Source organism: Erythranthe guttata, chromosome 9, assembly GCF_056151865.1.
Source record: "Erythranthe guttata isolate IM_541 chromosome 9, IM_541, whole genome shotgun sequence".
Lineage (NCBI taxonomy): Eukaryota > Viridiplantae > Streptophyta > Magnoliopsida > Lamiales > Phrymaceae > Erythranthe > Erythranthe guttata.
This window is the reverse complement of record NC_142541.1, coordinates 2,972,008-3,044,096: the sequence shown is the minus strand read 5'-3', so window position 1 is coordinate 3,044,096 and position 72,089 is coordinate 2,972,008. Positions and strand designations below refer to the sequence as shown.

General features: G+C 31.6%; 5 protein-coding genes and 1 non-coding gene across 8 annotated transcripts; 2 read left to right on the top strand and 4 right to left on the bottom strand.

Moving 5' to 3' along the window:
- Positions 1-7,479: 7,479 nt before the first annotated feature.
- TRNAQ-UUG (transfer RNA glutamine (anticodon UUG)) lies at positions 7,480-7,551 on the top strand. The gene has a single exon. It is a non-coding gene; the product is annotated as a tRNA-Gln (tRNA).
- An 825-nt stretch (positions 7,552-8,376) lies between these two features.
- Positions 8,377-11,979, bottom strand: MAG2 (RINT-1 / TIP-1 family). 2 transcript variants are annotated; one of them, XM_012983928.2, is made up of 4 exons: positions 11,545-11,979; positions 11,358-11,438; positions 10,674-10,777; positions 8,377-10,508 (listed from the first exon to the last, which is right to left on the bottom strand). In XM_012983928.2, the coding sequence occupies exons 1-4, from the start codon at positions 11,825-11,827 to the stop codon at positions 8,613-8,615; spliced, it is 2,364 nt and encodes a 787-aa protein (XP_012839382.2). In that variant the 5' UTR covers positions 11,828-11,979; the 3' UTR covers positions 8,377-8,612. The 2 variants fall into 2 exon arrangements, with proteins under 2 accessions (XP_012839382.2, XP_012839381.2); XM_012983927.2 differs by having other exon boundaries at positions 11,358-11,444; positions 11,545-11,949.
- A 15,972-nt stretch (positions 11,980-27,951) lies between these two features.
- On the top strand, positions 27,952-35,390 carry LOC105959682 (putative serine/threonine-protein kinase PBL3). 2 transcript variants are annotated; one of them, XM_088823262.1, is made up of 7 exons: positions 27,952-28,118; positions 31,622-31,806; positions 32,520-32,956; positions 33,106-33,241; positions 33,362-33,501; positions 33,890-34,013; positions 34,886-35,390. In XM_088823262.1, exons 2-7 carry the CDS (start codon positions 31,758-31,760, stop codon positions 35,206-35,208), a joined length of 1,209 nt encoding a protein of 402 aa, XP_088679388.1. In that variant the 5' UTR covers positions 27,952-28,118; positions 31,622-31,757; the 3' UTR covers positions 35,209-35,390. The 2 variants fall into 2 exon arrangements, with proteins under 2 accessions (XP_088679388.1, XP_088679387.1); XM_088823261.1 differs by lacking the exon at positions 27,952-28,118 and having other exon boundaries at positions 31,436-31,806.
- A 9,429-nt stretch (positions 35,391-44,819) lies between these two features.
- On the bottom strand, positions 44,820-48,398 carry LOC105959720 (uncharacterized). Its single transcript, XM_012983855.2, has 5 exons — positions 48,004-48,398; positions 47,873-47,922; positions 47,012-47,135; positions 46,818-46,916; positions 44,820-45,538 (listed from the first exon to the last, which is right to left on the bottom strand). Exons 1-5 carry the CDS (start codon positions 48,179-48,181, stop codon positions 44,913-44,915), a joined length of 1,077 nt encoding a protein of 358 aa, XP_012839309.2. The 5' UTR covers positions 48,182-48,398; the 3' UTR covers positions 44,820-44,912.
- A 17,458-nt stretch (positions 48,399-65,856) lies between these two features.
- LOC148767874 (zinc finger BED domain-containing protein RICESLEEPER 3-like) lies at positions 65,857-66,483 on the bottom strand. The gene is made up of 2 exons (XM_088823400.1): positions 66,309-66,483; positions 65,857-66,212 (listed from the first exon to the last, which is right to left on the bottom strand). The coding sequence occupies exons 1-2, from the start codon at positions 66,481-66,483 to the stop codon at positions 65,857-65,859; spliced, it is 531 nt and encodes a 176-aa protein (XP_088679526.1).
- Positions 66,484-66,948: 465 nt separating this feature from the next.
- LOC148767873 (zinc finger BED domain-containing protein RICESLEEPER 3-like) lies at positions 66,949-67,806 on the bottom strand. The gene has a single exon (XM_088823399.1). It carries the CDS (start codon positions 67,804-67,806, stop codon positions 66,949-66,951), a length of 858 nt encoding a protein of 285 aa, XP_088679525.1.
- Positions 67,807-72,089: the final 4,283 nt, after the last annotated feature.

The following is a 72,089-nucleotide window of genomic DNA, read 5'->3' as shown; positions in this document are numbered from 1 at the left end:
GCTTCAACATGTGGAGTTCGAATGGGATAAAACGGGGTACAAAAGTGATAATACTCTATATAAGCTCAAAGACTCCACTAAATTTGAAACCGCAAGAGCGGACATGTAAGAAGATTTATAGTTGAGGAGGTGATTGTAATTATTCAAATAGGAGAGAGGTTTTTGTAATTTAACCATACCTCAGGGGTGATTGTAATTTTCCCATTTATTTCATTATTTATTTTTAATATACTCCATTTCAAACACCCTTGACAAAAAAAAAAAAAAAAAAAAAAAAACATGAAATCTCCCCGGGTGGGGTGGGCAGGGTGGGGGTGAAACACGTGTTAGCCTGTGATTAGTTAGGATTACTAAGAGAGTTTGTTTACTTGCTACAAGAAAGATACCATGTTTTCTCATTTCTTTATTTGTTTGTTTGTCTGTTAAATTGCAATTTCTGATTTGGGAACTGAACTAATTTAGGGGTTCACATTATATATATTGCATCTTTATATGATTAATTATTATGTAGAGAAATATATTATTAATAAGGTTTCAATTTTGTCAAACAATATGTTATACAAATTTGGTGACATTGTTTTCAATCAAAGGTTTTAATTGAGGATGGAATAATTTGCTTTCATCAGCAATATTTTTTTGGATTATTCATGACTAGCTCTATATATACATAGACACTACCAGAACATTGAAATTTTTTAATTTTTTTTTTTCAATATTTATTTAAATTTGCAGTTTATAAGAGACATTGTCCCCATAAAAAAATAACATATGAAATTATTTAATGGCTTTCCTTAGGTAGTTTTTTAATTTTGGGTTGTTAATTATTTAATCAATCGATTTTTTTTATCCGGTTCGACTACTTTTATATGCAGTTACATCTGTCTTTGGCTAAATTCAATTATTTTTTTTACATCCGACGTTTTGTTTTAGTTTTTGATTTTTTTTTATTATTGATTAGTAGAAAAGTTATTTTTTACTACAACACAAATTCGTAGTGAAAATTTTTTTGCTAATATTTTACTATAAATTTTCTCCGTAGCGAATACACAACGTGACAAAAGCTTTGTTACGGTAAACGGACGTAGCAATTTTTTTTTTGTTACGGTAAACTCCTAGCATTTGCTACGACCCCCAGATTGTAATTATTGTAATGACTTTTTTGTGTAATAAAAATATTTAGGTTGCGGCTATATGCAATACTAATTTCACTTGTCCAAGACCAAATTAAAAAAAAAAATTCAAGAGATTCTATTTTATTAAGATAAAATGACAAATATACCCACAAATTAAATTGACTTTTGTTTGCTCATGCAAGAACAAATAACAAATAATGCAAAAAAAGAAAAAAGAAAAAAGAAAACGTAAAATTAAAAAAATAGAAAACCCACCCCCCTATGAAACCCTTCCCGTCAACACAGCAGCGCCGCCCAAGCTCCGCCGCCGCAAGCTCCTCGCCGACCGCTGCCGCCGCCAGAGTAGTCAATTGCTAATTCCTCATTTTGTTCAACCTTCAAAGATAAAGGAAAAAAAAATTAAATTTAAAACTGGTAAAAATCGACAACAAGGTGTCGAAAAACTATGCTACAAATCGATACTTAGGTGTCGAAAAAAAAAGACCGAAATTCGACCTCAAAAGTATGTCGAATTTGATAGGTAAAAATCAACATTGAGATGTCGAATTCATAGCACAAATTCGACATTGTGAAATGTCGAATTTTATACTCCAAAATCGACATCTCACTATCGATTTTTACCTATAAAATTCGACATGTACATGTCGACCGCGTCTGCGCGGGATTTTTTCGGAGAAAACAATATTCTAGCTAAAAAAACACATAAATGCATATCTTCTTGGGTTCTTCCACCGTATAATCTTCTATTTTGATGTCTTCTGACTCCATATTTGTCATCTTTGTAAGATTTGTTTATTTTTGATGATTTTGAATGTTTAGGTTTTGTGGGTATATGGAGGAGGAAGGAGAAATGTTTTATGGGTTTTGGAAGATGGAGAAGATGAGAGTTGGTATTGTGGTTTTGTGAAATGTTTTTTTGTGTTTTTGAGTTTTTGGTATTGCACATTTGGATTTTTCTATTTTTTTTAACAAAAAAGGGTATTATAGTATTTATACATTGAATTTTTTTATGGTCTTACACAAGTAAATTTGGTATTGCATATAATCGCAGCCAAATATTTATAGTAAAAAGTCATTTTTTTACTACTGGTCCGTTAGACCGCAGTTAATGTTTTTCATTATTTTATGATAGGTGGACCGAAGTTAATCTTTTGATGTGAAGGCACATATGCACATATGTTTTATATTACAGTTACGTATCTAAGGGTAAATTACAACCACTCCTGAGGTATGGTTAAATTACGAAAATCCCCCTCTTATTTAGATAATTATATCTACCCCTTTCAACTATGAATCTTCTTACACCTCCACCCTTATGGTGTCAAATTCAACATAATCATCTAGATTCCGTGGAATGTGCTCTAGTTTGTACTCGTTTTGTGTAAAAATACACCACAATCTGATATATATACAAGCCAAAAAACATATCTTTTGATCACCTTGCTTCAAAATGTAGAGCTCGAATGGGATAAAACGGGTACAAAGGTGATAATATTTCGTATAATCAAGAAGATTCCACTAAATTTGAAACCGCAAGGGTGGACGTGTAAAAATATTTATAGTTGAGAGGATTGTTGTAATTACCCAAACATAAGGGTGGTTTTTGTAATTTGACCATACATCAAGAGTGGTTGTAATTTACCCTGTATCTAATATTTGTTTGATGTAATTTATAATTTAGTAGACTCTATAGTAAAAAGAAAATATCGTTGGAAAAGAACGATATATTACCATGTACTTTAAGGTAATTGGTCCAAAAAGAGACAACATATTTATGCAGCGATAGTATTATGTAGGGGTGCAAGTTGGAACGGAAATTCCAATTTCCGCCGGTTCCGATCCGAAAAGTTCCGATTTTGGAACAACTTTTTTCATTCCGACTTCCGAAATTCCGATTTCCGAATTTTTCCGATTTTTTTGGATTGGAATCGGAATTATATAAAATAAATTTGGAATTTCCGATTTCCGATCCGATTTGATTCCGAAATTAATTCCGAAAAATTCCGATGTTTTTCCGAAAAATATACCTATAAATAATAAATATTATATAATACTTATCTTTCCGAAAAATACACCTTTAAGTTTTGTTTTAGGATTTTGACATAATGAATTGTTGTTAGAAGTTTTATTAAATATTATGTTGTGTTTATGTTTATTTATTTTTTGAACTGAAATTTAATAGTTATTAGTTTTACTTTTATCGACGTGGATGTTCTTATTTTTGGAAAATTATGAACATTTTAAAAAAAAATTGCTAAGTTTTGAAACTTTTAAGCTCATGTGATTTCCGATTTTTTTCCGAAATTTCGAAAATTCCGGGACTTTTGGAATTGGAATGCTTTTTTAGATTCCGAAAATTTTGGAATTGGAGTTGGAATTGATTTTGTACTTCCGAAATTTTTTGGAAATTTTCCGAAAAGGCTAATTCCAATCCGATCCATCCGACTTTCACCCCTAGTATTATGTCACGCCACAATCCGGATACAATCTAAGCCCGTCTTTATATTTTAGGGTAAATTACGGGTATTATATTTTAGGGTAAATTACGAATAGTGAGACTATATAACCTACAAACTTCAGTGGTGTCGGTAATTACATGTTACCCCTTAAAACTAAAGGTTCATTATAAATTCTAACGTATGAATGAATTGTCTAAATTTATTTTTATTAAACAAACAAAGTATTGTTAAATTAAGGATACCTTTCAGTTAATTGAAAAATATATATTTTATAATTAACAAAAATTCTACCAATTATTTTCACCACTTCAATAAAAGATCAATTAATAGACTAATTTATTGAGAATAACTTATGTATTTTTTTTCTAGTGAAATATTTTCTTGCCGTGGTACTGTGAATTTAGGAAATTTGGTTGAATGGTAGAAGAAAATAACAATTTAATTTGATATTTTGCATTATGGAGAAAAAAAAATACCATAGAAAAATGAGGTTTCATTGTGCTCGTTAGGTTTTAAATAATCAACTTATGGTGCATTGTGAATAATTTATTGTGTTTTTATGTGAACAATGTGCTATTATTATTTTTCGAAAGTGCAATATGTCAAAAGACTATGTTTCAAGAGTGAAAAGTGAGATTAAGCCAAAATATTGTCACACCTCGATCCAACAATTAGGTTAAAATGTGTAGTTTTAAATAATCAACTTATGGTGCATTGTGAATAATTTATTGTGTTTTTATGTGAACAATGTGCTATTATTATTTTTCGAAAGTACAATATGTCAAAAGACTATGTTTCAAGAGTGAAAAGTGAGATTAAGCCAAAATATTGTCACACCTCGATCCAACAATTAGGTTAAAATGTGTAGTTTTAAATCGACGAACACTATTTGAAAACTACTCTTCTTCTAAGAAACGTAAAGTTCCAAATGTTTTTGGAATACCCAATAAACTACTAGGGGAAAGAGAGCCGGATTTTTGCTTCCATTGGACCATTTGTATTTATATGCATTAGGATCCCGATTCATGGATCTCCCGGTTCAAGAAATCAAGATAAGAAGAACGAACTAATAGTTCCGACTCCTTTTCAATTTTTTTCAAGTCAAAACAATAATTTCTTTAGGGGAATAGAAAAAAAAACCAATGTAATTTGTTTTAATTGCAAAAATGTTTGTCTGTGTATTTGTGTTAATTGAATAAACAAAATAGACAGCATGCATAGGCGGAACATTATAGGGGGGGGGGGGGGGAGGGGGCCATGGCCCCCCAACTCTTTTTTCCTTTTTTATATAAAATTGTTGGAAATCTGCTGCAAAAATATTTAAGAATTTGTCGAAGAGTTGCAGTAAGGTCGCAATCGTGTCACCTATGAAACCCGTATCTCCTCCTTCACCCTCACCCATGCGTGAGGTGTCTCTTATTTCCTTTCTTGCTCAAACTTTACTTATAATTTCCACATCTCCATCTATTATGATTTGAAATTAATTTGAAAAACGATGTGGGATAAAGCATAATTTTATAAAATATTACAAGAAAATTCACATTAAAAAATAAATCATTATTTAAACTTTTTAGATTTAATTTTTTTTTTTATCATAAATAATCCTGTAAAATATTTTTTTCACAATCTCAGTTCCCAAACTCTACTAAAACCCATGAAAAAAAAAACATTTTAACATAAAACAAGAAAGTATTTGTTATTCGTCAAATTACATTCTTCTGAATGTTGTGAGTTTTCGATCTATCAAATTTCTATCTATTACTATTTTTTTTTTCTTTTAGACAAATTTACTGATTCAACTAATCTGTGTACATTACAAATCTCTTATTCTAACGAATTCTAATGATCATATTTTGTACATTACAAATCTCTTATTTTAATTTATTTATTTTCTTAATATCTCTCCTAATTAAAATATCCCTAAAATAATTTGGGGGCGCTGTCCTCCAACCCCTATAAATTTTAGTTTAGCTTCTATGACTCTCGATTCGTGACGCATGGAACCAAAAAATCCTGGTTCCGCCCCTGGATCCGTGGACAGGGAACTAAAGTAACAAAATGTATAACGTTACTTTGAGCAATTCGACACAACACGTGTACGACAAATATGATCAATAAGTGAACTAATTTGATTACAAATTAAAGTAAAATGAACGAACCACAATCAATAATAATTTGTGTAGGTGTTTTTTTGGAATGTGTTGATTGTTGAATCAGCCATCTGTCTAATCAAAGGAGAAGTACATCTTTGTGTGATCAATCGATGGATGAGTGTAAGAATTCAGGTGTTAAATTGGTCCACACAAAACATGCATATGTTGTTTTCAGTTTGCAGAACCATCAACAAAGATACTGTTTTAGTCTTCTTCACGGGGTACAATTGTTAATTAGGTAAACAAATGTAGGCCAATCGCAATAAAAAAAATGGTGACAAATCATATTCAGGGGTGAAAAGTCGGATGAAATATGTCTGAATTAGCCTTTTCGGAAAAAAATCAAAAAAAATCGGAAGAACCAAATCCAATTCCAAAAGAAAAATCGGAATCTAAAAATTCATTCCAATTCCAAAAGGTTCAGAAGTTTCGGAATTTCGGAATTTTTTTTAGAAATCACGTAAGTTTTAAAATTTCACAACTTAGCGGTTATTTTATGAAACTACCGGTTGTTACTTGCGAGTATTTACTTGTAGCTGAAACTATGACTTATTGCACAATAAATAACAAATGTAAAAGAATGTAAGCTTTTTTAGGTGACATAGAGAATTGGAAAGTCTTTGACATGACTCATAAAGTATAAATATTACTAAATTCTTAGTTTATTTTGAATTATGTAAAATAAGAAATAATATATATTATTTATAGGTGTATTTCTCGGGAAAAAAATCAAAAACTTTCGGAATTAATTTTGAAAATTAAATTTGATGGGAAATCGAAAATTCCAATTTTTTATATATAAGTCCAATTTCAATCCATAAAAATTGGAAAAAACGGAAATCGGAATGAATAAAGTTGTTCCAAAATCGGAACTTTTCGAACCGGAATCGATGGAAATTGGATTTTCTGTTCCAACTTGCACCCCTAATAATATTCAACAATTGCTCATTATTCGTCGGGATAATTTCGATATGTTAAATGACAATCACATTTTCGATCAACTCCAGTTTAAGTATTTATGTTGGATAAACAAATTATTGCATAGCATTCTTGATTTCAATTTTTTTTCTTTTTTAGTTTTAATTATATCTTCTCTAGTTCCAAATATATAATTTATAGAGACCTATGATATCTCGGTTTACTAAAAAAATACGGGACGCATAATAAAAGATGTGTGTTTAATTTTGAAGGGGTAAAGTGCAAATCATTACATATATAGTTCACTCCATTTTAGGAATTTCTATCCTACACTCGGTTATTTACACCGTGTAATTGTTAATCGTAGATCTGCGCATAATCACACACACACATTTGTACTGTGTATGTATGCTTAATGAAAAGTTATTTAACCCATCCTCAGTTAATAATTACCCAGTGTAGCATAAAATTTCCCCTCTATTTTGAGCTTGTACTACTATTATTCTTAGATGTTAATATTCAATTTTGTCCATAATTAAAGAGTGACAAAACTCATAATATTTCACACAAAAAATGGACTTTATTATATGAGAATAAAATTTCATATTTTCAGATTATAACTTAAAAATATAAATTCAACTGTATGTCTATTCGCTGGAGAATTTTAATTAATAAATGTTATAAATTTAAGGTAACGTTTCTTTAAGTTTACTTCAAACATATTCCATAGAAAATAAAATATTCTTAATTATATATAATTTTAAATAATTATATGAGTGTATGAATAAGAAAAAAAATAAAAAGTAAAACAAAAAGGGTTCTATGGTGTAGTGGTTAGCACTCTGGACTTTGAATCCAGCGACCTGGGTTCGACTCCCGGTAGGACCTTATTCCTCAATATATATATACATAATTCCATTTTTGTTCGACAACTTTTATTAAAATATAAAAATAAAATAATAGTAATTATACATTTATATTATATTTTTAGTTATTATCTTCGTCTATAAGTTTTCCATGTGATATATAATAATATGAGTTCGAGTATTGTGCCATATTGTGGGAACTAACACTCTTAATTATGACACAAAACTTTGAATATTATTTTTAATATTATCCGCGAGCTCAAGCTCAAAAAACTCAAGTTCGAGTCTTTTTTGAGTCGGCTCAGCTCGTTTACCACCCCTAGTCGAAGGCAGTGAATTGAAAATGGGTTGGTATTTAGGTCTCCTAAAATGTTTTAATTATGATTACAGCTTTACAAGTACTTTTTCTCCAAATTTGATATTTAAAAATAAACCCCTCATATTTTAAAATATGGCATACACCTCTCTTGAGAAAAATACACTTTTGGTACCTAATATATAAGAACAAATAACATTTGAACATTCGAGGAACCAAAAGTGTGTTTTCGGAACACAGACAATAAATATTTTAGTCGTAAACATGAACGATCGAGAGTGTATTTTTTTCTGACCTTTATGAGACAGATTCCGCTAATCCTAATTTAATTCCAATTTCGCACATTCATCAATTTTAACCCCAATTTCACCAATTGACCATTTTTTGTCGTTGACCGTCAGTCAACTGCGATAATGTTTTTATTTTTGGGCATCATTTTTCAAGAATGTAGAATAGTTCATAAACACACTCAATTCTATGGAATCTTTCACTGTAAATTGGTGCTTAAATTAATTTATGCAGACCCAAATGTAAACTAAATTGAATATCTCATATTCCAATTTAATTTCTATCCTCTGCAATACAATAGACAAAACATTAACATGTGCACAACTGCAAAACGTTCTACAATGTAGAAAAAAAAAACATTTAACTACAGTGAAAAGTTAGTTGAAAAGAGAGCCCTCCGGCTTCTTCGTCACGCATATATATATATATATAGAGAGAGAGAGAGGAGCGATCGAGAGAGAAGAGAGATTGAAAAACATTCAAGTGGTGAATACTCTGTTCTTCATAATCTTTTCTACCTCAGAAGCGCTTAAATGTCTAATCCCATTGTCTCTCAACCATCTTTCGTCGGCAATCAACGTATTCTTCAACTGTTTCTTCGCATTTCTCAACAGCTTCAAACCGTCGTTGACTTTCGGAAAGAAACCTTCGGGTCTCAAACACCAAGCTCCAAATACCGCAAAAAGAACCGTCAGGTCATTACAAAGCCTCTCGACTCCACCATCGTGAAACTTCAGATTCGCCATAAATATATTAGAGAAAATAAATTTATCCACCCCGAAGGCCAAACTTCTCCACACCCTCGTAAAATCGACTTTGTTCAACCCCTTTTCCAGTACCGACAATTTCCCCTGCAAATAATCCATTGCTTCTATGAAAGATGGCGACAGTGTTAACGCTTCTTCACTCTTTTCCTGCCATTGTTTCTTGTTCTTGATATAACCTCTGCAAAGAGAATCGAAACCTCTTAACACGACAGTCGACAGCTTCTCAACCCATTCAGTTCTGAACTCCTCGAAATTTTTTAATTCCTCGTGAAAAACACCGTTGCTCACAGCACTAAAATCACCGTCTGTCACCAAATTACCAGACTGGTCCAATCCCATCTGGAGAAAGAAGACGTCCTCGCAAAACTCCACCAAAGCAGTTTCGAAGCAGTGAGCACCGTTAATGGAGTTGGCAACTTTAGTTAGGGCACTATCGTCTGTAAGTGCAGTGAGCCCCTCAGCTTCTTGACACCTTTGCCTCAAAGACCCTAAAAACTTGTGTATGATTGGTCCACCTGTCGACTTGACGAACTTCGACCTCAAAGATATGCTGGGGACCGATCGACATCGATCAATAACAGAAGAGAGACGCTTAAGAACAGCACTTGATATCGTAGGAGATTTGTTCTCTTCCTGACCAGAAAAAACCGAATCTTTCTGGCCCGCAATTATCCAATTCCGATCGTCTTCAATCTGAGCATTTAATTTATAAAGTGCGTCGTTGAGCTCAATTTCAGACCACAAGTCGAGCCAATCGGGCCGATCGCAAAACACAGCGAATGAAGACATCTTCTGCATGTTCCCATCTTCTTGGAGGGAAAGAGTCACACCTGAATGTGCTGCAAGAGACTGAACTCGCTTATCAAACGCAATCATCAAATCTATCAGATTTAGCCAGGATATCCTAGCCTGTGCCTGGATTGCATTATCACTCCCTTCTTCTTCGAGCTGATTTATATATATCGGGAATATTTCTTTCGCTAGGTAAGTCGACAGTGAAGACACCATTGCCGATATCCATTCCTCTCTGCAGCTGTAACCAGACAGCATTGCTTCATCCACGAGTGGCTGTAATAAATCGTCCATCGAGTCAACGTAGTCTCGGGTGATCTTATACACTAGGGCGAAAATGTACTCTGGCTTTTCAATCCACTTCGAGAAATGACGCTGAGATGCAATTGATATAGGGTTCACAAGCTCTTCGAGAACCCAAAGCGGTTGATGAAGAAAAACATCCTTATACTGACCCTCGAGTTGGCGGGTTTTTCTTTTTCTCTGTAATTCTTGGAGACCGCATAATGCAAGAAAACTTTCGCAGTACTGGAGTTTGAAGTCTCCTTGCATTGTGAAGAGAGGGTTTTGTACGGGGGCTGACCCTTTCATGTCTGGATTTGATGAACTTAAAGTCGAGAGAGGTGGGGGCCACCCAAGAGACGTAAGAAGGGTGCGGTGATCGGCAATAGCTTGCGGTCTTAGAATTGCTAATGCTCGGTCAATTCTGTGGTCAACAGCTGAAATGAGTCGAGCCCATTGAGGATACTTCTTTCTAACCGAACTAAGTACGTCTTCTGTTGATTTAAGTGTTTTTAGAGCAACTGCACGCATATCCTATGAAATAGAAGAAACAAAAGCAAAAATAATTATTGTAATAGATACAGTTAGTTTTGAATTTTACACACATATAGACTGATATACAGTAAATTACGAATAAATTATTCGTAATTTACTCGAAAAATATTTGGAACATCGTACACTTCAAATTAGAGTACTCACTTCTAAATCTTTTGAGGTTGGATGCTTCCTCAATGTTCTGGTCATAGTGGAAGATACAGCATCTTCAACATCACCAACCAATGTATCGAGCTTCAATGCCGTCTCTGAGGTAATAATCAACAGATTGGTTACGAAAGCCAAAACTTTACGTCGCAATTAATAATTAAATAAAAAATCAATCAATTTTTTCATGTTATATTTTAGTTGATTTACGCCTTTGCATACTAAGACGACAGTTACATCTATCTCAAATCGTATCGTAAGTTTGAACTTGCAGAATGCTAAAAGTGCCCTTCAAATAACTACGCAACTAGTATCGATTTTCATCTACAACAACATTCACCATATCACTTAAAACACCACAATTTGAGCTCCGTAATTTTTTTCAATACATATTTTCATAAAATACAACGTAAATATGACCATTAAGAATAAAACGGGACTCCGCAAGTTGATTATTTCTATGTTCTGTTTGTTCAACAAACCATAATCGACAAAGCTTATTTTAACTCGAGAAAATAGATACATTGCTAATCCTTCTCACAGTTAAAAAACTTGCATTCTCTTTAATTCCTCAATTAACCTTTTTCAGAAGTTCCATTTCCAGAAAACCAAAAGGAATAATAAATCATAAATAAAAAAAAATCAATTTTTTTTTAAAGAGAATACGAAAAACGAACTGACCTGCATAATTTCTCACAGTTTCTACTCTGGCAACTTCCTTCGCCAACGCCTGCAACTCAACCCCCATCCCTCTCTCCAATCCTCCATCTATACATACAACAAACGATTCAAAAAATTATATATATAGCATTAAAAAAATCATATATATACAAAATCCCCAAAATAAAAACCCTAAAATTAGGCAAACCTGATTGAGGGCGAGCGGAGGAGTGATGGAGATCTTCCAACTGAGCATGGATATTGGAGAATAGCGACCCGATTCGATTCGAGAATGAAGAGTGGCGGGTCAATTGAGACCGGAGCTCTTCGTTGAGTCCGGCAAGTGTCCGATCGAGGGCTTCGGATTGGATTCGGAGCTCCGATAGTAAATTCGGGGCGGAATCGAGGTCTTCTTTGGAGCTCAGGTGAGAGTTGAGAAAATAGAGAGCGTGCGAAGAGAGAGAAGTGTGGGGTGGTATGGGTCGGGTCATCGGATCTTCTGTGGATCCGGCCGTTAATTTTGATGGTCGGAAAAGATGGGAGAGAGAATTTGGAAGGAAGAGAAAGGGCACGCAGGTGGGCACTTTGCGTTATTGCAAATTGCTCCTCGTATTAACTATTAATTGCAGAGAGTAGACAAAAAAAGTTATGGCTTAATTCCACTTTGCACCCTTGAAATAAACTAATAGCATTTTGCCCGCTCAAAACACAAGAAATCAGACATAATGCATCCCAATTGAATTTTTAAAGCTAATAAACGTAATTTAATATTTTTAGTGGTATTTTTTTCGATGACAAAGGTCAAATTAATTTTTTTTTATTTATTCATAATTTTGAAACTATAAAGTGCAAAAATAAAAATATTTTTCATCAACATATTTAAAAAATATTGTTTTTATCACAAAAAACTATTTTATAAAAAATAAAAAAAAATTCTTTAACTATTTTGTTATCAAGTTATCTGAAAATAATACTATCTTCCAAATACTTTTACCTAATATTTTCAACAGTTACAACAAAAGATCCATCAATTGAATAATTAAGTGATAAAGTTTATTTTATTTTATTTTGTATGAAAATGTAGTTTTTTTCAATGATCCGGTGTAATTTTTTATTTTTCGTGCTCTGTGCACTCAAAATTAGGTTGGAAGTTGAAGAAAATAAAATTTGAACTTTTTATTTTGCATCCCGATAATAAAAACCAATAAAAAATGAAATTGCATTTATTAATCAATTCAGGATACATTGTGAATGATTTATTGTGTTTTTTTGTTTTTAGGGCACACAGTGTCAAAATGCTCAATTTCTAGGATGTAGTGATTAAGCCAAAAATTTATTGACTTTGGGCTTTTACGGGTGAGGCTAAAATGCCGGACCCAAAATTTACTATCGAAAATACTAAATGGAAAAATTACGGTTTTAACCCTTCAAGTTTGCATAAGTTTCATATTTGGTCTTTTTTGTTCACAAACAACACATTTGGTCCGTAATGTTTTAGTAATTCAATTTCTTTGGTCATTTTCGTCAATTTACCAGTAGTCCGTTAGTTAAGGCATTGACGGACACACGTTTGGTTCGGCTAGTTTTAACGAAAAATTGACGAAAATGACTAATATTGTTGATTTTTTTAAATATAAGAGGCCAAATATGTCTTTTTTAAATATGGGAGTCCAAATATAAAATTGGTGCAAACTTGAATAATGAAAATCGTATTTTTACCACGTTAAAGAATCGAGTACATTGACGAGACAACTATACCATTTGGGTCATGTGATTTATCTTAATATTCATGTTACAATTTTTATATTTTATATTTATTTTTATCAATTAGTTTCTATTTTTCTGTCGTTATGGTGGAGAACTTAACCACTATTCGGTACTCAAATCAAATTGATTGAGTTTTTTTTTACTATATCATATTAGGTTATTTATCAAATATTGAAAATTTTGTTCCATAAGTTTATCTAAAACTAGCATATCCCTCCGTGCAATGCACGGGAATATATTAAATAGTAAAAAAAATTAATCAATTTAATACATAATAAGAAAATATAGTAAATTAATATAGTAAAATTTAATAATGTAGTATTATTCATATTTTATATAACATTTGTTTTTTTTAAATCTTACATATTAAGATTTATAATCTAAATAAATAGACTAAGATTTAACAGATCGAATTTCTAGCTTTATCTCTTAAGATTTGATATATATTGATGGAAAATAGGAGATTAATAATTGTTGAAAATTATAGGTAAAAAAATTAGTACAGAAAAAATATTAAAAGTAAATAATTACATAAGTAGCAATAAGGTAGGATTCTTAAGGTGGGATTTGTTGAAGATTTCCTTTATATTATTTCCTTGTAGTTTCTTGTACATATATACTATAGAATATTTGTTATTATTTAGGTTGTTTATTATTTCCTAGATTAAGAACATACAATCCCGTAACTTTGGGATCTTGTCACGTACTGTGGCTATATTATGCCAATGAAGAGAGAACAATAAAATAAGTTTTCCCATAGAATTATTCTTTACTTGGCATCAGAGCCAGTTATCATAAAGACAACACTGAACCAACACCAACCATTCATGTCCAAACCGAACACTCAGGTTTTACAACCAGCGTAATTCTTACAGAAGTTAACTACGATGTATGGTCCCAAATAATGGAGATGCAAATCGCCGGGCGTGAGAAACTTGAATATATTATAGGCACAACATCACCCCCAAAAAGTACCGATGCTTCATATGCGAAGTGGTATGCTGAAAATCAAAAAGTAAAGGGATGGTTGCTAACTTCTATGTCACCAGATATTATGAAACGGTATATCCGACTACGAACCGCACGTGAAATCTGGAGTGCGTTGGCTAAAGCTTTCTACGACGGATCAGATGAAACACAACTTTTTTCATTAAATCAAAGAGCTTTCTCTACAAGGCAGGCTGGTCGTGCTTTATCAATATATTACGGTGATCTTGTGGAAATTTTTCAAGAACTAGACCACCGTGACAGAATTGTAATGAAAGACCCCGATGATATCATTGCTTATCGAAAATCTGTTGAAAGATTGCGTGTACACATTTTTTTAAATGGGTTAGAAGAAGAATTCGAACAAGTCCGAGGCGAGATCCTCAGAAAGGATCCAATATTAGACCTCGAAGAAGCCTATGCTTATGTACGTAGAGATTTTGTTCGTCGAGCTACTTTAAATGGTGAAGTTGATCGTGGCGAAGTCATCTGCAATGCTGACACATAAAGCTAAGCCTAAAATATATCGATCAAATGGCCCTGCCATAGATCAAAGTCGAGCACCAGCATCTCAAAACCGTAGCTACGAAATTGGATCGGCAAAATCGGAACGTATTTGTACACACTGTGGTGAAACCGGACATACAAAGACACGATGCTATGAGTTGATTGGTTATCCAGAATGGTGGGATCCTACCAAAGCACCTCGCAAACGAAACTCTAGAACAAACAATCAAGCCTCGGTTGCAGTAGCAGAACCTTGCACCCTTAACACTCCGAACGATGGTTCAGCCTTAATCGCTACATCAGGTAAGGCTCTCCATACTTTCGTTCCTAGTAATAGTAGTAAATGGATAATTGATTCAGGGGCTATAGATCACATGACATTTGACAATCGTTATATCAAATTTATGAAACCATCAAAACAATATATTGTATCCACCGCAAATGGTACTCCATCTCACGTTATTGGAGAAGGATCAGTCACCCTTACCGAAAATTTGAGTCTTGATTCTGTATTAGTTGTTCCAACCCTCAATCATAATTTATTGTCAGTTGCCCAAATAACTCTTACTCTGAACTGTATTGTGATTTTTTGGCCTAACCTTTGTGTTTTTAAGGACATTCGAACTCGGAAGACAATTGGCTATGGTACTAGAAAGGGCAAACTCTATTATCTTGATTTAACTCCGACAAGTTCTCATCAGTTGGCTCAAGCGTTCTCCGTGAATAAGTCTGCAGATTCTGAAATTTGGACCTGTCACAAACGTTTTGGTCACTCGTCTTTTGGATATTTAAAGAAATTATTTCCAAAACTATTTACTCAGTTTTCTGTTTCAAATTTTAAGTGTGACGTATGTGAATTAGCTAAAAGCCACCGTGTTCCCTTTCGAATTAGTATGAATAAAAGTCCATCACCTTTTATGATTATTCATTCCGATGTATGGGGTCCAACAAGTATTCCATCTCTTGGTAATAAACGGTGGTTTGTGTCTTTTATTGACGACCACACCCGGATGACTTGGATTTGCTTAATGAAATCCAAAAGTGAAGTTAGCTCATTGTTCAAACAATTTCATAAAATGGTAGCCACTCATTATAATTCTAAAATCCAGGCTCTACGTAGTGATAATGGTGGAGAATTTGTTAATCAAGATTTAAAACAATATCTAGATGAACATGGCATTACCCATCAAACTACTTGTCCTTACACACCTCAACAAAATGGGGTTGCGGAGCGCAAGAATCGTCATCTCCTCGAAGTTGTTCGAGCGTTCTTATTTGAAGCTCATATGCCGACGAATTATTGGGGTGAAGCCATCACGGCTGCAACTTATGTTATTAATAGGATACCCTCAAGTTCACTAGAATTTCAGACACCTTTGAGCGTTCTTCACAAATCTGTGAGTTCACCCGCTGCGCCTAATCTGCCACCTAGATTTTTTGGATGTGTAGTATTTGTTCATCTTCATAAAACATTGAGGAATAAATTGGAACCCCGAGCTCTCAAGTGTGTCTTTGTTGGTTATGCTCAACATCAAAAGGGGTATCGTTGCTATCATCCTCCCTCTCGTAAATTGTATGTCACTCTTGATGTTGTATTTCATGAAGATTATATGTATTATTCTTGTGAGCCTTCAATTCAGGGGGAGAACAAAATTGAATTGCAGACTCTTAGTCATCACTTGGACACTTTGGATATTGTCGGTGGTGAAAACCTGGATGAAAGAGACGAGTCTGATAAGGATTACAACAATGAACGCCAAAATGATTTAGAGAATGAAAGTGTTCAAATCGAAGTGGAAGCAACGGAATCCGAATCTCAGCCAACTAGTTCACCCCCTCATATAGTACCAGCAGGTCAATTGTTGCCCGATTCCGAATCCATGTCCGAGGTCGAGGTAAGTTCCGAATCTCAAATGAAAGTACTGCCCCAACGGACAACTAGAGGAAACCAAGAATTAATTATGAACCTCTTCTCACATCTAAATCCTAGTATCCCATGAATAATTTTGTGTCTTATCATAGATTGTCAAAGGAAAGTGAAGCATTTGTGAATCAATTATCTGTTATATCTATTCCTAGTAGTGTGCAGGAGGCGTTGAAAGATCCAAAGTGGAGAGAAGCTATGAATGAAGAAATGAGGTCTCTCCAAAAGAATTCGACCTGGCAAGTAGTCGAATTACCGGTCGGAAAGAAACCAGTTAGTTGTCGATGGATATTTACCATTAAATATAAAGCTGATGGCACCATTGAGAGATTCAAAGCCAGACTTGTTGCCAAGGGATATACTCAAACATACGGAATTGATTATATGGATACATTTGCACCCGTGGCAAAGATCAATACTGTTCGTATTCTTCTATCTTTGGCCGTAAATCTCGATTGGCCCTTATATCAGTTTGACGTTAAAAATACATTTTTACACGGAGAGCTCCAAGAAGAGGTTTACATGGAATTACCTCCTGGCTGTATTATGAAAATGGAAGGAAGCAAGCATGTCTGTAAACTAAAGAAGTCCTTGTACGGTTTGAAGCAATCTCCGAGGGCGTGGTTCGGAAAGTTCACCAATTTTATGAAGTCTATTGGTTACAAGCAAAGCAACGCTGATCATACACTTTTCTTGAAATCAAACGGAAAGAAAATCACAGCTCTTATTGTATACGTGGATGACATGATAGTGACTGGAAATGACCCCGAAGAGAAAAAAATATTGCAAAGTCAGCTTGCCCAAGAGTTTGAAATGAAAGACCTCGGCCACTTAAAATATTTTCTTGGTATTGAGGTATCTAGATCGAAAGAAGGGATTTTCTTATCCCAAAGAAAATATACCTTGGATTTATTAAATGAAACGGGTATGACAACATGTAGTCCTGTCAATACTCCTATGGAAGAAAATCTGAAATTTGGTGTATGTTCAAACCAAGTCCCTGCTAACAAGGAACGTTATCAACGACTAGTTGGCAGGTTAATGTATCTTGCACACACCAGACCTGATTTAGCCTATGTATTGAGTGTGGTTAGTCAATTTATGCACTCTCCTTGTGAAGAACATATGAATGTTGTTACTCGTATCTTACGCTACTTGAAATTATCTCCAGGAAAAGGAATTTTATTTAGAAAAGGAGACAACTTGAAAGTTGAAGCTTACACCGACGCCGATTGGGCTGGTTCAATACAAGATCGACGATCTACGTCTGGATATTTTACATTTGTTGGTGGAAATTTGGTCACTTGGAGAAGTAAGAAACAAGAAGTAGTAGCTAGATCATCCGCCGAAGCCGAATATAGAGGCATGGCTAAAGGAATATGCGAGTTATTATGGATTAAGAATCTGATGAAAGAACTACATTTTGAGCAAACAAGTCCCATGAAATTGTATTGTGATAGCAAGGCGACATGTGATATTGCTCACAACCCAGTCCAACATGATAGGACTAAACATGTTGAGGTTGATAGAAACTTTATCAAAGAAAAGCTGGAAAAGAGAATTATTGAAGTCCCTCATGTTCGATCTCAAGATCAACTTGCAGATATACTGACGAAGGCAGTGTCTAACCAGGCCTTTAACAAATGTCTCGACAAGTTGGGCATGAGTGATATCTACGCACCAACTTGAGGGGGAGTGTTGAAGATTTCCATCCTTTATATTAGTTCCTTGTAGTTTCTTGTACATATATACTATAGAATATTTGTTATTATTTAGGTTGTTTATTATTTCCTAGATTAAGAACATACAATCCCGTAACTTTGGGATCTTGTCACGTACCGTGGCTATATTATGCCAATGAAGAGAGAACAATAAAATAAGTTTTCCCATAGAATTATTCTTTACTGGATTGTTCACGAGTTAATTTTAAATTTGATAATTGCATAAATTATAGTTATAAATCAATAGAGAAAAAAATATTAAAAATAAATAATTACAGAAATACCATTAGGGTTTTTTTAAAGTTGCCCAACGTTCCTTTCTTTTATATATAAGATATATTTTCATTTTTGTAATTTTACTGATTGAGTTTTTTTTTACGTATATTGTCTTTTTAAAATATTTAAAAAGATATATATATATATATATATATATATATATATATATATATATATATATATATATATATATATATATATATATATATATATATATATATATATATATATATATATATAAAACAAGAAATTGAATCAATGGAGGATTGGTGTAAAAAGAAGACGCACACTTTCAAGAAATCTTCATTAATTATTTATAATATTCACTAAAGAAATTAGATAAGTAAAAAAAAAAGAATATATAGTATTTTGAATTTAATGATAATTAATTATTTATAATTTTGCTTTAAGTTGCAGCTGGGCCAGTTGACAACACTTCAACATTCCCAACTTCTTGCCGCACTTTCTTCACCACATCATCCGTATTCATTTTTCCAATCACTGTCATCTTTTGATCTTTCAAATCTACTGCAATCGAATCCACACCTATATATATATATATATATATATATATATATATATATATATAATATAAATTAATTCAAAATTGTTGGATTATATATATATAATTGATAATGCATATGAAAATCTAGGGCCTAAGTTTTTAAGGTATACCTAAAACTTCAGCAGCTGCTTCCATTGCTTTCTTCCTTGTCTTCTCATCTGTCATCGTCAACACCTTCATCACCACCTTCTGGTAATACCAGTAGAACATCGATAAATTAATAATCTCGCTTAAACAATGGTTTATTCTGGTCACGACTTCGTAAAAATCTACTATATTATTAGTGATCGATAATTTAATATTTCGCGCTAAATTAATAGAATTTTGCTAATCCTAACTGTATTAATTTATAAAGGTTTAACATGTATAATTCTTGTTATTGCTTGTGTGTGTGCGCGTGAGAGAGAGAGAGATGGGTGACATATAACATAGGGAAATCGGGGACGGCTAAAAGAAATAAATAGAAAATAAATAAAAAATAGAAAATAAATAGTTAATGACATTAATACCCTTAATAAAATCAATAACACACAAATTTTGTGTGCGGTATTGATTTTCATTGAGGGTAATAATGTCATTACATATTTATTTTTCTATTTTTTATGTTGATGGTACTGAAGTGAAAAAAAAACATTTTTTGTTTTAGCCGCTTCTTAGGGAAATCACCTGAGCCATTATTAGAGAGAAGCTATGGAAGTAATATATTAGCTTAGCTTTACAATTGAAGGAGTATTTATAATATATTTCTAATTGGTTTGTCACTTTTATACATGGGAAAAGTCAACATATTTTGAATTTTAAGTTAATTTAATTTGAAAAGTGGAATATGTTAGACATAATTTCCAAGATATTCCCCAAATATTTGATTTAATTTAGATAATATTTAGTTTAATTGTAAATTTGATTTTATTTGTCTTTATGTACATTTTTTTTTTTTTTGAGGAAGTCTTTATGTACATTTATCGTATATAATATTCTATATTATGAGTAGTAAATGTACCGCGTGTGTATATATATATATTGGGGACACACACACACAAATAATGATGAATTAATTAAATAAGAATAAAAAAAATTTCTATTGTTTCATTTCTATAGAATACACCCTTAAATTTAGATACCTTCTTTCTTTCCTCAATCGAAGATTTTATTTGAGCAAAACAAATATAGTTTTAAATTTTGTTTTATTTTTGTAGCCATAAATTTCGAGGCTCTGCTATAATTAGTTTTAGTAAAATGATTGGCCTCGAACGCAACTAAAATATTATGTGTGATGAACTGTCAGGAACAAAAGTTGATTGGGTGGGTGAAATAATGCGGCTAATCGGTTTTTAAGGTGATTATCAATTACCCTGGAGCCAATTTTATAAACAACATTACATGAGCTAATAGGCCGATAATTAGTAATTTTGTCGAGTTCGGAATAAGAACAATAAATGTATAATTGAGAGCAGGAGGGAGAATTTTATTATTCAACAGTATTCACCCGTTTCCTCGCAATAGCTTTGACAAGAAAGAATTTTGTGGTCCTATCGTCGTCTCTAATCCACCGCATCTTACTCCTCTGGCGCCAGTGGCTAATCCAGGATCTTTGTCAAGGGTGTTCGAAATTAAATATAGTAAAAAATATAATGGTCGGCTAATAGTTTACGGGGGTTCGGGGGCAGCGCCCCCAAATTTTTTTTTTGAATACTGTACACATTAAATAATAAAAAATCTTTAAAATTTTTTAATTTAAGGGATTATTTTACCATTTTTGGACAAATTTAGGAAATATTTAGACATAAAATTGGTGAAAATATTAAAGGAGTGGTAAACATATTAAAGTTGCAAGTGACAAAATGTACATTTCATTAGCAGATTTTGAATTTTCAAAAAGAAAAAAAAAACCCACATAGTTGTAAATTTAGATAAAAAAATTGAAATAATACATATATATACAATATTTAGAATTTTGGAATATTTATATTATATTTAATATTAAAGAAATGGTAAATAAATTAAAGTTACAAATAGCAAAATTCAAAAAGAAAAAAAAAACCCCACATAGTTGTAAATTTAGAATACATATATATACAATATTTAGAATTTTGGAATATTTATATTATATTTAATATTAAAGAAATGGTAAATAAATTAAAGTTACAAATAGCAAAATTCAAAAAGAAAAAAAAAACCCCACATAGTTGTAAATTTAGAATACATATATATACAATATTTAGAATTTTGGAATATTTATATTATATTTAATATTAAAGAAATGGTAAATAAATTAAAGTTACAAATAGCAAAAATAATATTGAGCACAGTTAGGTCTCGAACCCTGTACCTCTGCAGAAATATATAGAGCACTTAACCAGTACAGCTACAGCATTGTATTGGCTGTATTTTACATTTGCAGTTATATATTACTAAATATATAGGAAATAATTTTTTTTTAAAACCAAGGGTGTGCAGTAGCACACCCTTGGACCACACTAGATACGCCACTGTCTGGCGCCAATACGCATCTACATCGCCATACAAAACTTATCTCTAAGTAAGCTCAATTCCTCCCTAACCTCACGTGTGGTAAACATTTCAAAATAATAAGAGATATTATTCATGTCTAATGCCAATATTAGTATCTCAAATAATTTTTTGACTGCTTATTGTCTTATATCTAAAAGTCTCGTTTGGTTTTCAAGATAAGATTAAATAATTTAATGAAAACCCCAATTATTTTATCAGACTCCCGGACGTCAAACTAACGAAAAAAATTCTTAAAATAAAGATAAACCATGATAACATAACATTTATGGGTCGACCCGACAAATTATTGGGGATGCCAAACATCAAACAAAGTCCAATTATTTAGTTAATAATGACTAATCTTCCCAACCAAACGAGGCCAAGGACTATTATACCTCTAATTATAAAAAAAAAAAAAAGAATATATATATATATATATATATATATATATATATATATATATATATATATATATATATATATATATATTGATACAAAATAGTCAATGCAATATATTTACAAGCACCATCATCAACCATAAACCCGCAAAAAAAAAATCATAAAACCAAAATTTTCAAAGTCGTCATAATAAAATCACAAGGGGAAAACTATGGATTCAAGTGACATAAATATATATACTCAAAACAAATCAAAACATGGTGTATTAATATCTTCTCTTTTCTTATTTTTATTTTTATTTTTATGTTTCTTAACTTGAATTGACATTTCCTAAATATTTTAAAAAACAAAATCTCATAAAATACCTTTGGGGAAAACCCTTAAACTTTATTTGGATTGAAGGACATCATTTACAAAGGAATTTGGGAGAATGATTTTAAATTACTCCGATTTGGAGTTATTTTAAATCCACATCAACGCCTCAATGTACGACTAGAAATTAGGATTCAAATCCATCTATCGGAACAAGTACTAGAAATTTGTTATTATGAATTTTAAATCCCTCATAAAAAAACATTCCATTTAAACGGAGCCTTAATTTTGAGCGGTTGATCTTTGGCGCTCCGAAACCATCTCTCCCTCTCAAAAGCATGTTTTTTTTTACCGACGCACACTAGTAGAAAAATGTCTTTTTACTACAACCATTAACTGTACCAAAAGGTATCAAATTCGTAGTAAAAAGGCTTTTGCTACGCATTTGCTACGAATTTGTCCCGTAGTATATACGGGCGTGACAAAAACTTTGCTACGGTAAATGGCCGTACCAAATACTTTTTTGCTACGGTAAATCCTAATATTTACTACGACTTCAAAATTGTCCCATAGTAAAAAGTCCCTTTTGTTACGGCTTTTGACCGTAGCAAAAAAATTCGTAGTAAAAAGCAAATTTTCTACTAGTGCACACAAAGAAAATATTTTGTTGTGAATGAACAAGGTATTGAGGAATTGCACATACGTAAAATCATAATTATTGATACAGGTCTTTTCCACATAAAAGAGGAATCTTGTGTTATAATAGAAGCATAAGTGATGTGGATTATTCAAGAATCGAAGTTGATTTGATTTATAAAAAGAAGATATCAATGAACTTCTATGAAATGGTTTCACGGGATTCAATCAATTGTCTTGATTGTGGAATATCATAGAGAAATAGGAATCCGCACTATCAAAGGATTTCCTGCGATTATTTCTAGACTTTTTTGCCGCAATTGGATGAATAAATAGACTTTTTTTTTGGGCAAGATGAGTTTTTTTCTTGTTAAGAATCATGTGATTGATCGATCAACATTGCAAAATGGCAAAATATTAGTATCTCAAATATAATTTGTGACTTGTTAAAAATAGCAAAATCATAAACACTACCGTTTAATCTTATTATCGTCGAAACAAACTACTCGGTAAAATGAGGATAGTGATAAAATGAGGATAGTTACTAGTTCCTCAATTAATTCCCCTCCGGGTGTCTCGATACTCGATTAAATAAGTTGACTTACAGGATCAATGAACCGATGTCCGACGAATTTGAATCAACAATTTGAAAAATGATTTATATCCCCATAACAAACAAACAAACCTACATGAAAATATAATACAAAGAACAATAAAAGGGAAACCAAGACCAAAGATCAAATTATCACACACATGCATGTTTCCTATAGTAGTTAATGACAATAATTAAATTATATTATTTCTTCGCGATAACAAAAACAAGCAACGGTGCTGACGGAGACGAGCATCGGAAGAACCCTAACGCCATCATTGAATGCTGAGTTGGCAATCTCATCTGCACAGTCAGATATTGCATCCACCATGAAATCTTGCTTGTGAATAGGAACCCCAGCCTGTGTAAGCATGTCCGAAATAGTATCCCTCGACAAGTTTTCGTGCTCGGTTCTCGGACATCGGACCCAGAATGAATCTTTGCTTTCAACTCTTACAAATTCATCTTCTTCTTCTTCTTCTTGATTATTATTATTATAATAAAAACTACGAGGGTAAGTTGTATCGACTTCGAATACTATGAAGAAGTGATCGGTCGAATAAATATTTTCTGGGATTTCGATATTATTATCTTGCCTTGCGTTGCAGTAATCATCAACTGGTACGTCACAATCCATTGGTAGAGAGAGAAACAAAGGGTTTGATTCGAAAGGTGATGAAGAAATTAGGGTTTCTAGAGAGAGAAAACGGTTACTTGTTTTTATTCGCAAACGTGATAAAATCTTGATTCTGGAGAAGAAGAGTACTTCTTTTCTATTTATAAAAGAATTTTGTTGTGATATTTGCGCCAACAGTTATATTTTTCCTTATTTGATTATGATTCTGCCCTTAATTGTGATTTGTCATTTATTTCCTTCTCTCTCTTCGAGAATTGGGCAATTGGGCTGAAGATGTGAGAATAACTAATGCTTAATTCCACTTTACATCCTTGAAATATTGTATTTTGACACTTTACACCCTCGAAAATAATTAGTGGCAGTATACACCCTCGAACATACAATAAGTCATTCACAATACACCATAAATTGAATTTTTAAATATTGCAGAAGACAAATTTATTTTGTATTGATTTTGTTCTTTTCAAGATGCAGAATAACAAATTATATTGTTATTTTCTTCCACCCTTACTAAATGCAAACAAAATAAAAAATCACACCGAGTTATTTGATGAGTGGATAATTGGTGGAAATATTTGTAAGAAAATATAATTAGACTAAGAAACTTTCTTTATTTATCCTAAAAAAAAGAAAAAAAAAACTTATTTTCCTTTTTTTTTTTTTAATTTTTATTTTCACTTTTTAGTTTCTAAAACATTGATGAATGATTTTTTTGGGCACTTCACAATAAGCCCATCAATGGGTACTTATTCACAAATGGGTTCAGACATAAAACTATTTTACAAAAAAATCCATACATTGTCCATAGGTTTGTAAAACACTAAAATAGTCTCTCACATTTTAATATGCTTCAATATCATCCTTTAATTTAATATATCCTCAATTTGACCCAAAATTTCACAAATTATTCAATCTTGACCCAAAACACAATTTTATGGATAATTTCGTCCGTCGCCGCCGGTCTCCACCGTTGACTTTTTTTTTTTCTTCTTCCTGATTTTTTTCCGCCGGTTTTCGGTATTGACTTTTTCGATTTTTTTTTCTTCCTGATTTTTCCTACTTTTTCGTTTTTTTTTCTTTTTGTTTGAATTTTTTTTCTTCTGTAACATCCTTTTGCCCCCTGTTTAAACAACAATATTGTTGTGGTTGATAGTAATATTAACTATATTATTGTTAATCACAATAATATTACTACACTACAGTTTAACACTGTAATATTACTATATTAATCTCTAGCACAGTATTACACAAAAAACATTATTATTTTGTAATAGAGTAATATTAATATGTTCAACGTTCAACAAATGTAAACATAATAAAAAGCCAAAAGAATTAATATTGATGTGGTTGACAGTAATATTACTGTAACAACAGTAATATTACGATCAACCACAGTAATATTATTGTGTTTACAGTAATATTACAATAGTAGACAGTAATATTATTATGTTACTCCGTCAACAATTCAAACAAAACAAACCCAAAAAAATAATAATATTGATGTGGTTGACGTAATATTATTGTCTTTAAAGTTATTTTACTGTCAACGAGAGTAATATAATTACGTTGACTTGCCAACAAATCAAAAATAAATAAATAAAAAAACCCAAAAAATAATAATATTGTCGTTGACTCTAATTGTACTGTCAACAACAGTACAATTACGTAAATTTACTATCAACGACAGTATAATTACGTTAATTAATGTACTGTCAGTGACAGTATAATTACTGCTAATGACAGTACAATTATGGTCATATACATTAATTTTTCCATTATTTATAATACATAATATTAAAGGGATTGAGCATATTGACAAAAATATGTAGCCCATAAACCTAGAATAATAAAGATTATTGGCCAGGGACTTATGACAAATACACCCCCCCCCCCCCCCCCCCCCCCTCCTCTTTCTTACTTCGCATGCTAAAAAAACTACTAAATATATTAGGGAAAATTAGAGAAACCCCCCTCATCTAGGAAAATTAGTTAAAGAAACACCCCCTCCCAAAAGCAATTAAAGGAAACCCCCTTACCTAATATCCCACCCAAATACTATTTTAATAATTCCCAAACCACCCTCATTAATATTAAATCTCATTTTCACATTTCAAAACCCTAACCCATTTCATTTGCCGTTCTTTCTTCTCATTTTCTCATCTTCTCTTCTCAACTTAAATTCGCAAGAAAAGCAAGGCGGCGTCAGAGAAGGAAATCGGACAGCGACTTTTGAAGAATGTTTGACGGCGACCGACGGCGGTGGTGGTGGAAGAACGTTTGTATGTCGCCGCCCCTCGCCGTCGCGTGAAGAGTGGTGACAGATTGTAGTTGGCGGCGCTGGTTTCCACCGACGACACTGAAGCTGATGACTGCCAATCGTCGTTAAGGACGCAGTGGGTGTGGTGTGGTGATGATGGGGTGGCGGGGGTGGAGCTCTGGCCGCGAAGGCTAGCGACGACGAGGTTTCGGCTCGACGATATGAAGACCCCGTCAAACAAGCTGTTGCCGACGCAGTTTGTTTTCTTAAACCAATTGATTTGTTTTTATTTTAAATTCATCATCTCCATTACAATTTGATTTTGAATTCTCTGCAACAGAAATTTTTGTGAAGTAGAAATTGATGGAGTAATTAATTACTGTTTGTTTTATTATAATTTTGATATCCATCATTAATCTGGTGGAGTCTTTTTTCTGTTATGGGCAACTCATCATCTTCTACAGTAGAATTTTCTACAACAGCATGAATAGTGTGGTGTGACGGCGGTGTGGTGACGATGGGAAGGCAGATTTAGGGTTTTTGGTGGATTGGGCGGATGACAACGCATGTAGTAAATTCGCGGAGGCTGAAATCTTAATCGACTATGTACATGTTCGATAGTCGATTAAACTAATTGACTATGCTCTGGTAGTCGATTAAGGTTGATCAACTCCATTTGCTTTATTTATTTTTTTGGATTTTTTGTTTATTGATTCAAATTGTATAAATCAATTATAATATTGGTATAGTTTTTGTTTTTGTAAAATGTAGTTGAGTTTTGCATTTTTTTCAGTTGTGATTTGTTATTTTTATTAGCAGATTCTTAATCGACTATGCTCTGGTAGTCGATTAAGGTTGATCGACTTTATTTTTCTTTTTTCTTTTTTTGGTTTTTTTGTTTATTGATTCCAATTGTATAAATCAATTATAATGCTCTTTTTTTTTTGTTTTTTGTAAAATATAGTTAATTTTGCATTTTTTTGCAGTTTTGATTTGTTATTTTTAGTAGCAAACTTTTAATCGACTATGATTCATCATACTTGGTTAATATAGTAATATAGAAAAAACATTTAAAAAATTTAAAGAATTTCCTTAATCGACTGTGAAACATAGTCGATTAAGGCTAATCAACTATGCTCCATAGTCGATTAAGAAAACTGACACAGAAGGAAAAAAAAAAAACGGAAGAAAAAAAGACAGAAAAAAAAAATTCGCTGAGCGCGTGACCCAATGATGATGTGGCGGGCGGGGGTAAAGCTGGAAAACATAATAGCTCAAAACGGATGTGAGCTTTTCTCAAATGAAGATAAATATTTTAGACATCTCTTCATTAAAAAAAGTAATGAGGGGTTTCCTCAAAGAATCCCAATATATTAAATTACCTTTCCTAGTTTAAAAAATTGATATGGTTGCATATATAATGTTTCCTGCCCACGAAAGTCGGTATCCATAATAAATCTTCATCTTTCCTATTTTTAGTTCATAGTATTTTTTTTCTCTCTCATGCAATAATGTATAATCTTTATCTAACAGATCGAGGAGACAAAGGAGAAAGAGAAGGCGAAATGGTGGAAATCGCGACAAAACGTTGCCGTTTATGGAATATGCTTTTCCCCTTCGTAGGTTTAGTGTCTTATAGTATGGGAAATTGCATGCAAAGGAAACGACGAGTAGTTTTGGAATTCGAAAGCGTAAAAAATGACTCCAAATTAGAATATATTCGATAAAATAAGTTAACTTGTTGGCATATAGCTAGCACCGTAAGAAGACCATGTATTAGCCCTATTCTTAAACTCAGACCCATCGATTAATGTTCAAACTTACAAGATCAATGAGCCGATTTTCGACGAATTTCAATCAACAATTTGAAAAATGATTTATAACAAACAAACCTACATGAAAATATAATACAAAGAACAATAAAAGGGAAACCGAGATCAAAGATCAAAATATCACACACATGCATGTTTTCTGTAGTAGTTTATTTCTTCTAATTAATGAAAATAATTAAATTAAATTCTTTCTTCGCGATAACAAAAACAAGCAACGGTGCTGACAGAGACGGGCATCGGAAGAACCCTAAATTATATATATATATATATATATATATTTTTAGTAAATTTAAGTTCTTTATAAGGGGGGAAGTTGGGGAGGGAGGAACTCGAACATTAGACCTTTAACATATTGGTAAGGCTAGGTACCAACTCTCCTAATGATGGTTGGTATTTCCTTCTATATTTCTCTCTCCGTATTTTTTAAATAGTTCTCTCTCTCTCTTAGAGGGGTTGGGCAATTGGGCTCAAGACGCGACAATAACTAATTTATGCCACGTTAAGAGAAGAAGTTAAAATAAATTTTGATGCATCATTACACTCTGGTTGAACATGATCGTGGTTTAGGAGGTATAGCAAGGTCTGTTGATGGTAGTTGTCTTGGTTGGTTCTCTACTTGCTGCTCTCATCTCCTAGAAGTTATCTCGATCAGCTGAGGCTCTGGCAACTTACTAGAATTTGTTCAGAACCGTGGTTGGAATAAAGTTATATTGGAGCTGATTCAAGCATAATTGTAGTTGCTATTGGGGGAGAGATGGGTTCGCGAACGAATTACGAAAATATCCTTGACGACATTAAGAGGTTAGCACAAATTTTTGAATCTTTTCCAGTCTATCACATCAAGAGAGAAGGCAATCGCGTGCAACTCATGAAATAACTAGACTTTCATTCCGAAGAGAATTTTAATTCCCCGATGTTACCGAATTTTGTTCTTGAAGTTGTAAACTCATGACACTTTACAGTAAATAAATCCGCAAGTTTTTTGCTCTAAAAAAATAAGAAAAACTAATTTATCCCATGTCTCCTTAGCTTCGGTCCGTTCCGTTCTATGATACATCGGATGAATTTTATGGGGTGATTATGAATATTCGATTGGTAAATTCCACTCCCCCCCTCGTAAAAATCACTTCACCCCCTCATATATTCTCAATTGCATCGATTTACCCTCCTACACTTGTAGAATTGTCTCAATGAAGTCCTCTCCGTCAATTTTCATGATTTTGACTTTGACGATGTTTGGTCAAGGTCTGTAAATTATAAAAACGCCACTTCTTCCTATCACACTTAGGTTTCTTCTTCTCCCAATTAAACCCACTTCCCCTTTCCAAGAGATCCCCAAATCACTTTAACCCTAGAAAACAACATCAACTTTCTTCACAATTTTCGGTTGTTTTCTTCTATAATAAAGGTATGGTTGGAAATGGTTCTAAATAGTCAGAATATATGGGCTCAAGTAACATTAGAAAAAGTTAGAGTAGCAGGAATTTATCCACAAATTTTAATGAAAATAGAGTCAATTGCTATTATGGTAAGTTTTCTAAGGTTTAATATGCTTTTACGGAAAATAATGCATAACTCAACATATATAGCATCTAAAAATAATAGTTACACCTATATTTCTTTCTAACCCCAAAACAATATTAAATTTCAATTTTAGCCCTGAAATAGTGTTTTATGTTAGTTGGTAACGCCCATGTGACGGAGTAGAGGAAAAGTGTTTAAAGTTGAACCTTGAGTTCACTTTGGAGCAAGGGGGGGCAAAAGTGGAATTGGGCCAAACATGAGGGACCAAAAGTATAATTCTCTCGAAAATTTCCGTTAAGTTTTGAAATTTTAAAAACTTGTGTTATTTTCAAAACTTTTCCCAAATTCTGAAATTTCTGGACTATATATTGGGATTTGAAAGAATATTTAGATTTTGAAATTAAATTTTGTAATTGGAATTGGAATTGATTTTGTACTTTTGAAAAAATTAAACATTTTCCGAAATGGCTAATTTTGATACGTTTCGTCCGACTTTCACCTTTATCTGTACCAGTTATCAACTTGTGTAAGTTTGAATATGATTTATTATATTGACTATTTTAAAACAAGGACCAGAATTATAATATCTTTAAACTAAAGCTAATAAAGTTTAAATTAAATTGACTAAAATAAACAATGACCATAGTTATAAGGTGGTATTTGCAAAAGCTTTTTGAAAGTGATTATGAGCTTTTTTTGCTCATAATCTCTTTTCAGGTGTTTGCAAAATCAACTTTTGTTTTTGCTTCTCTTAAAATAATCTGTTTTAAGCTATTTTTTTAAAAGCACCCCTAACCCTGCCTTTTCTATTTAAGTTCATTTTCCGAAATATTTGCAAACACCCCCAACTTTTAGAAATAAACACTTAAAACCGACTTAACTCACAATAACGTATGCTTTAAAATTAAGTCTATTTATACCGCTTCTGATTTTTTGTAGTTTTGGTCAGTCATTTTCATAATTCCCATCAATAATATATTGCACATTGACCATTGACCATTGACTATGACCATAGCCATCTTCATGCATGCATGTACATATTTGTGTCCACAATTTAATTACAAGCCAAGACAATGGTTACTCAATATTATTATATCATGGTATTTTGTTAATATAATTATTTCAAATTAATTAATATTTTCATAAAAATATTTGTGTTCAATATTATTCCATGAATTTAATTTCAAAACTACATTAACTTTCTTCTTTTTCTAATCTTCTCTTTATCACTCATAAATTCTCTTAATTCTTATACACTAACTCTCACAAATAAAATTTGTTACAATATTTTAACAATATTGTATATTTTCTCATAAAAAATATTTATATTTATTACTTATTAGCACTTTCGTAATATCTATATTAAAATCTTGAATAGCAAATAATTTGTAATTCATATAATATATAGAGTAGTCTACTAATTAATTACCCCTTGGTCAATGTTCAAAGCATATATAAAAAAAATCTTGACTTGGTCTTGAGTCGTTAATAATAGCTATACTTATTACATGAACATGCACAATATATATTTGAAAGCATGTCATAAATTAATTAATCAATTTTATGTTTTGTCCTGCCCACAAAAGTCGGTATCCTTAATAAAATCCTCATCTTTCCTATTGTTAGTTTATAATGTTTTTCTCTCTCATGCAAATGCAATAATGTATTTTCTTTATCGAACAGATCGAGAAGACGAAGGAGAAAGAGAAGGCGAAATGGTGGAAATCGCGACAAAACGTTGCCGTTTATGGAATATGCTTTTCCCCGTCGTAGGTTTAGTGTCTTAGTATGGGAAATTGCATGCAAAGGAAACGACGAGTAGTTTTGGAATTCGACAGCGTAAAAAATGACTCTCAAGAATATATTCGACGGGAAAATGAAGAGTATGTCGAATGTGACAATGGTGAGGTAATTGCTCCTAGTTCAATTAAATGCCAAAATCAGAGAAATATTGTTGAATTTGACAACGTTAAAATGGGCGATGTTCATAATCGAAATCCGTTGAATCGACCTCCACCTTCAGGTAATACAATTTCTCTCTTGTTCGTATAATTAAACATGCGATTCATTAATTATATTAAAGAACTCGAATATGTTTCGATATTGTCTTGTACATTCATTATAGTTGTGTAGCTACACGATCTCAAACACCCGTAAATGTATTTATTTTGATTAATTGTTTCACATATCACTTGAATTATTTCAAGTACATAACTTGATGAGACTAGTTTCGAGGTGATTCGTAGGAGCGAAACGAGTGAATCGAGAACGCGTTATATCAAGTGGTCGATTTTTTTATATTTTTTATTCTTCTGAGACTATTCATTTTGTGTTTATTGTTATGTTTAAATTTCGAACATAGATATATCTTGAATGGTGTAGTTATATATATAATCTTTGAGTGACAACAACAATTTTCACATGGTTAGGCAAAAATGTTGTCACTACTGGGTGTCACTAATTCTATATGGTAACAATAGAAAAAGATTAAGTGAGAACAAAAAGAACTATTAGTGACAATAAAAAAAAATTAACTGTCACTTAATATATCGATCTAGTGACAACTTTTGATATTGTCACAATTAGACTGCCACTAATGCCATTTTTTCTTGTACTGTATTTTTGAGTAATTTAGAGAACTTGATATGATTATAGGCGCTTGAATGTTCACTTAATTTTTTTTATTTAAAAAAAAACAATAAATAAAAAATCTTGATGAAAACTGCAATTTTTCAGTCTCAACTTCCGAAGAAAACACCAACCGAAGGAGTCATCCTCTCCCGAAACCGAACCATAACGAAAACAACAATTACAAGGGAAACTTACTGCCATTGCCGAAACCGGAAACCCCCCCTAAACAGCACGAGAAATCGAGTGCTCCGTCCACGTCATCATCGTCTTCGTCTTCTTCTTGTAACAATATATTGCCAGTTCCAAGAACCGAGAGTGAGATACTGTCGTCTCCGTACTTGAAGGCTTTTTCGTTAGACCAATTGAGAAGAGCCACTTCGAACTTCTGCGAGTATAGTACGCTCGGAGAAGGTGGATTCGGCTATGTTTTCAAAGGGTGGTTGGATGAAGAAAAGCTAACTGCTACAAAGCCTGGTACTGGATTGGCTGTTGCTATCAAGAAGCTTATACCTTATGGCTTACAGGGTCACAATGAGTGGTTGGTTAGTTACTCTCTCTCTCTCTCTCTCTCTCTCTCTCTCTCTCTCTCTCTCTCTCTCTCTCTCTCTCTCTCTCTCTCTCTCTCTCTCCAAGTATTATATATTTAGGGTTTCTTGTATACTTTCTGTTTTGATCATTCTTTAATTTGCAGTCGGAAGTGAACTATTTAGGTCGACTTCGCCATCCGAATCTGGTTAAACTCATCGGATACTGCTTAGACGGCGAGGACCGAATACTCGTTTACGAATACATGCCAGGTGGCAGCTTGGAGAAACACTTATTCAAAAGTAATAACAGCTTTTATTCTTTTATTATTCAACTTGAAATATATATAATAAGATAATTTTTTTAATAATTATGACACGTGCATGCATGTATGTCTGGAAATATTTTATGCATGCATGCAGGATGTTCTCCATCATCTCTTTCATGGGCAAGAAGGATTAAGGTTGCTGTGGGTGCAGCTCGAGGGTTATGTTTCCTACACGAGTCGAAATCACCCGTCATTTATCGCGATTTCAAGACATCAAATATTTTGTTAGATTCTGTAAGTCATTCTTTTATTAATGAAGGAAATAAGGTCTCGTTCGTTTGGCTAAGCTTATTTTGAACAGCTAATAAGCTGTTACATCTGATAAGTTGTTTTAAGAGCTGATAAGTTGTTACGTTAATGATCTTATAATCTATTTTTACTCATTATAAGATCTTAAATAAAACGGTGGGCTATAGGTACTTTTAAAAAAAAATTATTTGCTCTTCAGCACTTTATTTTTGAATATTTAAATTCTTTTAAAAAAAATTACCCAACACTTTGGAAGAGCTTATAAGCTCTTGAACATCGAGCTCTTTTTAACAGCTTATAAACTTAGCCAAACACCCTCGAAACCGAATTGTTTTCTCGTGTTATTATTTTTACTTTTTTTTTCTTTTGACAGGAATTTAATGCAAAGCTTTCAGACTTTGGACTGGCAAAAGCTGGTCCAACTGAATCACAAACTCATGTAACTACAAGAGTTATGGGGACTGAAGGTTATTGTGATCCAAAGTATCTCACCACAGGTATTATTCTTTGATTGTTGATTTTTTATAATTATATATAAGTTTAAATTTTAAGTTTTTTTAGTTAAAATCAAACTATAAGAGAGTTATATGTAATATTTTGAAAATATGAAGGGTCTATATGTAATCACTCACTATTTGGTCAAGGGTAAAAATGAATTTAAAAAAAAAATAATGGTGAAATACTCCCTCCGTCGCATTTTATATGTGGTATTCTGTTGCGCACATATTAAGACAATCAATACATGGGTAAAATATCGTTGTGATTAATTGTTTTTCAGTTAATTAATTAAGAGCGATAAAGGGTAAAATTGGAAATTGTGAAATTAATGCTTCATTAGAATTGCAAAGTAACAAATAATTTGGGATGAAAAAAAAAAAAAAAAACTCTTCAACTTACATACATTATTTTTCTTCTTTACTTTACAACCAAAAAAAAAATATTTTACTAACATTATTAATTTACAAACTCACTCATTTCAATTTTTTAGAATTAAAAATCTTCCCATACTTTTAATTTTTGTTTTTATTGTAATTTATTTTATTTTACTTCCACAATTTTAACTAAAACAAGTAAATAATTTTAATTTTAATTGAAATAGTATAAATTTTAGTTAATTTTTCTCCGATCGCGTGCTTGCTTAGACATTAAAATAATAAAATAGAACATATAATATTTTCTCTTCGAATAAGCCGAGTCTACCACTAACCCGGTGAAATGGCCAAGATTGAAAATACACGGAATTTAAGATAAATTACGCAATTTTGGCAAAAAAATAAAAATATATTTCACTGAATGTAACACATAACTATTGAAACCGTTAATATTATCTGAATAAGTTAAAACAAGTCTATGTTTTCCCTCTTAATAGGTAAATTAACGGTAAAGTGCGACGTATACAGCTTCGGAGTGGTGTTACTGGAGTTGCTTACGGGGCGTCGAGCGATAGACGAAACGAAGTGCGAAGAGGAGAAAATATTGGTGAATTGGGTGAGGCTACACGTACTCGACAATGGCAGGGTATTCAGGATAATGGACACTAAATTAGAGGGGCAATATTGTAAAAGAAGTGCTTATGTTGCTGCTAATATTGCACTCCGTTGTGTTAATCATGAGCCTAAATATCGCCCTCCTATGACTTATATTTTGGAAATTTTAGAAAATCTTCCCTCACAAAAAAATCATAATAATTAGAGTAATTAATTAATCTAGCTTCTCTAACATCTTACTATATATATAGTTTATTAATCTAGTTTATTTTTCGAGTAATGTGTTTGTAAAAATAGATAACGAAGCTTTTATATTGGTACGGCTGCCCTACCAAATACTTCGGTATGTCGAATTTTGGTATTTTAAAATTCATTACTAGTGCCCTACAATATATTTTGGTATACTGAGCAGAAATTCAGTACGGTACGTTAACAACTTTTACCTAACTGCCCGTAGGACATTGATACAAATATTTTAACCAAGTGGAGTGCATATAATTTTCTAACATAACACGATGTTAAAATAAATCAAGAAAATGGTTTGGAAAAGTTTGTGTTAAAATTGGGAAGGGGTTTGGGATAATAGGGTTTAAAATTGAAGAAGCATAAGTAGATTTGAAATTGGGTGTTGTCTTCCGATTAAAATTATTTTTCTAATAAAAAAATATTATTTATTTAAGGTAAATAGTACTTAGAGGGTGTTTGGTTAAACTTATAATATGTTAAAAGAAGCTTATAAGATGTTTTAGAGCTTATAAACTCTTTCAAAGTGTTTGGTAAATTTTTAGAAAAATATCTTAATTTTTTTTTAAATAAGCTGTTGGAGAGAAAATAATATCTTTTTAAAAAAATACATCTACCCCACATTTTTATTGAAGATCTTATAATGAATAAAAATAGGAAATAAACTTATTATCCAAACACTCTAAAAATTAATCCTAAAAATAAAATGTAACAACTTATCAGCTCTTAAAACATCTTATCAGACGTAAGAGCTTATCAGCTGTTTAAAATAAGTTTAGCTGAACACCCTCTTAGGTGGTGTTTGCAAATGATTATTTCAAAGCAGAAGTTAGTGATTGTGATTTAAGTTAGTTTTAAGTGCTTATTTCTAAAAGTTGGGGGTGTTTGCAAATATTTCGGAAAATGAACTAAAATTGAAAAAGCAGGGTTAGGGGTGCTTTTAAAAAATAGCTTAAAGCAGATTATTTTAAGAGAAGCAAAAGCAAAAGTTAATTTTGCAAACACCTAAAAACAGGTTATGAACAAAAAAAACCGCATAATCACGTTCAAAAAGCATTTGCAAACACCACCTTAATCGGCTGTGGTTACAAGCTTTTGCAGATGACCTCTTTTACTCGTAATATCAGCACATAACCCCCTTGTAGTTTATGAGGGCAGTTTCCGTTAGTTTTTCCGTCAAATTAAACCGCATGTTCCAAACTTCAAGGAGGTCATGTATAAAAATGAAAGCACAAGGGGGCTGCAAAAAAAATATTTTGATGTTTGACACTGGCGGTTAAGTTTGACGGAAAAACTAAACGAATATCTCATCAACCACGAGGAGTTATGTGATGATATTAAAAGCATAAGCAGGTAATCTGCAAAAACTTGTAACAACATAGGGGTTTAAGTGCTATTTACTCATTTATTTATTATTAATGGGCAAAAATGGTAAATAGGTCCATGACAAGGCACTTAAAATTCATACAAGGTCCAAAACAGTCTCGCAAATAAACTCATATCATGTATTTTGTCTAAAATCCCCTCATAATATAATTTTCATCAATTCAATCAATTATACTCGAACTTCATCAATATTGCACATTGACCCCGGATTTGAACAAATATATCATATTAACCATCGTTTTTATAATTTTTTGAATTTTTTTTTAGAAAATAATCTTTTTTCTGAATTTTTTTTTCTGGTCAGATTCCGCGTTGACCGCGCAGTTCTCCGGCATTGGCTTCATTTTTATTCGAATTGTTTTTCTGAAACTTTTTTTTTCTCTATAAATTAGTGAGTAAACCAAAAATTTATTGTCTGAGACAGTAATATTGAATGCCAAAACAATAGTATTACTAATATTACTGTCCCCGAACAGTAGTATTGCTACATCACAGTAATATTATGGTCTGAGGCAATAATATTAGGATCGAACACAACAATATTGCAGGCCAAGACGATAATATTAATTAATACAGTAAAAATACTATCTCAGACAGTTAGCTTACTGTCTCCGAGGCAGTAATATGCAGACCAAGACAGTAATATTAATAAAAATATTTTTTTAAGAAAACAAAGTTTTCAATTAAAAAAAATAAGTCAACACCGGAGACCGGCGACTGATTGGCGGTCTCTGATGGTGGTGGTCAAAATTAGAATAATGGTTAAAATTGGGTAATAGGTGAAACTGAGCAAAATTGAGAGGTGTAAATAATAAAATTGGAGTTAAATAATTAGAGTTGAAAGGGGTTGGGAGTAATTTTGGTATTATATAAAAATATTTTACATATTTGCAAATTAGTTTGACTGAGGTAGCGTACGCTGGTTTCAATTATCCCTTTCCTTCCGTGAATATAAAAATTCTTGGCAAATAGAATTCCTTAACAAACCTAAACCCTAAAGTAATATATATTCAAAAAAGGAAAGAAATTACAATTATGGGAGAATCCTAAGTAAACAAGGAAAGCAAGTCCAACCAACGTAAGTTAGAAACCAACAACGTTTATAAATAACCAATCCCCCTCTCACAAATTTCTTATTTCTTTTTCTTCAAATCTGAATAATTTCTCGTGATGGATTGTTCTGTACCTGTCGATGACCTATGCGAAGCCACGCAGTACGAAAAGCTCGAAATCCCGGAAAGAATTTCCACAATCGACGAGTTCTTCATACTAGTTAAAGTTGATACGGTTTTCCCCACCGAACATGATCATGAACAACAAGAAGAAGAATTTGCAAGAATTGAAAACACTGGCTTCTTGAATTTCTGGGCGCCATGTCGGAGAATAGAAGATGGCAACAACTTGTCGGACGATGTTATCTCGGACATGCTGTCGACAGCTGGCGTGCCGATGCACAAGCAAGAATCTATGGTGGAGAAAATATCGAACTGCGCGGATGAGATGGCCAACGCCGCATGCAATAAGGGTCGTAGGGTTCTGCCTATGCTCGTCTCCGTTAGCATCGTTGCTTGTTTCTGCACCACCGATGATTACGATGATTAGGATATATGTATAAATAATATATATATATATCAATATTCTTTTAATATTTTATGTTTTTCATGAATCACAAAGTTTTCTTTTGTATTTAGTAATTCTTTAGTGAATATTTCATCCAGATATTTTTTTTCTAGGAGTATTATATGGTTTTCGAGATTTGAGATTTCTTATTTGATTGCATAAGATGATTTAATCAGATAACCATAAGAGTAATTATGGTTCTATACTTTTTTTTTTTATTATGAGAATACTATGTTCTAAACATTATTCCATCTTGTTGCATTAATTGTAAAGTCCTTTTTTAAATACTAACAATTCTTCCCCTGCATCTAGCAGTGCAAGAAGAAAAAAAATTAAATATGTGATAATTAAATTTTACTAAGAAAAAAATTAGACTATATTAAAATAATTATTTGTGAAATTTAAATTACCAAAATAAGAATAAGAGATGTAATTTTTATTTTTATTTGCAAATATGACATCAGTGTTTCGTAGGTTGCCCTAGTGTTTCTTATTTTTATATATAAAGATGCTATATAAACATATATAAGTTTTAATTTATGCAGAAACTCGTTTTATATATTTTCATATAAACATAATCAAAATAAATTTTACTATCAACTGTCAATTTGCAATTGATCATTAAATCGTGTAAATAATTAGGGATGCAACAAAGTATTTAAAAATTTACTATTCAAACATATTTCTAACTTTTTAGAAATTTGCAAAATAGCCCATAAAGAAGTTGAAGTTTCCACACTACATATCTAAAATTTATTACAAATTTACACTTTAAAAAATATTTGAAATAGAGAAAACGCATTTTGAAGATTTAAATGATGTCAAATTGCACAAATACGACATGCTAGAACCAAAAGTACTATTGAGTTCTTCTTTTTTTTTTTTTTTTTTTTTTTTTGATAATGCAGGAACCCGCAGCCAACCATATAGGTGCACTGGGTAAACCTACACTCTCGTATAATAGCTTGCAAACCATACGAGAGATGTAAACCACACTAGGCTAACCATGTGTGACAAGCTCGACCTAGCGACCGTTGGCAAGGGGATTCGAACTTGGGTCAATTGACCCAAGCTCTCTTGCTCCAACCGCTAGGCCACCCTTGCGGGTCTATTGAGTTCTTCTTAGTTTATCGTGTCGTCGCTTAAGATAAACTTAGTCACACTTCAATTAGAAGGACGAAGGTTAAATACTTAATAAGTAATAAGCATTCTTTTATCAGATAAAATTACACATTACAAATAAGCCTATTATGGGATACTTCGTACTTATGTATAGGTGGTGTTTGCAAACGCTTTTCCAAAATGATTATGAATTTTTTAATGTTTATAAAAAACTTATTTTGAACCAAAAAAAACTCATAATCACTATGGAAAATCATTTGCAAACAACACCATAAAGGGGTCCGGACCAAAAGTTTTTTACAAAAAAATCCATACATTATCCACATGTGTGTAAAAGACTAAAATACCCCTTCACATTTTAATATGCTCCAATTTTACCATTTAATTCAATTTAACCTCAATTTCAGAAATTATTCAATTTTGATCAAAAACTCAATTTTAACTACAATTTCGCCCGTCGCTGCCGTTGACCGCCGATTTTCGACGTTGACTTTTTTTTTCTCATGCTTTTGTGTTAAACAATACTATTGCTTTGGTTGACTGTCATATTAACTATATATTACTGTTTAACACAGTATTATTATATTACTGTTTAACACAATATTAATAATTACACTACAGTTTAACACAGTAATATTGTTATATTAATCTCTAGCACAGTAATATTAACACAACAAAAATTACTATTATTGTGTAATAGAGTAATATTAATATGTTGAACGTTCACCAAAGGCAAACATAATAAAAAGCCAAAAGAATTAATATTGATGTGGTTGACAGTAATATTACTGTCATTCACAGTAATATTACTGTAACGACAGTAATATTACTGTCAACCACAGTAATATTATTGTGTTTATAGTAATATTACAATAGTAGACAATAATATTATTACGTTAATCGGTGAACAAATCAAACAAAACAAAAAGGCCAAAAAAAAGATAGTATTTATGTGGTTGACAGTAATATTATTGTGTCTACAGTAATTTTACCGTCAACGACAGTAATATAATTATATTGACTTGTCAACAAATCAAACAAAATAAAAAAAAACCAAAAAAATATTAATATTGTTGTGGTTGACAGTAATTGTACTGTCAACGTCTGTATAATTACTGTCAACGACAGTATAATTACCGTTAGTGACAGTACAATTACGGTCAATGTTCAGCGGCGGATGTAAAAGAAAAGGATAAAATTTTTAGGGAAATAAAAAAAAAAAATTGAAAAGTTAACGCCGGGGACAGGCGGCGGAAAAAGAAGACAAAAAAATAAGTTCAGAAAAAAAAAAAGTTTAGAAAAATAAAAAGTCAAAATTGGATTTTTATGGTCAAAATTAATTAAGTTGAAATTAAATTGGGGTTACAATTAGGAATTGTGTTTAAATGGTTGGGGTAATGTTGTTATATTTATTAATTTTATTGCTTTATTTATAGGCTAAATTTCACTTTCCCCCTTTGTACTTTGGGTCGATATCACTTTACCCTATTCTACTCTCAATCGCATTGATTTGTCCCCTTGTACTTTGGCTCGATATCACTTTACCCCCTTCTACTCTCAATTGCATCGATTTGCCCCCTTGTACTTTGGCTCGGTATCAATTTACCCCATTCTACTCTCAATCAGTCAATTGCATCGATTTGCACCCATGTACATGTAAAATTGTCTCAATGTGGCCCTCGCCGTTAGTTTTTACACCTCAACACCGTTTGATCTAAGTTTGAAAATTACAAAAAAACCACCCCTCCCAGTTTTGATAATTATTAAAAAAATAAAAAAAAAAATAAAATAGTTTTTGAATAACTCGGTGTGATTTTTTTTTTGTTTGTTTGCACTTTGTAAGCTCAAAAATAGGTTAGAGGGTAGTAGAAAATAACAATTTAATTTTTTATTTTGCATCCTGAAAAAAAAATCCAGTAAAAAGATAAATTTGCCTTCTTTAAATTTTTAAGATTCAATTGAGGGTGCATTGTGAATGATTTATTGTCTTTCGAGTGTGGTAAAGTATTACTAATTATTTTCGAGGGTATAAAATGTTAAAAAAAAATATCCGAAGAAATGGGAATCGAGTAGCACATAATATTGCTCGACTATGTTTTCAAGATGATTTTTGTGTTGATTCTTTACCTCTTGAGATTCAACATTTTGTAAACTCTGATTTAACGTCATAATATAAATCAACCTTTCGTTATAAAAAAAAAAAAAAAAAAAGTGGAATTAAGCCAATTAATTATTCTGACGTCTTAAGCCGAATTGCCCAATTCTCGAAGAGAGAAATATAGAAGGAAATAAATCACAAATCACAATTAAGGGCAGAATCAAAATCAAATAAGGAAAAATATAACTGTCAGCGCAAATATCTCAACAAAATTCTTTTATAAAAGAAAAGTACTCTTCTTCTCCGAAATCAAGATTTTATCACGTTTGAACCGTTTTCTCTCTCTAGAAACCCTAATTTTTTCATCACCTCTCGAATCAAACCCTTTAATTTGTTTCTCTCTCTACCAATGGATTGTGGCGTACCAGTTGATGATTACTGCAACGCAAGGCAAGACAATAATCTCGAAATCCCAGAAAATATTTATTCGACCGATCACTTCTTCATCGTATTCGAAGTCGATACAACTTACCCTCGTAGTTTTTATTATAATAATAATCAAGAAGAAGAAGAAGAAGATGAATTTGTAAGAGTTGAAAGCAAAGATTCATTCTGGGTCCGATGTCCGAGAACCGAACACGAAAACTTGTCGAGGGATACTATTTCGGACATGCTTACACAGGCTGGAGTTCCTATTCACAAGCAAGATTTCATGGTGGATGCAATATCTGACTGTGCAGATGAGATTGCCAACTCAGCATTCAACGATGGCGTTAGGGTTTTGCCGATGCTCGTCTCTGTCAGCACCGTTGCTTGTTTTTGTTATTATGAAGATGTGAAATTGTGAATTGTGATTAGTAGAATTAAATTGCTGTGGGAAAAGTGTATGCATGATTTTGTGTTTGATGATCTTGATTTTCCTTTTAATGTTCTTGTACATGTTCAAATATTCTATGATGTATATTTTGATTATTCTGAGTTTGAATAATAGTACTCTTCAGTATGTCTTTTTTTTTTTTAATTTACTTGTTTTTCTTTCATGATTAATATAAATTCCCAATATTTTATTACTTGATGTATACTAATATAATATTCACACTCGTCAATATATATATATATATATATATATATATATATATATATATATATATATATATATATATATATATATATATTATATGTGTGAATAGAAGATTCGTTCCAACTTCCGTCTCGAATATTATTTTTCTACTTTTTATATTTTAAATTAATAGATGTATTCGACTTAGTTTAAGAAAATAATTTGATTTTTAAATGAATAAATTAATTTTGCATAGACCCCTCCTGAGTTGTGAAACCATGCACCAAATTTCCCTATGTTATAAAAACTTGCATAAAATCCCCTCTAGAGTTAAGGGTGTTAATTATTAATGGAAATTGGGATTTCATGCAAGAAAATACGAAACACTATGTTACAAAAACTTGCATAAAATCCCCTCTAGAGTTAAGGGTGTTAATTATTAATGGAAATTGGGATTTCATGCAAGAAAATACGAAACACATGGGGGTTTTACGCATAAAAAAATACAGGGGGATTTGGTGCAGATTTTTCATAACACAAGGGCATTTTATGTTGTTTACCCATATATATAATCGTCTATTTTTTAAAAAAAAAATTGTTCCATATTATATGTCATCTTAGATTTTAATACTGTATTAAGTGCATTTTTTCTATCTTAACCGTATTAATTCAACTCTAAGTATTAACTACTCCCTCCGTTCATAATATCTATTACTTTAAAGAATTTTTTTTCTCCATATTATCTGTCACTTTAAAATTCCAACACTGCATTAATTACATATTTTTCAATTATGCCCTTATTAACTCTTCAACACTTCTCTGCATTAATTAATAAATAAAAGTATTTTGGTCTAACAATATCTATTAATTAGGAACGGAGGGAGTATCTCTTATTATATTATTAAATAATTAAGTTTATTTTAATATTAATATATTTTTTTTTCTAAAATCAAAATACATTTATTACATTCTTAATACTTGTGCTGAAAAAATGACTACTAGTTATAACCACCCAATATTTCATTACTTAATTATAAAGTACCAATATTCAAATAGTATAGATTAGTATAAATTCCCTAATATTCCATTGCTTAATTATGATGTACTAATATTCACATAGTCAATATTAGTATTTTCCTCAAAAAAAAAAAAGTCAATATTAGTATAACTCCCTAATATTTCATTACATAATTATGATGTACTAATATTCAAATAGTCCAGATTAGTATAACTCCCTAATATTTCATTACTTAATTATGATATACTAATATTCACATAGTCAAGATTAGTATAACTCCCCAGTATTTCATTACTTAATTATGATGTACTAATATTCACATAGTCAAGATTAGTATATTCGCATAGTCAAGATTAGTATAACTCCTTAAGTATTTCATTACTTAATTATGATGTACCAATATTCACATAGTCAAGATTAATATATCTCCCTAAATATTTCATTACTTAATTATGATGTACCAATATTCAGTCAAGATTAATATAAATTCCAAATATTTCTATTCTTGATTATGATATACTAATATTCAACTGTTGATGATCACAGATATTCAAACAAAACCAATAATATGATAAAACAAAGTCAATATAATTATCCATCCAACACAAAACAAACAACACAGTAGAACCTCGATAAATTAGTATTCAATAAATTAATAACCTTGCTTAAATAATAGTTTATTCTGGTTTCAGTGGTAAAAACCTACTAAAATTAGTTCGATAATTTAGTATTTCACTAAAAATTTACTAATAACGAGTCACGACTATATTTATTTATAGAAGTTTAACCGTACAAGGAAAATTACTTATGATTTTCTTTCATTTCGGTAGTTAGAAAGTATATTTGAGTTACTAATATAAAACAAACAATTATATTTAAGTTATTAATATAATTATCCATCCAACACAAAACAACCAATACAATATAACCTCGATAAATTAATATTCATTAAATTAATAACCTCGCTTAAACAATAGTTTCTTCTGGTTCCGACTCGATAAAAACCTACTAAATTATTAATAGTTCGATAATTTAATATTTCACTAAATTAATAAAAAAAATTGCTAATCCCGACTGTATTAATTTATAGAAGTTTAACTGTACATGCATGCAAAAATTACTTATGATTTTATTTCATTGCGGTGGTTAGAAATTATAATTGAGTTATTAATATTCACATTAGACCTTTGTTTTTTTTTTTTAAATGTTAATGATCACTGATCATTCTAAAAAAAAGAAGCAATCATCAACAAATAATCTTAATATGAATGACAAACACAATTACTCAATTATTTAACAGACAATTAAACAAAGGTAACATAAATCAAGAAAGACAACAATATGATGCCCTAAAACATCTAATTAACTAGCAGTAAACCTATAAACCATAGCATGCACATACTTGTCACCCACGTTAACAATCTGCGACGGAAAATTCGGATGATTAACCGAATCGGGAAACCCTTGCGTCTCCAACGCGATCGCGGCGTGTTTCTTGTAAACAAACCCTCCTTTCCCCATAGTATCATTCAACATATTGCTAGTGTAGAACTGCACTCCAATCTGATTGGTCCACAGCTCCATCTTCCTCCCCGATTTCTCGTCCATCACAACCGCCGCCTTCGTGAAATGACGGATCGGCCCACTCGGCCTATCGAGTACGTAGTTTATGTCGTACCCGTCGGGCAGTTCGTTGAACTTGCTCCCGATCGTGCGAGGGTGTAGGAAGTCGTACGGTGTACCTTCCACGGTGGATAATTTCCCCGTGGGGATGAGTTTGTCGTTCACGGGGGTGATTTTGGAGGCGAATAGTTGGATGGTGTGTGAGAAGATGTCCCCGCTGTTGTGGCCGCCGAGATTCCAGTACGTGTGGGAAGCTAGATTCACTGGCGTCGGCTTTGTTAGAGGCGTTGCTTCCATTTTTATCGCGAGCTTGTGTTTCCCGATGAACATGTATGTCACCGTCACGGCTAGTTTGCCCGGGAATCCTGTAAAAATAGGTGGAAATATTTATGAATGTTTTAAGGAATCTGAAATGTTAAATATTGTTTCAATTTTACTACTACCATTTTGACTTTGACCGTGATTTTGACGCAAAATTGAAGCACGAAAAGTGTAGTCTTTCGAGTTTATCTATAATCCAACTTGAATCAGCTAGATTTGGAAGTTGAATGACAAAGTTAAGAATGAATGAGTTTTATTTTGAAATTTTAGAAAACTCAAAACATCAAAGTTGTAGCCAGTATTCATATTTTCATGCATATTTTTCTTTCCCTACAACCAATCTTGGTGATTTAAGGTGGATTAGAAATCTAACTCAAATAACTAAAAATTATGTGGTCTGAATTTTGCTAAATTCAGCCTCCAAAATTATCAAAATCAGGTATGAAGTCAAGACACTTCTATTAAAACTCAAGAGAAATTTACAAAAGTAGATGATATGTTTTGTACTTTGAGAGAAGATAATTTTAATATACTGTAGCTGTCAAATCATTTTGTTTTTTCAGAGAATAATTTGAAAGTAAGTAATTAATTTGGAAATGGCAAAAATTAACATAGCCTAGAGAACATATTTCTCACCTTTGGTATTTTTGTTGAAATTAAGATTTCATGTCACATGATTGTATGTTTGGTATTAAAAGTATATCAAAACAGTAACTAATCTTTGAGAAACTAAGGCAGTGTTTGGAACCGTTTTGGATCTTATTTTGATTTCATTTTGAGGAAATATGTTTTGGGGGAATAATTTGAGAATGAAAGTAATGTTTGTTTGTATTTTGGAAGGAGACAAAATACACTGTCGAAGTCAAATCATGTTTAAAGGTGTTAGAAAAAGATATTTTTGAAGAAGAAAATTGAAAGGTGAAGTGATGTTTATTTGTTTTTTAGTGAAGACATTTTTTACTGTAGCAATCAAATCATTTTACTGTAGCAGTCACATCATGTCTGGAGGAGAGAGAAACTTTTGAAATTGTTTTGAGAAAATGATTTGAAAAGTATAATAAATCCCATTTTGTTTTGGGGAAACAATGAGAACAAAATAAAAACAGTTCCAAACATTGCCTAAGTACATATATGTTTGTATTCTTAGAGAACTCACTTTTAACTGTAGCAGTCAAATCATTCCGTCTTTAAAAAATATTATATTTTTTGGAGAAGAATTTGAAAATAAGTGATTTGTAAATGGAAAAATAAGCCTAGAAATCATGGTTTCTGGGATTATTAGTGAAATTAAGATTACACATAATAGTGTGTGTGTATATGTACCTTGTTCGCCGTCGTGGCTGAGGTAAGTGAGCGTTAAGTGGCTGCGTTTTACGTGCTCTTTGACGGTCCAAATAACGTCGCTAAATCCTTTGCTCCCACCTGAGATTTTCACATGAATTATATTTCAAGTGTTGATTATATGTATATAAATAAATAATCGATCGATAGTTTTTTCGAGCAAGAAAAATCGGTACCATGGAGTGTGTTTCCATGATCATTGGCAGGTAATTTGTAGACTCTGTGATTTAAAGTGAATTTAGCCCCTCCAATTCTATTAGCAACTCTCCCAATAAGGGCACCAAAATAGGTTGTATCATTCTGCCAAAAATAAAATTAAAATTAAAATAAAATCAATTTTATTTTGGTGTTGATTATTAGTTGTGATTTAGGGTGATCAATGGTATCAGATTTTGTATAAAATCAAATCATAAAATAGATTCCATAAAATGTGCATGATATCAGATCAGCAGTAATTTCACCTTGATTCTTGATTCTTTGAAATTGAAGCAATTTTAAATATCCATTATTTCATTAAATTTTGGATAATTTCCAAAAAAGATCGCGTCAATCATTCATAATTTTTAGAAGTCAAAGTCAGATAGAACGGATCGAAATTAACCATTTTGGAAAATTTTAATTTTTTTCAAAAGTACAAAATTAATTTCAATTTCAAAATTTAGAAATTTATTATATTCCAATTCCAAAATCTATGAAATTTCGGAAATGATTTTTAAAATTTTCTAAAAAGTTTCAAAAACTTTCATAAATAAAAAAAAAAAAAAAAGAACACACACTTACATAAAATCATAAAACTAAAACTACTCATACGATAATTCTAATGTTTTAAAGAGTAAATTGCACATAACCCCTTTGTAGTTTGGTCACTGTGCACATGACCCCATCGTATTTTCACTAATAGAATAAGAATAGATAAGATTCATATTGGAATTAAAAAAAAATGTTCCAAAATCGAAACTTTTCGGATCAGAACGGCCAGAAATAGAAATTTCATTCCAACTTTCACACCCCTAATTAATAATTCTTATCAGACTTACCTTGTAGTCATCAATGGATCCATAACCAAGAACAATGTCATCTAGTTTGCCTAAGAAAGAAAAATATATGTTATATAAAAACCGAAATAAAAAATCGAAAACCGAAACCGAAACCGAAACCGAAAACTCACCATGTCTATCAGGAACAAGAACAGAGAGAACAGTGGCGCCGTAATTTGAGATCTTAACAGAAAATTTGCCTCTCTGCAAATGATAAATACCGATTTTTTTATCAGAAGAAGCTATACACACATTTATAATTAGTGCAAAAGCTGCGATGAGAGAGAAACATAAAAGTGATTTTGCCATCTTTTTTCCAACTTAATTATTGTTCAAAGAAAAGCTAGAACCTGTGTATATGTATTTCTTAATGTAATTATGGTACCCTATATATAGATAGAGCTGCATAAACAAAATCGATTTGGATAAATCAGAAAAGATTTCGGATTAAGATTTGTGTGTGTGTGTGTGTGTGTGTGTGTGTGTGTGTGTGTGTATCTGTGTGTGTGAGAGAGAAAGGGGAATGTATTGACTGTTTGTGTGGATCGTCCCGTAATAAATGGTGCATGCTTCTAGATAAGTTTTACTATTTATTTGCTTTTATAAAACGAAAGGCTTTTCGACACTCTCTATAAAACAAAATTTGCGTGTTTTTTTCTTCTTTTTTTTTTTCTTTTTTTTTTACTTTTTTTTTTATTATAAATTGTCAAATTACGAAAAATCTTAATATTTGGGTAATTGCAACAATTCCTCAGAACTATGAATTTTCTTACACGTTCATCCTTATGGTGTCAAATTCAACATAATTTTTTAGATTCCGTGGAATATTCTCTAGTTTGTACTCGTTTTCTGCAAAAATACAATTTCTGATGTACCATAATGTGATATTTACAAGCCAAGAGATACATCTAATGATTAATCTTGTTTCAAAATGTGGAGCTGAAATGGAGTAAAACGGGTATAAATTAGAGAATATTCCACATAATCTAGAAAATTCCACAAAATTTGACACCTCAACGGTGGACAACATGTAAGAAGATTCATTGTTGAGGGGTGGTATAGTAATTACCCAAACAAGATGAGTTTTTTTCGTAATTTGGCATTACCTTAGGTGATGTCTGTAATTTACCCTTTTATAAAATAAAATAAATTTTGATATTTTTGATAAATGAATTATAATATAACACAACCATTATATTATTCAATGATAGGAATTGATAAATACATGATTTTTTTTAGTGAATGTAGGATATTTTATTTAATAAATCAAGACATAACAGCTACTCATTTTTTTTTTCTTTCGAACCCTTACTTCGTCAGAATATCATGTTATTAATTATCACGAACATAAATTTTTCGTATTTTCGCATAACTCAAACTTATGTCCATAGCAGACACCGTGTTCGTTTACTTTTTTTTTTTTTTTCTTCCTTTTTGGATTTGTGAAGCTTCTTAGGATGAATTTCTCCACCAATTTTTGTATCTTTATTTCAACAAAATCCACCAAAAAACTTTTCAAAGAAGATAGAAATAAAACTCTACTCTTTTCAATTTGAAGACAAATATATGCACATATTCGAGTTTAAGCAATTTTTCCAAATTTAATTCTACAAGATAAAAAATCAAACTTAATTTTGAATTTTCACAACACTAACCGTAATAAATTTAAATCTATTATTATACGTGATTTGTTTGAGATGGACCAAATAAAATTCAAATTAATATATCTATTCCATTTTGCCAGTCCTCAAAGAATGGTAACCGATCCGAATTTCCGTTACACACATTTCACACACTGAAAAAGACACGATCCTTCAATTCTATGTTAGCTTTCTTGAATATTAAGTTGCTCACCATTGAATTTTCTTCTATTTTATTTTATCGAATATCGAATTTTCTTCAATTTGAATGTCGGGCTTCTTCTAATTGAGGAATCAATTTTTTTTTGGAATTTTCAATAGACACCATGTAGTTTTACATGATTAATCTACACATAATGACACAAATATCCATATGTATGTGTATTTAGTGGATAGTTATTTATGATTTATAGTTTAAAACCATATGGTTCATCAGGTGCAGAATCTCATAAGCCCATAAAATACTATTAATCTTCTAACAATATTTATGTACATTGTTTTCGTTGTATTTAGAGTTTGTGAAAATTTTAAACATAAATTAATTCTAATAAAATATTTTCTTATTGAGTTTTATATAAGTTGCATCATACTATTCACATTGATTCATGATATTTAGTTATTGAGGGCTTATATAGTTCTACAATGGTTCTACAATGGGGTGGATATTTTTATCTAGAGTTTTTAGCAAATGGATCTGCGATATGTCTAATTGTCGGAAAAGTTCTCATGTTAAAATAATTAGCATTTACCCCTTGTGAAGCATAGTAAAGTTATGAAGCCCCCTAGCCCATTTTCGTGCACTACACTTCCCAATTATGCGACTGGGAATGTGTTTTCGGTTTGAAAATACCTAAATACCCTTTAAATCATTAATTTTGAAAATTACAGATACACCGCAGAATTTTGTAAGACCCAATTTGAAGGTTTAAAATTTTCAATCCAGTCCCTGATATTTCATTAAAGCCCTTTCCCCAATTGAAACCCAAAAAACACACGGTAACACATAAATACGCACACTTCCACTTAATTTCTCTGCACACATATACACACACCTCACCCCATCACTGTTGTCGCCGCCACCAGTGGTAATCCATAATTTTAGTTAAGGGTGTTCGAAATTTGACTGAGAATAATAGAGTTAAAATGAGAGTAGGAAGGGCACAAAAATTACGGGGTTCAGGGGCAGTGCACCCAATTTTTTTAGGACATTCGAGAAAATAAAACAAAACAATAAGTATTTGTAGAATTTAACTGAAATAGCATAAAGTAAAATATAATAGTTCCCAAATATTTCACCGTTGCACCAATTATAAATTATAATGCCCGTGATATTTTTATTGCGAAAGAATTAAATTTTCGGTCTAAATTTTTTAGAGGAATTGCATAAATTTTGGAAAAAATAGTGAATATTTAATACATTTTCAAATTGGCTTTTTTATAGTTTTATAAAGTAGTTGTTTAAATAAATGATAGTACAAATTTTAATAAAAAATATGTCAAATAACATTGAAATACATCTGTGAAATTCAAATTACACTGCTATTACCTTATTTTATTATAGCATATATTTTTCATCCTACAATCGGTGTATATAATATATATATATATATATATATACACACACACATCGAGTGTCTATATATAAAATATATGTTAAATAATAAATATACAAATGTAATAAATGGGATGGCTATTTCAAATACCAATTGTTTCTCACTTCAATATCGCCTATGAATTAAAAAAATTATTTTAAGGGCAATCAATAATTTACCCAGAAAACCAACATAAAACAGTGTTGTCACCCAAACAAAACACGATATTGTTAGTACAGGTATTAATAATTTCTTCCCCATAACTCCAACCAAATGAGGGATTACTTATTGTGAATCACAATTTAGTCACAGTATAACATATCCCATCTATAACTATCTATCCAAACTACTCAATCAAAAAGGTCCGTTCAGAATTTTATAGTAGAATATTGTAGATACTGTAGATAACTAACTTGATTCCCACATCTTAATAAGTATACAAAACAGATTGTTACAAGGCCCATCTTTTATTCTTTATAAAAATGGCAAATTATGGCTATCCCTGAATTATAGTCAAATCACAAAAAAAATCCCTCTTGTTTAGGTAATTACAGTCACTCCCTCTTTTAAAATATTTTTACATAAAAATTTATGTAATTCGATTATTTACCGAATCAAATCTTATATTCAGTACAGTAACGGACTTACGTAAACTTCTAGCTGGTGTTTAAATTAATATTCGGTTATATTTTTGGTTCATAAATAGGGTTTTGGATTTATGGATCATTTTGTTGGGAAAATTCAACATTACTAAATAATTGGACTTTGTTTGATGTTTGGTATCTCCAATAATTTGTTGGGTCAACCCACAAATATTATGTTATTATGGTTTATATTGTTTTTTCTTGTCTTTTAAGAACTTTTTTTGTTGGATGTCCCGCGATTATCCGATGAAATAATTAATTTTTTATTAGATTATTTAATTTTATCTTGACTAATTTTATCTTATCAATTAAATGAGGTATAAATCCGAAAATACAATGTCAACTTAAATTTGGGTCAATCTTATATTTATTTATTTTTATAAATTTCACAACCTTTAATATTACAAAAAAATTTAGAACTCTTGCCTAAATCTTAGCATGAATTACAAACTTTCATTATTTCATTCTAAAAAAAGCTCATGTCCTCTTATTGTGTGTTGTCGGTAAACACAAAATAACACAACATGACCACAAATGGTATTATCAATTAGGGGTGTGCGCGAAACCCGCGGGTTCTTGCTAAACTTACCATCGTTCCGTTAATCAACGGTTCTTGATTTTAAGAAATCAAACTTGTGAATTTTCGAAGGATTTAGGATAGACGGGTTCATGGCGGGTTTATAGTAGAACCAAACCTTCACGGGCCGAAACTCGTCATAACTTAAACATGTTAGTTTTTTTTTAATAATTTATAAGTTTTACGCGAAACTATTTAGAAATTAAAATGGATGACCAGGCGTAATTTTAAATTGAGATCAACGTGAATAAGACCAATGATAATGTCAAGCCTCAAGAGTAAACCAAAATTAATATATTTTAACCGTAAATTCGTTAAAAATAGTAATTAAATTCGAAGCTCTATAAAACAAGATTTAAGATAAAATAGATAACTATAGTCAAAACGAGACGACGTCGTCGTTATAGATATAAGTTTTGACATGTAAGAGATACTTTATTAATGTATTATATATTATTAATTTATTATACTGCATAATATAAATAAAATGACGTCATTTTGTATGGTGGGGCGAGACGGGTTTCATGGATATTAATTTTTTTTTAACCCGTCTTAAACCCAAACCCGCGGATCTTCTCCATTTAAGAACGCAATCCTATTGATGGATCCATCTGTCCGGTCCTAGAGGGACGATTGTTATCGAGTTTGACGAGTTTAACGGGTTAATAGGTCCGACTTGCTTACCCATTATCAATAATTAGGACATCGACTGTTAAATGGTATTTAATTGGCGTACAATAAAATATATATTGGGTACTATTAATATCAAGGGTAAATTACATCCACATCCCTGAGGTATGCTTAAATAACTTTAAGGTCCCTGTGGTATCAATAATTACACTCACCCCCTAAAACATAGTTAGAAGCTCTAATGGGATAATGGGTGGGATATGTTATGCTGATAGAATTCTAATGGACTATTGATTTTAGGAAGTGGTGGAGACAACAAAGAGCTATGGCTGATTTAAGAAATGTTGGGGGAGCCATGTCACCCGTAACTCTATGTTGTCTCCGTCACTTCCCAAAAGTAATTAATAGTCCGTTAGAAATCTATCAGAATAACGTATCCAACGCATTATCACATTAAAGTTTATAACTATGTTTCAAGGGGGTGAGTGTAATTATCGATACCACAGGGACCCCAAAGTTATTAAAGCATACCTTAGAAGTGTGGTTGTAATTTACCCTAATATCAATGAAGTGATATCTTTTTTTTCTTCAGAAATACGACCATGTCGAGAAATTCTTTAGGCTTTATATATATATATATATATATATATATATATATATATATATATATATATATATATATATATATATATATATATATATATATATATATATACACACACACACACACCAGTATATGTTGCACCACACAACGTGCAATCTATTTGCCTATGTGATTGATATAGTTTCGCTTCGTGTTCAATATGTTACATTTGAATTGTTTGATAAACAATAATGCAACTATTATATTGCCATGTAAACATATATAAGTTATACGCAAAACTCTATTTGAATTGAAATTGCACACGAAACATTTGATATCATAGGAGTGTCTACCTTAATACCCCTTATTAATTTTGATATGTCGCATAATATTTCACATAGATTACACATGAAAAAAAATTAAATATTACACAAAATTCAAAGAATAGAAGCTTGCAACTGGACATGCACATTTTAAATGTCGTATGAGGTGGTGTTGCTAATTAGGATGCACGTAGGAAATCAGGAACACAATTATCAAACATGAGAATCAGATTTTTCGCAATCATAAACACAATTACCCTTGTACCATAATACAAGTTGCAATTATCAAACACAATCTAAAATAATTCAAGTTGCAATTTGGTTTTCTAGAAAATATAATATAATAAAAACTTTTCAACTCAATGACTTTAAACATTGTTTGATGTAATTCCATTTGCAACATCATTTGTAATACTTGTAACACCGAATATATGTCTTTAACATCAATATCAAAAACATCATTGTTGAATTATCAAATAACGTTTCAATTCGTCATCATCTAATGAAGTTAGTTTTGCTGCATTATATTAAATAGAAACTCAAAAACATATTGAAACAATTGAAGTTGTACAAACCTACTCCTTAATTGTGAACAAGCATTATCCAATACAACAAGGCAAAGTTTCTCTAAATTTAGAAACTTGAGATAGAGTTGCTTTGACCTTTTTAATATGATTTTCCCAACGCGTAGTTGACAATGACTTCAAAGTCAATCCATCAATATAATCAAGTCAAATATTCCATCATTTTGTAGAATTAGCAAAAACATAATATATATGCATTGACAACCTCCAAAAAGATTTTTTCCTTTGACATTAGAGTTTTCATCTCACATAAACTCAAATTACGACAATGAGGAGCACATGACATATAAAATACCCTAGGATTTATTTCAAGCAATCTTGTTTGAACACCTATATTTTTTTCCTTTCATGACAGAACCATTATCATATCATTGTCCTCTTACATCATTCATATCAAGTGAAAGAGAAGTTAACACATATTGTAATTCACTTAAAAGTCCAAATCTAGAAGTATCACATTTTTATATTCTAAGAAGTATTCTTATATTTTTATTGGAGTACTTGACACATCTACACATCTTATACTTTACAGCCATTTCTTCTTGGCGACTTAGCATTATGAGTACAATCAAGAATCACTGAAAACTACTTTGTCTCATGGATAATTTTACTAATTGCGTCTTGGACTTTTGAAGCTTGAATCTCTATCAACTCATTCTGAATTTTATGGCGAAAATAATGATGATGGATCTTTTTATCATGAATAAGTAAATGATTTTGCATTATTGGATCAAACTCTTCAATCATTTCAATTAAGCCCCATTAGCATTCTCACTAATTCTTTCATTTGTCCCACGGAACTCCAGATTATGTGTTGCAAGACATTTCACAACAACAATAATTCTTCTATTTTTTCAATGTTGTATGTCTTGCATGATTAACTCTTGTATTTATCAATCAATTGTTTACTATGCATTGTATTAAATAACTTACAACAAAAACAAAAACGTTGTCCCAATCTTTTGAACACACAAGTCAATCTTTTCATGTTTCTCTCCATTTGGTAATACTCGAGAGTAAGAGTAAGAAAATAAGGGAAAATGTTACCAAGTTAGTCAACAGGATACTTCATATTTGATTCCTGAGTATGACATTTTTCTACAAGCAAATCTCTTAATTTTCCATCTAAACCATCCCAAACGCTTAGATCATAGATATCGATATTTTTTTATTCAACAACTTTATTATCACTTACTCTATTTTCATCATTTGAATCATGAAGTTCTATATTCACCTTATCCACATGTTCATTTAGATCACTAAGTTCTTCATTCATGTGATTTTGATTCACCATATTCACTTTATCATCATTTTCTATCATCGGTTGTAGGTTTACATAAAACATGGGATATTCTATAACCAAAGTTTTTCTTCTTGTTTTGACACACCCCTCGATTTTTTTTATTTTTTTTGATGTCCATAAAGATGTTACTATTATGAAACATGATCAAGTTTTAGTGAATAAATAATTAGAGCTAACACTACAATCAAACATCAAGCATTCAATATAATACCAATTAAATAAGATTAAATAAAGAAGGGGAACAACAACACCATATAATATAGAAACAATTCCTGCCTTTTGATTTCTAGACAAAACTCCTTCAATCAATATAAGTTATTCGGTCTCTAGAGAATGAAACAAAAAAATATATTTAATTTATGGTGGAATTGAGACTTAAAATAAATAAATAAAATTGAAATTCAAACTCAAACAAAAAATCTAAAAGTTTACCTAGAGAATTGTTGGAGGAAAATTTTACTAAAACCAACGATGAGATTAACTTCAGCCAGAAAGAGAACAAGCAAGAGGGAGAGAGAGAGAACAAGCGAGAGAAATATTACACTGATGATGAGACCATGAATAGGACAAAAGAAATATCATTTTGACTTCTCTCTTGCGCATCGAAAAAAAAGGATAACAAAAAAACAAGTAACAATAACAAGAACTAAACAACATGAACTCCAAACTTGATCTCCCTAGCTAAACTCCACCATTTCTAATCACAGAACACGCGACCAATTCTATCAGACGTGGTTGATCCTCTAGTAGACCTCCTCGAGACTTGGATTAAAAGTTCTGGGAAAAACAACAACTAAAACTTAAAAGAAAAACGAAAAAAAACCGAAACAATAACTAGCTACCAACAGCTAGATCATAGGTAATACGGCTCCATCTCTAAGCACGGAAAGGGCGAACAACCCCGTCTCCTCTAGGACCCATTCTAGGGGCGCGAGTCGTCACCGGAGGCTGGGACGGGAGTGGGTGACGTGGCTGCTCAACCATGGTGGTGGTGGCTGTGGCTCTGGCCGGCGGCTGGATCCTCGTGGCAGCGTCAAATGCATATAGGTAAAGGGACTGCCAGATTGTGCAGAAACACAAAAGGAACGTGGGCATGATGGCAACGACCCATCCCGCATTGTGCTTGTAGGCGAGGGCAACAGCGGTCTGAAACGACATTCTCAGAAAATACTGGAGCATCCTGAAATCAACTACAGACTTCGCTAGTTCCATGAATGCGAACACCGCCACACCCAACATCGACTGGAAGTGAACGCCGTCTTTACTCACGTCGTGCATGAGCCCTACGGCGGTGGTGAAGACGGCAGCGTCTTTGCATTACCCCAATTGATGTGCTGCACTGCATTCTCTATTTATTTTGAAATGTCATTTGTTTTTATGTATGTGTTAAAATATACAGTACACACTATCTCTAATTGGTGCAACCGAGCAAGTACGTAACACGCGCACCAATATTAAAATTTCTAAACCTAGCCTACATGATATATATCCATTTTATTTTAATTATTATTACAATTTTCAGGTTAAATTTATTGGGTACAAGTCAATATTTTATAGGGATGATTTATAATAGACCACACATTAAAATACAAGTCCTATATTAATTTATGTAATATAAAATAATAGCTCGGTTTTATTTATATATTTTGGGCACAAATATGACTTTTTCACTTTATGATCAAATTGTATATACTTTTGACAAGTTAATAATATACACATAAATTTCGTTCACTCATTTTTACATTGGAAACATTTTCTAATAATTCAATAGAATTTTTTATTATATACCTAGTTTGTCTCTCCAATTTTGAAATACTCTTGCTCTAAAATAATCTAATATTGGACGCAAAACATAGGGGATTGAAATCTATGAATTATGTCGGTTGTTGTGTGCCCAATTATAATTGATATAGATTATTGATTTTTCTGTTATTATTTCTTTTCAATGTATGGATCCAGTACCTAGTTTCTAAAATTTGCTCGAGATTTTCAGAAATTACATTGGTAATATATGTTAAAGAATATATATATTCTCATTTGCTCAAATAGATATATGTGGATGTATGTGCTGGGTTTATTCTATGTTACATCCGGTGAGATACACCCGGTATATTTTTACCATTCATATACATACAAGAACACACACCCAATGTGAGTGTGTGTAGATCAACGGTAAAAAACCATCCGGTATAGTCTTCACCGGGTGTAGCATAGAAATAACTACGGATGAAAGTTGGATGGATTGAATCGGAATTAGTTTTTTCGGAAGAATTTCACACAAAAAAAAAAAAAAAAAAACGGAAGTACAAAATCAATTCCAATTCCAATTCCAATTCTAAAATTTTCGGAATCTAAACATTCATTCCAATTCAAAAAGATTCGGAAATTTCGAAATTTTGGAATAAAAAAATGGAAATCATGTAAGTTTTAAAATTCCGAAATTTAGCAAAAACATTCTGAAAATTTCATAATTTTCCAAAAATAAGAAGATTCACGTCACTAAAAGTAAAATTGATAACTATAAATTTTAGTTCAAAAAAATAAAAATAAACATAAACCACATCATACACGAGCATCAAAAGATGCCTTCCTTCTTTTCTCCAGAGAAGAAGAAAATTGTGATCGGTTCTAGGGGTGGGATTAAAATGTAGGGGGGTGAGTAAAATTTTCAGGATATATATATATATAAAATAATAATAATAATAAATATCTAACAAATCAAGATAAATAAAATAGTATTTAAATATTAAACGATAAATAATAAAATAAAACTATCGTATATTTTGTCCCACGAAAAATTCTAAACAATTAGAAAAAAAAATTAATTAAAATGAACTCGACGATCTTTCATTGTATAGAAATCTTCTATAATCGAATATGTGCTAAAAGTAACAGCAATATCCCTCTCTATATGTAGGAGCATGTAATCTCCAAAAAACTCATCTTCTATTTTGTTTCGAAGTTTAGTTTTAGTAAGCTTCATAGCAGAAAATGCTCGCTTTGTAGTAGCGGTAGAAACAAGAAGAAGTAAGATCAGACGAATCAATCTGTCAACCAAGTAATATATTTCAGACTTTTTCGTCTGCACTAACCATTCACACAATGTTGCTAAAGTTGGTACCTGGCATAAATCTGGATGTTTGACCACGTCGAGATAATAATGCTGCAACTGAAACTTCAAGAGGAGTCTTTCTCGTTCAGTGAAATCCTCAAGATAATATTTGTCAACAAGAGTGCAAATATTGTCAGCATAGACGACTTATATGAATAACTAGGATCTAAAGCAAGGCTAAGAGTCAAGAGTTCCACTATTTAATTTCAAAATCTGCTATTCATCTCTTTCAACTAAGTGTCTATTGTGGTATTGAAGATATCAAAATGAAAATGATGCTCAATAGTAATATAAATATCACGAGGTTGATGAATCGACTTTTCTCAGCCTACTTTGCAAGCACCATTCATATCAGGCATCTCAATATCTTGGCTTTCACAATATGATGTAACATCACTCAGAAAAGCATCCCATCAATTATTTCTCAATTTCTGCAGGAGTTGTTTTTTCGTTAAAACCTGATTCATAGCATTTAAGAAATCTTGAGACTTTTGATGTAAAGTTTGGCAAAGAACATCAGTAATTCCCATAATTTCATTCATCAAAATCAGAATAAAGACAAATTGAAAGATGTCATGGTAGAATAAGCAGAATCAGCATCACCACATTGAGAAAAATTGGCGCCATCAACTAGAATACTTTGAAGCACAATACCAGTAGCATTAAACATTTTTAATAAGCTACACATTGAAGAAAAGTGAGAACCCCATCGAGTATAACCTGCCCGTTGTAAAGTACCAATCTGGTTAACTCCTTTACCAGTCTCAAGTTCACTAATCGATATCAGACGAGAAATTTCAGCATGTTGTGCAGTAATTAACTAACCATTTCGCTTTGTAGAAGCACCAACAATATTGACAATAGAATTTAATTTCGTGAAAAAATGATGCACAAGAATCACTTCCCTGGATGTTGTAACTAGAGCCAATTGAAGTCGATGAGCGAAACAATGCATATAGTATGCATATGGACAATCCTTAAAAAATAATGCTTGTAACCCATTCCATTCACCACGCATGTTGCTTGCCCCATCATAACCTTGACCACGAAGATTATCCACAATTAATGCATGATGAGAAAGAATAGTAGATAACTCACACTTAAGAGTCAATGCAGCAGTGTCTTTCACACTTACAATTTCAGAAAAACGTTCTTGAAGAACACCAACTTTGTTGACACACCTCAAAACAAGAGCAATTTCATCTTTTTTTGATTCATCCCGTGCTTCGTCAACAAGAATACAAAACTTTGAATCTCCAATATTTTCACGAATTTTGGTTCGCACTTTGGTAGCAATAATATGCAATATCTCCTTTTGAATCTTGTCAGACGTGTATTTGGCATTATGAGGAGCTTTTTCCAAAACTGTTTCAGATACTTTATCATTATACCTTGCCAAAAGTTTCACCATTTCGATAAAATTTCCCGGATTTGTTGATTTTGGGCCTTCATCATGTCCCCGGAAAAGGCGTGATTGATATTCAAGCCATCGGACACAATCAATCGATGTTTTCAGTCTCAAGCGATTCTTAAGTATTTGTTCTGCACTTTGGTTCATCATAACATTGTTAATATGTCGAGATTGATTCATTAAATCCTCACATGATTTTATTGCAGCAAAATGTGTGGAAGAATGATCTCCCACGTGACTTAGAAAAGCACACTTCTTTTTGTCGTTAACCTTTTTTCCAATTGCAAAATCCTGCCACAGTAAATGCATTTGCCCCAAAACGTGGATTTGGCTTACTTGCAAAAAGATAACAAGGTAAACAATATGCAACATCTGTTGTATGTGAGTACTCTAACCAGGTTGGAAATTGGGCAAACCAAGAGTGCTGAAATCTCCTTGGATATTTTGTATTATTGGAATAGTGATATTTGGATAAGTAAAATTGATGTGGCCCCATTTTGATGTAAGACCGTCGAATTTCATCTTGATGGTTAACACGATATTGCCAAATTTGCATACGTTTTCCCGGATCACGTTCCAAAATTAATTCCTGGTTAGAATCAACTGCAGCAGTCTGTTCAACTTGATGAGCAAAAAATTGATCTTTATGAGTAGAAGTTTCGACTATTTCTTGGTCATGAACAACGGAACTATCAACACCAGGTGTCTTCGGCACTTCATTGACTCTCTTAAAAAAATGTTCCAATTGTGCATCGCTTAGATTGGTCTGTAGACATCGCAATAACAAAACCTACAATTACAATTAACTAAAACGAATCTACGAAATATTAAGTTTGAGGTAGCAATCATGGTGAAACAAATCTCAATAAACCTCAAATCAATGAATACGACTATGAAAAAAAAAGAAATTCAAATAAAATTTAAATTAGATGTAAAGAACCCATTTATGATTCCACAAAAAATAATTCATTGAGTCAACTATTGGAATCTTAGATATGCAAGCAAACATAGAAAAATAAAAATAAACATAACGATATTATTTCGAAAATAAAAAAGCAATAACAATTAGAAAATCATCCAAATATAAAGTAAGAAAAATAATAAAAGATAATAGTAAAAAAATTACCTTCAAGTTTTTGAAAAACGAACAAAAGTCACGATACACGAAGCACCTTCTTTTCTATGTTTTCTTGTTTTGTCTTTTAGTTTGTAGAAATAGGATTTATATTGTTTTATATAAGTTAGAGGGGACCACGACTAGTGTTGGATGTTATGCTAGGCTCTTTACTCATTTCAATCCGGTTTAGGTTTTTTTTTTTTTTTTTCTTTTTTTCTTTTAAAGTCTTAATTATACATATACTATATATCTTATAAAATAGTATTAATTTTTTTTTGGGGGTTCCACCCCCGCCCCTACTAAGTACCGCCTCAGACAGGTTCAAAGAAATTTCGTCTTCGATGTGACACTCAAAGTGCAGCACGAGGCTGACGTTGTCATAGAAAACTCTATCACATACACGACATGCAATTGAAACTGAATTAAAACTCTTAGGACTTCTATTGTTTTCAGATTCATCCACTTTTTGGTAACCAGAAAATTGGCTTACTGAGAGACATGGTGTATATAAATGTAGTAAAAGATTGCGAAGAAATCTAGATTTCTAAGGCTGAAAAAAAATAGCCTTGAAAATAAAATAAAAATAAAAATGAATCGATTGGTAAGAAATCTAGATATAGAGAAAGCCTAGAAAGCAAAGGGAGGGCTAAGGTAGAATGAAGGGAAGGTGATGCAATAGGTATGTGCCAGGAAACATTCAATTTATAGACAAAAAGAGGGTAGGCCGTTCAAATCATATATGTGCACACGGGAAATAAGTGCTCCTATTCACTGACAGTTATTGTAAAATACAATGTTGAAACGAGGCGTTGAATGGATTAGTTAGAACCAATTATATTTGTCTCACCTAACAGCGAATCATTTTTAAATTTAAAAAAATGGTTGTTGTTATTGGAAAATGAAAATTGTGGATGCACGGCAATTACTTAGTTGGCACATGCTATATGTTGTTTCAGGCAAAAATAATTGTTGAGGTGAAAATAATGTCCTACACTGGGGTTAACATGGGAAAGATCACTCATTTATAAGGAGGGGATAGCAACTCCATTGGTATGAGGCCTTTTGGGGAAACCCAAGAGCAAAAAACAGTTGGGCTCGGCCCAATCTGGACAATATCATACCAAGGTGGAGTTTGTGCTATCCCGACGGGACCCAACAATGATTCACGTAATTTTTCATGAATTATTTGAGAAAAAATCTCAGTTTAGGGGCTATATCTCTTTCACCAATAAGCTCATCCCTTTAATATTTATTATAAATGAAGGAAACATTCATGTATATGACAATATTACCCCCAACCATTTATACTCAATTCTTAATTGTAACCCCAATTTAATCAATTTTGTCCACAAAAATCCAATTTTGACCTTTTTTTTTTTTTAAAAAAAAAATTCAAAAAAAAAATTTTTGCCGCCGGATTCCGGCGTTGACGGACGAATTTGTCCATAAAAATGTGTTTTGGGTCAAAATTAAATAATTTGTGAAATTTTGGGTCAAATTGAGGTTAAATTAAATTAAATGATGAAATTGGAGCAAAGTATGAGAGGCTATTTTAGTCTTTTACAAAATCTGGACTATGTGTGGACTTATTTGGAAATAAGTTTATTGTCTGAATCTCTTTATGAATAAATACCCATTGAAGGACTTATTTGTAAAGACCCCTATATACATATATATTTTTGGGATAATTAGTAAAAAATCCCCCAATTCATTTACTTATATCAAGGTGGATATAACCTCCTTTTCATTATTAGTGAGAACCCCCTTAATTATTTAATTAAATTAATATTAATACAATTATTAAGTGTTATACCTATATTATCCTTAATTTTTAAAATCTTATATTTTCAAGCCCTAGCCATATTGTCTGCAACAAACCGCCGTTCTCAAATCCCCATGACCTCTTCTCTTCTTTTCTGGAACCGAAACTTAGTAGTATCGGCTGCGATGGCGGCGGCGGTGAAGGTTACGAAGGCGGCGCTACATCTCAACAACGACGAGGAAGACCCCTTTCTCTTCTTTCTCGAATTGGGAATCCGACGGATGTGGGGCAAGGAGAGCATGAAGCCGGCTCCAGATCTCGACAACGATAAGGCGACGCCGCCGAATCTAAGACGGACGGCGGCCTGCCGGTCTCCCCCCTTCCTTTCTAAGGGATGAGCAGATCTGCTGGTATTTTTTTTTTTTTTTTTTTTTTGTTCTTTCGATTTTTGGAAGCATTCCTGCAATCCTCGTCGAAAGACCGCCTCCACAACCGCTGTAATGGAATAGATTGACCTCGAGGAGGAGGTATTGTTGGCTCGTTTGTTGAAATTGTGTTTGTGTTACTCAAAAAGATATAGTTGTTTTCATTACGTTTGTAGTTGGTTTCAATAATAGTCGTTTTTGTTGGAATTTTGGTGTGTTTTTTTGCTTTTGCTTTTGTGGATTTCAATATAGTTGTTTTCGTATAGCAATATAGTTGTTTTTGCACAACAATATTATTGTTTTCATTACTTTTTAGTTGGTTTGAATAAATAGTTGATTTAACAAATAGCTGTTTTGGAGATGTTTTGATTAAATAATTGGTTATCTTACAATGGAAATAATATAATATATAATTAATTTAATAAATTGTGAAACTGATGTATCATTGTTTTAATACCAATTATTTTAATAATAGTCGTTTTAATAATAGTCGTTTTAAGAATAGTTGTTTTATTGGCATATAGTTGTTTTAACTGAAAACTAAAATAATATAGAAAATGGATATTTAAAGAAAAATATTAAAAAAATTAAAAAATATTATTTTTTAAAGAAAAAATAAATAAAAAAAAAAAAAATTAAAATTAAAATATAAAATATAAAAAAATACATCAAACTAGTGGATAATGGGTAGTGAATAGTAGGGGTGGATTCGGTACGATTGCCAAACATTTGGCTCAATACCGTGTACCTACCGTACATTGTGGTATTGAAAACTTTTATACCGTTACCGTACCAAAAATTTCGGTATACCAATATTTGGTATACCGTTATTTTCGGTACGGTACAATCGGTACGTGGTACTCTACCGTACTTGGTGATGTGTCAACGATTAAAGAACAAATGAGTTAACAAGTATGTGAATCTCAATTGAAAATAGTTCTAGTTACTCTTGATCTAATTTCCTAAGAAGGCCCGAGTGTATAATCATGAATAATTAACATAACTTGCTTCAATGAAACAAGAATATAAACCCAATATAAATACATGTGGTTTAATGGAACAACTAAGTGTATCTTAGGTACTTGATTGTACTTAATAATTAGTACATACAATAAATAGTTTACTAATGCTACTATACATACATGTATATGCATGTAAAAAAAAAGATATTCATATATCAATTAGTTGGCAATAGGTAACATAAAAGACAATTTAACATAATATATATGTCCAATTATAAAATTCAACTTGGTCGGAAAAAAAAAAACACTATTACTAACTTAAGGTAAAAATATTTGTAGCAATTCATAAGCTTCCAAGTGAAAAATATAATTACAAAAAATAATATCGAAGTAAATATCTTAATCGAATTATAAAATATAAATTGCGGTACGGTACGGTATTACTGTGGTATTAGAAATACAATACCAGTACCGTACCATATTGTAATGGTACGGTACTAGTACGTACCGTACCATAACCAATGGTAACCGTTCTTTCGGTATTTTTTCGGTATATTTTTTGGTAGGTATACCGTGGTATATGGTAATTGGTATTTTTTTTTCCAGCCCTAGTGAATAGTGAGAGGATAAATTTGAGAATAAAAAAAGAATGAATTTTTCACTAATAAAGGAAAAGGAGCTGGACCTAGGGCTGGCAATTGGGCTATGTGAGCCGAGCTTAGGTTGGCTCAAGCTCATATACCATCGGGCCTTATTAGTATAGGCTCAAGCTCAAATACCATCGGGCCTCATCCCTATAGGCTCAAACTCGGCTCACTTATTTTTTCGGGCTTCGGATTTATATCGGGCTTATATCGGACAATAAAAAAATAAATATCTTTACAAGTTTGCACTCGAACGTGTTCATAGAAAAAAAAAAGAAAAAAAAAACCTTCGCAACATAAGAGCAAAAATGTAAAATACTCTTGAAGATCAAAATTGGATAAAACGACATAGTCTATTCCCTAAAAATATGAAGTTTAATATCGCAAATAATTAATGCTTAAGTAATTAAACAATAAAAAATGCATGAGTCCAAATCGAAATGAAAAAACATAAAACTAATAGAAGCAATAGTCTCTAGATGCACTCCTAACTCTTTCCGAAAATCTTGAGACCTGCAAAAGGAAAAAAGACAAAAAAAAAAAAAAAAAAAACAAACAAACAATATCAATATATATTAATTTAATTAAAAAAAATATTATTTACAACTTAGTATAAAATCAATGCCCTTACGAGAGAAATCGCCGTCAAACTCATCATTGTAGTCACACTGTATTTCATATTTCACCTCCACGTATCCAATCCTGAGAACAAATTAGTGCTTCAACTGTAGTAGGGAGTAATGAACTATGAAACTTATTCAGAATTCTTCCTCCAGTACTGAACGCGCTTTCTGAAGCAACAAATGACACTGGGATTGCAAGAATATCACGAGCCATTCTAGCCATGATAGGATACTTTGCAGCGTACAACTTCCACCGATCTAAAATATTGAAATTATCTTCTTGAACAATTTGGCCAGGATGCAGCTTCTCCTCCAAGTACAATTCCAACTCTGTTGTATTAATTGCATCTTCTTGTTCAGCAAATTTGTAGAATTCAGCCATCATGTCTATCTTCGATGAATTATCACCTGGCACAATTTCTTTATATATTTTTTAAGTCCCCTCCAATGGATTTGAAACTTGGCAAGTAATTGCATACTCGTCAAACAGGTTCTTAAGTTGACACTTCACATGATTTGTGAACTTTGTTGCCAATGTATTGTCATAGATTTTTATGTAGCAAAACTCAAGATACTTTAATTTGTATCTGGGATCTAGAACAAGTGCAACCGAAAGTAACAAGTTTGGTTCCTTATCCAGCCAATACTTCTCAAACTTCAAAAGCATATTAAAGGCCATTTTCCCCAATAACGTGCTAAGATCATTTGAGGTTTCACGCAGTAATATTAATATTCGATAGACTGCGAAAATATACATTTGATGTGCAATACTCACTCCCAGAAAATATCTTAGTGACAATATTAAAGGTCTCCAAGAACTTGTGAATTACAGAAGCTTTATCCCAATCTTCTGCCAATGGTGGATCTTTGAATTGCATGTCCCGCGATCGCATACGATCGTAAGCGTTTCTGAAATGCAAGGCTGATTCAAGCATCAAATATGTTGAATTCCATCTTGTACATAAATCAAGGAACAACATTTTACCTCGTGGTATACGCCCTTGATCAGCATACTGAAGAAATTTAAGCTTTCTTTTCGGTGATGCTTTAATATACTTTACTGCCTTTCTAACTCTAAAGATAGAGTCTTTGATTTCTCCAATTCCTTCTTGTACAATTAAAGTAAGAACATGACACCAACACCTTACCTGAAGATGACGGCCTCCAAGTAATAACAAGTCCCTCGAAGAATATTGCTCTGAAAGAATCTCAACAACGATGAACTACTATTAGCATAATGATTATCCATTTTAATAAAGCAAATCTTTTCTATGTTCCATTCTACCAAACAGTTCGTGATTATGTCTGCTAAATTTTCCCCACTGGCCTTAATTGGGACAATGCCAAAATTGAGAATCACCTTATGTAGCTTCCAAGAATCATCAATAAAATGAGCATTTAGCGCCATAAATGGCAACTCAGTCTTGGATGTCCATGAGTCGGTCGTGAGACAAATTCTTGGACTTAAGGTTTGTAGAGTATCTTTCAACCTTTTCCTCTCAGTCTGATATATTTTCAAGCAATCGCTCTTTATCGTATTCCTTGAAACAAACTTGAATTTCGGATATAAATTAAGAACGAACATCCTAAAAGTTGGATCGTCAACAAAACTAAATGACAGCTCCCGAACAATAATAAGTTCAGCAAGATCACTTCGACTTTTCACTTGATCGAATTGCCAAGACACCATTCTAGCATCTTGAATTTGTTTTTTATCTTCAACATGGATAAGAGTTTGAGACCTACCGACATTTTTATTAGTTTGCATCTTCCAATAGATCGGACATTTTAACTCAGTGATATGACGGAGTAAGTGTGTCGTTCCACCTTTGCTCGGACAAGAAAACGCCTTTTTGTAGTAGTTACACTTGCATTTTGCTTTTGCTCCATCTTTGTTCTCAACTTTTGAGAAGTGATTCCAAACTTCAGATCTCAACTTTACCGATCTTTTTCTGTTCGTATCATGATTCAAACATGTTGTCGTAGTATCTTCCTCGACCATATCTACATCTTCATTGGTTAGTACCTAATGAATATTTATTAACACAAAATAATGGTGAGACCAAATATTATTGAGGAATAATAACTTCAGGAGCTAATTGCAAATACCACCCCTGTGTTATCTCTAATTGTCAAATACCCCCCTGTGAAAAAAAAACTCACCAACACCCCCTTGTGTTAACATTTTCGAAGCATCGAGACCCCTGGAGGCAAATCGTGTCACTCACTCGCGGATTGTGCGATTTTTAATAGTATTTTTAGGGTGAAATGTCATAAATACCCCTTTATAAAATAAAACCCCATAGGGGTATTTTTGTAACTTTACCTTCAGTCAAAGCCTAAAATCACAAAGGGTGCAGTGTGCTTCGAAAATGTTAACACAAGGGGGTGTTGGTGAGTTTTTTTTTCACAGGGGGGTATTTGACAATTAGAGATAACACAGGGGTGGTATTTGCAATTAGCTCATAACTTCAGTCATGTAGTTTACCACTCAATTTCATTATTTAAAAATATATACCCATTGTATTTAAATCTATTGCAAAAAAGTACTATATATTACAAAAAAAAAAAAAAAACACTTAAGCATTTCAAACCAATGCCAGGGCTACAATATATGCTATCTTTTGATGTCATAAACTAGGAGTCTAGGATATAAATTTGTAAGAAAAAAATGGAAATACAAACTCAATAAAACCTTTAATTTTCGTCGAACAGTGGAAATACAAACTCAATAAAAATTGAAATACAAACTCAAAAAAATAATGGCCCAATTTTCGTCGAACTGTGGAGATAAGTATTCAAAGTTATATCTAATACCTTTTGATATCACATACCGGAATCAACTACAATAATCCCAGGTTTTACTTTAATTTTCTCAGAATATGAAATTGTATTGATTATTGAAGAAAAAAATTTAGAAAAAAAAAACAATGATAAATTAAGATTACCTCCATTGATGAAATATGCAGAGAAACCCTAAACGTGATTTTTGCAAGATACTGTAAATTCTAGTTTTAATGTTTTATATGAATTAAGAAAAAGGTTAAGATACGGTTAGTATCTTTTATGTAGGAAACTTTTCATTTTCTAAAGATTGATTTTGATTAAATTTATAAATTAATTACTACTAATTGAGTAATTGTTGACTTGTTTCCATCCGTGGCGTACATATTACCTATTAGTTAAACTATTTTGCAGGATATATATATATATATATATATATATATATATATATATATATATATATATATATATATATATATATATATATATATATATATATATATATATATATATAATATTTCATATTTTATTATCAACTTAGTCGGGCTTTATTCGGGTTGAGCCATAGTAAGCTCAAACTCGGCCCATAGTTTAATCGGGTCTAATTAAAAAGCTCAAAAGCCCTACTCACTATTAATTCGGCTCGGTTCAAATAAAATCGGGCCGAGCCATCGGGCTTCGGGTAGGCCCGGCTCAATTGCCGGTCCTAGCTGGACCCCTCCTTATTAAAATAATGTTAGAGGGGGTTGTCACTAATAGCCCCTATATTTTTTTAATGAATGTAGCCATAGTAGAAATTAGGGGTGAAAGTCGGATGGATCGGATCGGAATAAGCCTTTTCGGAAAATTTCCAAAAAAAATCAGAAGTACAAAATCAATTCCAATTCCAATTCCAAAATTTTCGGAATCTAAAAATTCATTCCAATTCCAAAAGGCCCGGAAATTTCGGAATTTCGGAAACAAAATCGGAAATCACATAAGCTTTAAAATTTCAAAACTTAGCCCAAAATTTCTGAAGTGTTCATAATTTTTCGAAAATAAGAGCATCCACGTCGATAAAAGTAAAACTAATAACTACTAAATTTCAGTTCAAAAAAATAATTAAAAATAAACACAACATAATATCCAATAAAACTTCTAACAACAATTCATTATGTCAAAATCCTAAAACAAAACTTATAGGTGTATTTTTCGGAAAATAAGTATTATATAATATATATTATTTATAGGTGTATTTTTCGGAAAAAAATCGGAATTTTTCGGAATTAAATCAGATCGGAAATCGGAAATTCCAAATTTATTTTATATAATTCCAATTCCAATCCAAAAAAATCGGAAAATTTCAGAAATCGAAATTTCGGAAGTTGGAATGAAAAAAGTTGTTCCAAAATCGGAACTTTTCGGATCGGAACCGGCGGAAATTGGAAAATCCGTTCCAACTTGCACCCCTAGTGGAAATCATTACTTCAAAATTTACCAAAACAACTATTACGCAAAGTTTTAAGTCTAACAAGGAGTATTCACCTTACTAACAAAATCCATTGTCACCTTATTAACTAAATCCGTAAATTACTTGAACCTCACTGTAAATTTGAAATCTGGCTATGTATTTTTCGAATCTAGTTATGATATTTAGGGTATATATATATATATATATATATATATATATATATATATATATATATATATATATATATATATATATATATATATATATATATATATATATATATATATGTGCACTTTAATTCTATGAATAGTGCTACAAGAAAGAAAAGCAGAACAAATACGTAATGCAAACTTCTAATGGCAATTAGCTGGTCTATATAAAATTAGGAGCTTTGATTCACTTCTCAAAAGTTAACATATGAAGAAACTTATGTACTTTATCATGTAGAGTTGCCTCATTTTTTTCAATTATTTATTATTATTTTTTTTTTGTTTTGAAGAATGAAATGATATTTATTTATTTATTTATATTTGAGAAGGAAGATTTTATATTTTTAGTCAGAAATTATACATATTAAGACTATATTATTTAAATAATTAATGATATTAGAAATTAAATTATAGATGTGTATATTTTAAATTATTAAGCTCTCCATTTTTTTTTTCTCTAAAGGTGTTTATGAAGATGTTACATTGCAACAAATGAATGGTGTAAACCATGTTGGACATATAAGTCATTAACGATAAACTCGATAAAAAAAAATGTTGACAAATTCGAAATCATATCGTTTCATCATCGAACTAATTTCTTGTTTCACCAACTTGAGGCGGGCAATGAAGGGGTGTTAATTCGGTAAAAGCATACTGAATTAACCATATCGGGGTCTCGATAAATAAAAAATTCGGTACTTCAAGAATTTGAAGCTCGTGTTGAATTCTACGTACGTGGGATGGACTCGTTGCATCTATCTATATCGCAGGTCTCGTATATGGCATCTATACACTGTAGTTTTTTTATCTGACTTGCATACAATCACCATTATATATATATATATATATATATATATATATATATATATATATATATATATATATATATATATATTATATATGCGAACTGGTCAGATTGCGATTTTATTTTAATTTACATAAAAATGGTCATGAAATATTTCTATGCCTTGAAAAGATTCATGAACACATTGAGGCCATATTTGAAAAGATAATATATATATTAACAAAATAATGAAATGATTTTTATAGGGGCCATGGTTGCCTTGCCCTAAGGGAGTTCAACTCGTTAAATTTTATCGAGTTATATTCTACTATACACGCGTGTAAACTTGTGTATTTTACTATTTTACATGTAAATTGATGTATTTTAAATGCATCTAAGACATGTTTGTTAAATATATATATATATATATATATATATATATATATATATATATATATATATATATATATATATATATATATATATATATATGTTTTAAAAAATCAAAAAAAAAATAATACATTAATAAGATATATCATATAAAAATTGATTTTTCTTTTAAATTGTTCACCACACCTATTAAATTTCTATTTTTCATATTATAACTGAATAAATATGTTCGACTTAATTTTGCATAAAATCACCTTGTATTGTAGAAAATATGCGCTAAATCCCCCTTTATTATCAAAAAATTGCATAAAATCTCCTCTATAGTTAACGGTGTTAACTTTTAACGAAAATGGGGATCTCGTGCATATTTTGTACAATGATTATATGTATTACACGTGTCCACATTGTATATTGCTATGCTCACGAGAGAAGACACTCAAGTTGTGACTAAAGAGAATTAGCGATACAAAATTAGTGACAACATAATATTGTCGTTAATTCTCATTAGTGACAACTTAGTCTAATGTGACAATTTGCCTTGTCACTCAAAACCTTTTTTCTTGTAGTGATCTGACTTTTTTCAAAAATAAAAAATTGTACCAATGGGTTGCCGCTCGGAACGTTTTCAAATTTCTCGGTTTTTGGTTCCGTTTTTCGGTTTTCATTTT

Bases quoted from the DNA above. Each gene is read 5' to 3' on its own strand.
- LOC148767874 (XM_088823400.1), bottom strand. From the start codon at position 66,483: ATGGCCTTTAATATGCTTTTGAAGTTTGAGAAGTATTGGCTGGATAAG. The intron at 66,213-66,308 runs GTCAACTTAAGA...AAATTGTGCCAG, and splicing joins GTTCACAAATCATGTGAAGT to GTGATAATTCATCGAAGATA.
- LOC105959682 (XM_088823261.1), top strand. From the start codon at position 31,572: ATGGGAAATTGCATGCAAAGGAAACGACGAGTAGTTTTGGAATTCGAC. The intron at 32,957-33,105 runs GTTAGTTACTCT...TTTAATTTGCAG, and splicing joins AGGGTCACAATGAGTGGTTG to TCGGAAGTGAACTATTTAGG. The intron at 33,502-33,889 runs GTAAGTCATTCT...TTCTTTTGACAG, and splicing joins CAAATATTTTGTTAGATTCT to GAATTTAATGCAAAGCTTTC.
- LOC148767873 (XM_088823399.1), bottom strand. From the start codon at position 67,806: ATGGTCGAGGAAGATACTACGACAACATGTTTGAATCATGATACGAAC.
- MAG2 (XM_012983927.2), bottom strand. From the start codon at position 11,827: ATGACCCGACCCATACCACCCCACACTTCTCTCTCTTCGCACGCTCTC. The intron at 11,445-11,544 runs GTTTGCCTAATT...TTGTATGTATAG, and splicing joins CTCCGCTCGCCCTCAATCAG to ATGGAGGATTGGAGAGAGGG. The intron at 10,509-10,673 runs GTGAGTACTCTA...TCTATTTCATAG, and splicing joins CAACCTCAAAAGATTTAGAA to GATATGCGTGCAGTTGCTCT.
- LOC105959720 (XM_012983855.2), bottom strand. From the start codon at position 48,181: ATGGCAAAATCACTTTTATGTTTCTCTCTCATCGCAGCTTTTGCACTA. The intron at 47,136-47,872 runs GTAAGTCTGATA...TATTTTTGGCAG, and splicing joins GATCCATTGATGACTACAAG to AATGATACAACCTATTTTGG. The intron at 45,539-46,817 runs GTACATATACAC...CTATTTTTACAG, and splicing joins CAGCCACGACGGCGAACAAG to GATTCCCGGGCAAACTAGCC.